At 38.6% G+C, this 54875-nt stretch overlaps 2 protein-coding genes across 3 annotated transcripts; both read right to left on the reverse strand.

The window, feature by feature from the left end:
* Positions 1–23045: 23045 nt before the first annotated feature.
* LLPH (LLP homolog, long-term synaptic facilitation factor) lies at positions 23046–32187 on the reverse strand. 2 transcript variants are annotated; one of them, XM_081058454.1, is made up of 3 exons: positions 32088–32187; positions 29336–29547; positions 23046–25246 (listed from the first exon to the last, which is right to left on the reverse strand). In XM_081058454.1, the coding sequence occupies exons 2-3, from the start codon at positions 29538–29540 to the stop codon at positions 25068–25070; spliced, it is 384 nt and encodes a 127-aa protein (XP_080914580.1). In that variant the 5' UTR covers positions 29541–29547; positions 32088–32187; the 3' UTR covers positions 23046–25067. The 2 variants fall into 2 exon arrangements, with proteins under 2 accessions (XP_080914580.1, XP_080914581.1); XM_081058455.1 differs by lacking the exon at positions 32088–32187 and adding an exon at positions 31651–32027.
* A 3225-nt stretch (positions 32188–35412) lies between these two features.
* TMBIM4 (transmembrane BAX inhibitor motif containing 4) lies at positions 35413–48688 on the reverse strand. The gene is made up of 7 exons (XM_081059520.1): positions 48255–48688; positions 46179–46287; positions 45095–45200; positions 42023–42056; positions 39987–40104; positions 36301–36346; positions 35413–35741 (listed from the first exon to the last, which is right to left on the reverse strand). The coding sequence occupies exons 1-7, from the start codon at positions 48484–48486 to the stop codon at positions 35535–35537; spliced, it is 852 nt and encodes a 283-aa protein (XP_080915646.1). The 5' UTR covers positions 48487–48688; the 3' UTR covers positions 35413–35534.
* Positions 48689–54875: the final 6187 nt, after the last annotated feature.

Raw genomic sequence — 54875 nt, forward strand, 5'->3', positions numbered from 1 at the left:
GAAAAATTTGGTAGAAATCAGGAATAATCAAAGAAAATTCCTTCACCCCTTCGCATCAAACACAGGTCTATCTGCACGTCCTTAAAAATATCAGTGTGCCTTATGTTACAAGATTGAATGCATATTGATGATTTTAGCATTCAACCTCTCCTCTTGAGAAACAAGGATGGAAACCTTGAAAGTATCTAAGTGTTTATAAGAGCACGCAGTATAAAGTCCTAGAACATAACAGGAATTTTAAACAACACGTTCTATAAGGATGAGTGATTTTAAAAATAATGTTTGTACCCCAACATTGTTTTTATCTTAAAAGACCAATCTCACTTCAGTTAGCACAGGGGAAAAAGAAGGTTGCTTCCTGAAAGACCATGCAACCCCAGACACTGCTAAAATCTAACTAATGACTGTGTAAAGGGAGGATTCAGAACCCAAAATAAAAAAGTAGTTTTTCTACCCAGGATAGTTGAGCTATAAAAGAAGTCTTCCAGAAAAAGATAAGTCTTCAAAAACTTAATTAAAAATGAAGGGATACAAAATAGATTTGTGAGGTGCAGAAAAAGAATGCAAGACAAAATATTAATATCAACAGTGTCCACTCAAGACCCAAATCCAGCTGATAAAATTTGAGAATTTTCAACTCGATATACTAACAGAGGAGTAGGGTGTTTTTTTTGTTGTTATTTCAATTTTTTAATTAAAATATAGCTAACATACAATATTATATTATTTTCAGGTGTACATCATAATAATGCAACGTACTCACCTAACACTATACAGGGTTATTACCACATGATGGATTATATTTCCTATGCTAAAGAAGTGATCACCATGCTAAGTCCAGCAACCATCTGACACTGTACCACGCTATCACAATATTAGTGATCTTGGCCCCCTTTTTAAATTTTTCAATTAGAGTTGGCATTCAATATTATTTTATGTTAGTTTCAAGTGGATAGCACAGTGGTTAGACACTTATGTAATTTAGGAAGTGATTCCCCTGACTAGTGTAGGTTTTAGTGTGAGTCTTCTATCATTCTTTTGTTTCAAGTTTTCTAAATAACACTACCAATTTCTAAGTGCTATTTTTACTATAGCTAAGGAGCTCCGATTATTCTAGAAGAGTACCCAGAACATGGCACACCCAAGAAACACAGCTTCTACTGAATTCGAACCCAAACCATATTTGTGGTGATTAGATTACCTGTGCAGCACAGAGAAACTAAGATAGTGTATTTTCAGTGCCCAAACTTCTAACTATCCCAAATGTTCATTTCTCTTTTTTGAAAGAAATGTGTCACCTATTCTGAGTCTCCTTTGATCAATCCTTCTGTTCCTTTCCAAGGATCTACTTGTATCTAAACAGTGCAGCAAAGGAAAAATAAGGATTCAATGAAAGAAAAAAAAGGAAAAGGTGAGGATGAGGGGGAAAGAAGAGACCATTCAAAGAGAGATGAAGAAAAGAGGGAAGAGGAGAAAAAGAGAGACAAGAGCGAAGGAGGGTGGTGAGGGCAAGAGAGTGAAAGGGGTGAGAAAGGAAATCAAAGGAAGGAGGAAGGAAAGAGGAGAGGCAGGGAATTTAGGAGGGCATACAACATGGGAACAGTGAGAAAGGATAAAAAAGAGAGAGAAAGGGAGCAAAACATTACAAGGTGGGGATGAAAGAGTAAAAGAAGGTGGGGGCCGGGGGGTGACAGATTCCTGGAGAAGTTGAGGAGCAGAGATAATAAAATAGTTCCCAGCCACACACAAACTCAGTCCGTGGAGCTGGAAGAAATAATTATACACCATTTCGTCCAAAACATTCAGAATACAGATTCAGAAAGAGAGGACCAGGGAGATTAAATAAACGAAAGTCACCCAGCTAGCTATCACTGTTAAAAAAAAAAAAAAAAAAAAAAAAAAAAAAAAAAACTAAAAACAAAACAAATAGGCACTTAGCAGCAGCTTCTCCATAATAAAATGCTTGAGCAGCACCCCGCCCCCCGACTGACGTTGAGCTAGTCTGAGAAATGGGACCGCAATAGAGTAGCTGGAGCTGGCCCGTACCCAGGGCCCAGGCGGACACGACCGTGATTCAGCATCGTCTGATGTCAGTACTCCACGCAAGCGAATTCCCAGTGCGGCCCACAGCTCCATAATCAAATAGAAGTATCAGAAACAAAAGAGCAATAATAGTAAAACTCTAATCCCTCTGGTATTTAAAGGGGGCTAGAGAATGAACCCTAGGGTCAGGCTGCACCACGCGAATCCACCCGCTGACCTTACTAAAGCCTTTTTTTTTACCTCAGTTTCTTATTCCGTAACCTGAGATAATAGCAGTATTTACCATCCCATATTGTTGTGAGAATTAAATAAAATAATCCGTGTAGTGTGTCCATGCCAAAAGGCTTTTTGGGTTCCTTGCTGGACTGAGTATCCGTGCAACCCAGCTGTGTTTAAAGCTTTGGACTGACTATATTTCATTTTTGTACAATGCCTGATTATGAAATGCCTTTGGCATTTATTATGAATGAATGAGACGGGATAGTACAAGGCTGGCATCGAGCCACTTAAACCTCTCTCGCTCTCTGAGGCAACCACTCTGTGAGGCTTTCCAACAACTAGTTTACCTATGGTTTGAGACCCTAAATGTCTTATGTCACCAGTCTTTGTAATGAAAGATAAACTTAATTTGGCATTTGACTTGTTTGGCTGCAGACCTACTGAATGCTATTTGTTTTGAAATGAAAACGGAAAATTTAAACTACAAGCAAGACTTAGTAACTTAGAAACGCTAGTGCTGATCTGTTGCTTTTCCTATTAAAATAGCTTTATATCTATTTCAGCTGAGGTGCTAATCTCTCATGACTGTCTCCACGTCTTTCATGTCACTTCTCAGTGCACTTTTATTACAGGAAGTGAAGTAAATCAGTGGGGAGCCTGATTAGAATCCCTGTTAAAGGCAAGTGAATAAAAATGAGATTAGGGAATGTGAGTGCATCTCTAAATCACTGCACTTGACCAAACCAATTACATATAAGTATGCCTTCCCTTCAACCCAGACAAGTGAGCAGTGACCCAGCAGAAAGGAGACACACATTGCGACAGTGGTAAACAGTGGTCATTGGCTCTCTCTCTCTCTGTCTGTCTGTCTGTCTGTCTGTCTGTCTGTCTGTCTCTCTCTCTCTCTCTCTCTCTCTCTCTCTGTCTCTCTCTCTCACTCTGTCTCTCTCTCTCTCTCTCTCTCTCTCTCTCTCTCTCTCTCTCTCTCTCTCACACACACACACACACACACACACTCCACACACAAGCATGCATGATTTTCCACAGGTAAGTGGTATTCTCCCTGTGTAAAACTTCCCTTGGTGCTCTTAAATCTGCTTTGCAATAACAAAACTTCCTATTTATGGTGTACATTCCAAGTGCCGGGCACTGGGCTGGGATTATTGTCTATCTCCTTTAAATTTCACAACAATTCTGTGCATAGATAGTGTTGCCCTTATAAAGATGAGGAAATGGAAGCTCAGAGAATAATAGTTACATTTTTGAGTATATGTGCCACATGGTTTTACAGATGCTACTTCATCTAATCTTTTTAATGATTCTGTGAGGTGTATTTTTGGTCCCATTTTAAAGGAAGACTAGTGTGTCTCATAGTTATTCATCATAGCTACCACTTATTGCACACTAATTGTGTATCACGCACTTGTCACCTTTCTTAAATATAGCACATTATCTCTTGTGATACTTTCAACCTGCAAGATAAATCTTACCTTCCACTTTACAAATAAGTAAGTGAGGGCAAGGCACACAATTTGCCCAATATCATTCATGTAAGACAAGACAAAGCCAGGATGTTAACCAAGATTTTGGTGATTTCAAAGCCTGAGTACAAAGCCTATGCTATGTATGCACTATCCCTACTTCATTGCTTTTCTAATTTTGCATTTATTTCTCCTTTACCTCTATTTAATTTAATGTAAATAGAGTTATAATGAAAGAAACTCCAGATCTAGAAAACAAGGATTCAAAACCAATTTGAAGGAGCTCCCACTGTCTAAATATGAAACAATTTGAGCATCAAAATAAATAATGACAGTAACGGATTATAACCCATTTGATAAGTAGGAATTCATGAGTCCACACTATGAATGAATGAATGAATGAATGAAGAAAATGAACGTAGAGAAGATAAAGCTCATCCTTAAAGTAGAAAGCCAGACAGTAAATTAAGAACCAATGATGGAATTAGAAAACATACTGTAGTGGCCACCACCATAGTAATAATAAACTCTTGCAAGAAACATCAATGGATGCTAAAATTAGTGAAAGTGGAGTGAGGAGTGAAAGTGGAGTAAGGAATGAGATTTTAGATAGTCTCAAAGTAACTCCCCACAAAATATTTATTAATAATGAGGGGGGAAATTACAGTAGAGAAACAAGGTAGTTATCACAATCTTAACTAAGAGATGAAAGTTAACACCACCAGTAACAAGATAAGTAGACACCACATGTCTCTCAATAAAATGCAAATAAAAGAACACAGCATCCATGACATCTTAGCCAAAAATGTACCAGGGTCTAACCATGAGAAAACATGAGAAAAACACAAATTGAAGGACATCCTACAGAATGACAGGTGGATAATCTTCAAAAATGCCAAGGTCATGAAATGACTGAGGACTTGTTCCAGAAAAAAGAGACTAGAGATGAACAATAGAGTGCAACATATGTCCTTGGATTAGATTCCTTACCATACAGAACATTACTGGGACAACTGGCAAAATTTGAATAGGGTCTTTGGGTAAAATATATAGATTTCTTCATACCATTCTCGCAACTTTTAAGTTTGAAACTTGTCAAATAAAAAATATTTTTAAAAAATCCAACCATTTCCCATGTGATTTGGGGCAAGTCATTGAACTTCCCTGCGTTTGTTTTTTGTTCTCTACAAGTGGGAAAATAATTTAGCGGTTCCATGGCAACAATAAACGATTTGGTGCGTACAGAAACACCTGGTATTTTTTAGGTGATCAATAAATACTAGTTTCCTTTTTCTTTTCAACCTGCTTATCTAAGGCTTTGAACTTGATCTATCGGGGAATGGGGGAGAGGGTGAATAGCACGACTTATGCTTTGTTCTATAAGGTGAACAAGTAACGAACTATCCCAGAAACTTCAAGCTCAGTGCTTTACTTTGGGTGGCCTTAGAACCTGCTTGGGAACTATCATTCCACAGGGCAGTGTTTCCAAAATCAGCATCCACAGATGTATTCTGGGAGGTCCAGAGAGTTTCTGCAGCTATTTTTTGTGTGTTTTCATTTAAATTAAAATAAAAATTAATATAATCTTATCAGCATGATTATAGTTAATTGAGCGACTTCAGTGTCCATGTTTGCAATTGTTTTTGTAATTTCAGAGGCCACATTTATAATTGTGTTTACAAATGCTTGGCAACCAAATAATCCTCCTTTTATTATCATGGGTAATGAGAAGTGTATCCTATAAGTAATTTATGAATTTGCCCCAAGTGTAGGCTACTGCTAGCAAATACAAAACCCTTGTGTGAATACAAAAAAAAAAAGAAAGTCCCTTCCGTAAGACATCTTACCTCCAAACTGTCCTACTATAAACAATAATCAGAATAAATTAGTAAATGATATTCTGTTACAAGGTCATAAGTGTATGGAAAAAGAAAAAGTAGAGCAGGTTAAGGGGAATCAGGAGCACTGGATCAAAATTGGGGAGAGGCATGAGGCTCAGTATTAAATATATAGGCCAGAATTGGTCCCACTGAGAAGGTAACATTTGAGCAAAGACTAGATAGAGGCGAGAGAGATGTCTGAAGCACATGTATGAGAGAAGCAGCTATCTTGAAGAAGAGGACTTGAGAAAGAGAAAGCCAGTTCCCTAAGGCAGGAGTATGCCTGGTGTGTTCAAGGATCAACAAAGAGACCAGAATGGTTAGAGCAGAGAAAGAGAGGAAGAGAATGGTAGGAGATGACTACCAGGGAAGTAAGAGTGGAGAATAGATATATATGGTGTTGTAGAGCACTGCAAGGATTTGGGCTTTTAGTTTGGATGAAATGGGGTTTTGAGCAAAAGAGTAACTTGATGTGAATTACATTTCAAAAGAATTACTCTGAATAGAATGTAGATGGCAAAAATAGAAGCAGGGAGACCTTTCAGGAGGCTATCTTACTGGTCCAGGAAAGAGATGAGGATGGCTCAGACAAAGGAGGTACTGAGGGTGGGAAGAAGTGATGAGATTCTGGGTCTATTTTGAAGGTAGAACTGATTGGATTTGCCTGGAGATCAGATAAGGATGTGAAAGAGAAGACTCATTGATGACTCCAGGTTTGTTGGCCTGAATGATTGGAAGATAGATTTTCCACTGAAAGAAAGACATACTGAGTTGGAGATGCTTAGTAGGCATCCAGGAGGGGATATGTATCTGGTGCTCCAAACTGGCTGGAGAAGGACATGTGGGTGTCTCCATATTTACAGCCATGAGTCTGCAATGTCATGAACAAGGGAATACAAGCAAACGGAGAAGAATGCAAAGGAATGAGCCCTGGATTCCAATGTTGAATGTTTGGGGAGAGAAGCATCCACCAAAGAAACTTAGAAGGAATGTCCAGTGAGGCAAGCAGAAAACCATGAACAAGATGTCTTGGAAGCTAGATGAAGATAGGAATTTGGTGTCCAATTCTTCACTCATCAGTAACAGGACATCCACACCACGTGCCACATAACTTTGCAGTGCCCTCCTACTGTGCGTGGGTTTGGGCACGTGACTTACTTTGGTGGGTGTGAAGGAAACAGAGGCTTGAAGTGGACTCGCATGGTTTGTTTTCTCTCTTGCATTCCTTGGCATTTTCCATAAGAACATGTTCTGGACAATAACTGGTTGAAGGAAAATAAGAGACCTGCACCGAACCTATAGCCTGAGCAGATCTGCCCTATCTATCTTGCAGACCTGGGAGCATGAGATAAATTTATTTTTGTACATCACTGAGCTTGTGATACAACATGACTGTGGCAACAGCTGGCTATTATAATCCCACAAAGTCCCCAGGCACACTTACACAACCCTGAGACAAGGGGAGTCCTCCTACCTTGACAGGAATGCCTTCATCTGATTTACATAAAGGATGTGACAGTTCTTATACCTGCATGATGTGATGGAAATTCATTCCTGCCAGTGTGTGTGTGTGTGTGTGTCTGTGTGTGTGTGTGAGTGTGTGTGTCTGTGTGTATGAGTGTGTGTGTCTGTGTGTGTGTCTCTGTGTGTCTCTGTGTGTGTGTGTGTGTGTGTGTGTCTGTGTGTGTGTGTGTGTGTGTGATATTTCCCAGTTGAGGCTCACAGCCAGGCTCAGGAACCACTAGACTAGATGACCTCTAAGGTTTCTTCCAAATCTAAAATTTCATGACTCTACCGAATCCAATTCATGCCATTTGTCCTCTGTGTCACATGTAGCTCCTCTCTTCTAGCAGCTTCTGCTTTAAGTGGAGGTCACTGTCTGCCCCTGTGTTTTAGCATCATTCGTTCTGAGGCCCTTTGCAACCAGCAAATGCAAGAGGGCCCCAGCTTCCCAGAGGCTCATATCACAGCCTTGAGATGAGGGAGATGACACAGCTAAGGAGCGGGACGGGACGTGGTGAGTTACTGCGTGGTGTTGGGGGGAGGAAGACGGTGGTGCTACAGGACGCCAGCCGCCATATCCCTGGACTTCCAGATCAAATGGCTGCTTGCAAGGGATTGGGAGGGGGTCTAGAATGAGGGCAGAATTCCATTAATAGCACAAATGTGGAAATGAAAGTACCATACTGGAAACACTGGGTAGATATTAATACTTAACAGATACTTAGTAGATTTGCCATTTGAATAGAACACCTGAGACAGAGGAAAAATGAAAATACGTATAGAATCTTTGAAAGTCTCATCATCATAGATGTTCCATTGATACCCTGGAAATTCCTAGACAGGGCCTGACCTTAAATGTATATAGGTGAATACTGGGAAAATTACTCTCTCTCTCTCTCCCCCCGCCCCATTGGGAGCATTCAAAGTTAATGAGATATAAATTCCACCTTTTGAAGAACTCTGAGCACTTTTAAAATTCTAATTCACCTTAATAAGGTGTCAACATAGAAAGCAGACCAGTATTCACGTCAGCCCTGAAGGAATTCTTTCTATCAAAGAGATTGAAGTTTACTGGATTAGAAAAGAATTTCCCTCTTTATCTTTAGAGATTATAGAATTCCTTCTTTTGTCATTATTTCCTTCTCTTTCTTTCTTGGAAGACTGATTTATTCCTACATTTTTCTTACCGATCCATCTCATTCTATTCCAAAGAAAGACAGTTGAGATTTAGACAGACCAGACTATGTTTCATTGTCTAACTATTGTAAAAGAGACATAAGGATCCTGTAAATACTGGTATTTTTCCTGAACAGTTTTAGATGCTGATATCTTTCTTCAGTAACTAATTCTAATTCAAATGGTATGTGTGCGTGTGTGTATAGGCATATGTTAGAGGTGATAATATTTCTTAAATAATTTTTATTTTTCAATTATAATTGACATACAATATATTAGTTCCAGGTGTACAACATAGTGATTATACATTTATATAACTTACGAAGTGATCACCCCAATCAATCTAGTACCCATCTGACAGCATACATAGTCATTACCATATTATTGACTATATTCCCTATACTGTACTTTCCTTCCCCTGACTGTTTTGTAACTACCAATTTGCACTTCTTAATCCCTTCCCCTTTTCACCCAACTCCCCCAACCCCCTCCCGTCTGGCAACTATCAACACGCTCTATGCATCTATGAGTTTGCTTCTCTTTTGTTGGTTTATTTATTTTGTTCTTTAGATAATATATTCTTAAAACATAAAACAACTTTCTCCAAAAATGTACCACCTATTCAGTCATTCTGGGAAGCTATATGCTTATTCCAATTTTGAGACATCGAGGTTTTAAGGCTGGCTATATTGACAGGAATATAGTCATCTGACAATATAATCTGTGTTAGGTTCATCAACCTCAGTTAAATAAATATACGAGCTAAATAAATCAATGCCAGCTAAATACAATTATGGTACGTATGTACAATGGAAAGTATTCGAAACTCTGCAGCTGTTAAAAAGAATTATTTAGCTCACCTCCACGATACACTATCAAGTGAAAAAAGACGCAACAGCATGTGTAGTGTCCTAGCATTTATTTGAGGGGAACAAAGAATGTGTATGTATACATTTATAAAAGCACAAAATATTTCTGAAAGAATACATAGGAAACTTTAACTACGGTTGCCAGCGGAAGTGTGGTGGGATGAAGAGGAAGCATGGAAAGACAGAAACCTATTTGAATTTATCATTCATATGTTTTACCTAGTCAACAAAAAAAGCAAAATAATCAGAAGTCTCCCTCAATCCCATTTGTAAAAGTCACATGGCAGAACACTACTGGGCTTTGGGGTCAAGCAGGTTAAGATTTGAATCCACATGTTAACTGAGGACTTTATTTGTGTCCCTTAACTTTCCTGAATGTTCATCCTCTTCTAAGTAAAGTGGGAGAAATGATAACTACCTTAAGTGCTTGCCTCGGGGATTAAGGAAAGCAACGAATGGAAAAACAGTAGGCACTCAGAAAACCGCAGCCCTGATTTCCTCCTTGCATGGAGGAAGGGGGCTACTTTGGTTATATGATGTCCTTAATCATTTTTAAAGAGTTAATTGATTACAGCCTGTTCTTTTCCATCTCTGTCACATCCAAAGGCTGTAAACAAACCTTTGATAAGAAGTACCTCCCTATGCTGTGCCACAGGGAGCTCTTGGTGCCTCAAAACCAAGATCCTGCTTGAGGCATTGCTTTGTGGGGGAAGGTGGGTTTGAAGAAAAAGAGGGAAAGAAAGTTTTACTACTTGTCTTGGTACATAAAATTTCACCATTAAATTTCTCTCTTTTATATTTTGGTGGCTAGTAAATCCCTAGCAGCCTTAGTATAAATGATATTTAAACCTCATCTGCTAACACTTTGCAGGGGATTAGTTTAAGCAATTAAAATCTTTCCCTTCCCTAAACACCACCACCCATAAAACAGAGGACAGTGAAAGGGGAGGCCAACCAGTCTCTAGTTCCAACTGCAACTTGATGCCGTTGTTTTAGAACACTCTCCTCAAGACCCTTTACTGCCATCTGCTGGAGGATTGGAGGTATCAGCTGTACAGATTGCCCCAGGACTACAAGACAATGGCACCCCCTAGAATTGTGCAACACGAAGCTCGCACAACTGTGAGCAACACCCCAAAACAAGCTTCACAGCTTTGCCAAGAACTGGCACTACTCTTGTTGCACAGGCACCGCTGATAAATAGCTGTCACTGTCAGGTGGGTGTCCTCCATGAACTCCCTTCTGCCAGAACGTCTCTTACCCTGTCATGGTACTGGACTGGATGCTGCTCCCTTTCCTCAGAACCTCTGGAATAGAATATCTTCAGGGCCATTTCAAAGACCCCCTTCAGGGGTCCATGACCTCCCCAGGTGAAAAAGTTTTTAACGAGTGTGGATTCATCTTTCCATCATTGCTTGAGGCGGCGTCATAAATTTGACCGTCAGGCGAGGTTGAATGGAATGCAGCATCGCAGGCAAGCTCTGCGAATGGGAAACAGATCTGACTAGATGCCATCAAAACAAGGCAACCGGCCATTGGAAACTCTGCTGAGGTCTCGGGTGCTGGGGAGCTGGGAGAGGAGACGAGAAATACGACGTCCTGAGGGGCTCACACCGCCGGCCAGCTCCTCATCTCAAAGACAGAAATGAGGTTTGGCTTCGTTCCTTTCAGCCCACTGATTGCTTTATTTCAAATTACCCTGACTACTTAGCATGGTAAATTAAGCTGAAACCCCCAAAAGTTTGCAGAGGATGTCATCTAATCTGATTAAAAGGAATATTCCCATCACAAGCGAGGGAGGAAATGGAAATTACTCTGAGTGCACTGCTATTAAATAATTTGCATAGACTTGCATATGCTGTACATCAGAAAAGCATATGCTGTTCAGATTTAATGAAATAATTTTCCCTCTCGAAAGACTGTTACAGTCTGTCCTTCTCTCTCTCTCTGCTTTTTTCCCCCATCTGTGTCTTTTTGAATGTTAAAATTATTTCATGGGAAGGATACACAGTTATGCACAAGTTACGTGAAATACGCTAATCATCTTCCTGCTGGCAGGGCTGGGAGGTCCTCAAACTGCATTGCCAAACTCGCCATGTGCCCTCCCCTTGGTCCCCCTCACATAATTAAAGGTTCCCTTTACAGCCCTTAAAAGGTTCAACTTGATTCATTTGGGCCTGCCATGGAGGAGGGAAGGGCAGTTATAACCTTTGGCTCTCTTTTCCAAGTGGTGTTTTCCTAACCCTAAGGAACGGCAGCATCTCAATCAAACTGAACACGAAAGGAAAAGTCTCCATCAAGCTCCTGTCATCCATATCTGTTCAACCTGACACTGCCATTGTGGACACACGTGGACTCTAATCGCCCTTGAAAGATGTTTGTGCCTGCTCTACTTTTCAAGGTTCCAAACCCTTGACAAATGTTGGCTGCTGTGAAAGTGTCACCCCCATTTTTATCAATGGAGACAAGGAAGCTCAGATAGACGGACACGATGTGTTAGTGGCAGGGGGGTGGGATGGGGAATGAAATCTATCTATTTTTGTATTCTCTATGGATATTCACTATTTTTTGGTAATATTTTAGCAGATTTCATGTTCAGCTGTAATGTAGCCAACAGAGGAATTCTAGTGAATTCCCCAACAAAATTACATTAGGATCAAATGTGATCGTTATAAACACTATCCAGATGTTGGGGATGGACTGGATATAACTCTTTAAGCCCCAAATTACAGTATAATAAATGCAAGCATGGGGATCTGCCAATACATCTGAGCTTCGTGTCGGAAACCAGGTCTGACCTTAATTTAACTCTATAAGGAACTAAGAGTTTCCCCACTTGTATAGTTAGGGCGCATCCACAGATCTCCAAGTGCTATATTGTCACGAGTTTTATCACTTACTTGAAGAATGACCATATCAGATTCTGGAGTCAAGCCAATCTTAATGCAAGCATTTTATTAACACTTTTAAAAGGAAACAGAATTGCAAATATTGAGGTTATGAAACAAACCTGTGAAATAAAATACAATATAATATTAAGATCATATTTTTCCTTGGTAAATCTTGGAGATAAGATACTATAATAATGACTAAAATATTTTACTACGTAACCAGGGATTCAGACTAGCACAGGCCCACAGCAAAAGATAAAATCTAGCGAGGAAAAACTTCACTCTCTGCCCCTGAATTTTTTTTTTTCTATCTGCATGACTGATATAAACTGATAGTTAGTATCATAGCTCAAGATCAGTATGGAATGTCTCCTAATTCGAATGTCAGTGGTTATAAGGGAAGATGACTGTATTTCAAATGGTCTAGAGTCCAAAAAAGAAAAGAAAAGAAAAAGGAAAGCAGGCACTTTGGAAAGCTGGAATCAATAGACTACCCAATTTGTTAAATAGTAAACTATAGCAAGCCTACTATCTGCATGATATTGTGTTGGATGTTGCTGGAAGAAACAGAAAGTAAAAGGAAACGTTTAAAGGAGTGCCAAATATGCATCAAATCCTTTAAGAAATGTATGTTTTTTATCTGGATATACCAAAGCACAAGAGTGGTCTCCCTGGAGAAACTTGAAATCCAGTGCCAAAGACACGAGCTATACAACCCCCCAAATTCAGAAGTTAAATCACCCAAGAAAATAATGGAAGTCATAAGTCAGCATAAGTACATGGAGGGGCTCTGTTTATCTACCACTACCAACTTTCCAAATGAAAAAAAAAAAGCTATCTGTAGCAGTCAAAAAGTATTGAAAAACACAAGAACTCAGCTACCAAAATGTGTGAAACCTACATGATTTTGTTAATCAAGATTATTTTTAAAATCAGGTATTTTTTGCAAAAATAAAAGTCTATCACTCTCACATTCATATAGCAGGTGAACTCTCCCTCTGCTCCTTCCCAATCCCCTTCCCTGATATTTTCGTCACTCAGTATATGACTTTGAAGCAGGTGAGGAGTACATAGGAAGGAGTTTCAAGATGGAAAAGTTTCCTGAGAATGGAGAACTTGGATGAGCTGGCACCATAGGCCTCCAGATATTCTCAGCAGAACAACACAAAGTGTCTATCGGTAGATAAATGGATAAACAAAACGTGATATAACTATACAGTAGAATATTATTCAGCCATGAAAATAAATGAAATTCTGACACGTTACCATATGGACAAACCTGCAAAACTTTATGCTAAGTGACAGAAGCCAGACACAGAAATATTGTGTGATTCCACTATTGTGAGGTATAGTCAGAATAGGCCAATTCTGAGACAGAAAGTAGAATAACAATTATTAGAGGCTGGGCAGAGCGGGGAATGGGCAGTTATTGTTTAATGGGTTCTCTTATTTAATCCTCACAACCACCTATGAGGTAGGAACTACAATTATCCCCATGGTGTAGATGCAGAAATGGAAGCACAGAGAGGTGAAGTCTCTCATAGGTGGAAAAGTAGAAGAGCTGTCTGTTTCCTGCCTAGAGTCCCTGCCCTCAAAGCATTAAAAAAAGATGTAGACACCAAAGATCGCCACCGGAAACCTTTTTCAAACACATAGGGTTAAAGAAACATAATATTTAAAGCTGTGAGAGTACACAAAGTTGGCAAAGGTAAACACATACGAAAAGGACACGAAGTCCAAGGAAAAGAGGGTTTCAAGAATTTCAATGATAAAATGCTAAGGAGAAAGGACTGAGACTAGGCACAGACTACTAGGTTAGAATCCCAAACTCCGGGCTTTAGAAAAGCAAAGTCTAACTCCTGCTCGAGATACATGTCCATCACTGGTTAGCCAGGGATTCCTCCCACACTGATGTTCTTTCCCACGACCCAGGCTCAAGGAGCAACCATCTGCAGCACTGCCCTTCACTGCGGGAGAGAGGATGGGAGAATGGCTAAAGCCTAGCTCTTAAAAGATTTTACATGGAAATACACATCACTTCCACTCATATCGCATTGGCCAAAGTCAGTCACCTGGCCACATCCAAATGAAAGGGGTTGGGAAGTGAAATTCTATCTCGAGCTTAAAGGGAATCAGAAATATTTGGTAGACAGTGCTAATAACTATCACACTACCTCCCATGAGCACTCTCAATAACAATGCATCCCTTAATGTTTACAGAGAGCTCTGCAGATAAAAAACATTATGTACATAGATTACCTCACAGGAGTTCCACGAATCAAGATCTGCTTTATTATTTCCATTTTAAAATTTTGGAAACAGGCTCAGAGAAATTAAGTCACTTGCCCAAGGTAATATACGACTAAGTGGCAGGGCTGGGATTTGAACCCTAGTTTCCTGACACAGTCCAGCCAGTGCTGTTTCATTGATGCCTCCAGGCAGACGCGGGGAGATGACAGATTGCAGTGGTTGAGAAATCAGTTAGAAGGAGAGAAATGGAAGAGTGTACACTTAGAAGCGTAGATCTGATCTTACAGCCATGGGAAGTTTTCTAGCTGGAGAGTGACATATTGAAAGGAGTGTTTTAAAGGGCTTAATTTACAGCTCTCCAAGTGTGCCCCAGACGAGCAGTCACACTCCTGGAAGGATTAATTGTTTCAGTCTTTTGGGAAAGAGGTTTGGCAATATGGATCACGCGTCTAATTAAGAAAAGTTCATACTCTTCTAGAATTCTTCTACAAGAATATAATCAGATAAGGATTTACATGTAAGGTCATTAATATTACAGGAAAATATTTGTATAGCAAAAAAATATTTTGGAAAAAAATTTAAATGTCCCAAAATAGGCAAAGAAAATTTATAATTGACCCACAAGACAGAATAAGAGGGCACATATCAAACAACACTTTAGAAGACTTTTCAGTGGCATGAGGGAAATCCTCATGATATAAACTTAAGAAAGCAGGATATAGAATCATACAGTGTTAAGACAAACACAAAAATACACATACATATACATATCCTCTGGGCGATTGGATTATGAATGATTGTATTTCATTTAGATTTTCCTGGGTTTTCTAATTTTCTGCAAAATATATGTGTTACTTTTATGAGAAAAATAATGTTACAATAAGAAAAAGAAATTAATAACTACACAGGGTAAATTAGGAGAGAGAGCGAGAGAGAGAGAGAGAGAGAGAGAGAGAGAGAGAGAGAGAGAGAGAGAGAGAGAGAGAGAGAGAGAGAGAGAGAGAGAAAATAAGACAGTAGAGACAAAAAATCAATCTGGTCTTTCATGGGGGTTACAGGGGAAGTGGGTCTGTTGTTTTACTTTAACTAAAAGATGTTATACTGCCTCTGAGGCAAAGAACAGCCACCAATGGAAACATTTTGGTGATTAACCACAGCAGAAATAGACCTGCGGAAGGCCACTGGTCACACACCATAGTTTCATGTGGAAGCTCCTCTTTTTATGGAAAGGAAACGAATAGAATAATAATCTTCACATTTGTCAGAATGTTACCGTTTATGTGACTAGATGTCACAGTGTTATGATTTAGAAAAACAGTGGCCTGAGAGTAGAGACCTGGGCTCCTAAACTCTGTCATGAACTCCTAATACCTTAGGAGGAAATACCTAATACCTAATACCTTAGGAGGAAAATTGGGACCTCCGTTTCCTCATCTGCTAAAAAAAACAGGGTTAATATAGGTGATCTCCAAAACACTTTTCAGTCTTAAATCCTATGACTATTTTAGTCCACATTAATTTCATGTTAATGAAACCAACCTGTAAGTGTATTTAGGCAAAACAGCTAGACCACCCACCCAAATCAAACAAAATTGGAATGCTTTCATATGTGCCAGTATTCTAGGTGCCATATTAAATTAAAACAGAGTCCTTTCTTCAGCATCTAACATTTCCAAAACTGATTCATAGACTTAAAGGAAAAGTTAGCTATGAGATTTTTGAAAAGCCTTAATAATGGAATGATTTTTTTTTTTTTTTTGGTCCAAAGACTAAAAGAAGCCCAGTCAGAAGTTGAAGGTGGGGAACATGTCAACACACACACACACACACACACACACACACACACACACACACACACACACCACATAGGACAACCCTCTGATGTCACCTTGCTTTGATACTTAGGGGGGGTGAGTTTGTCTTTTTTCTTTTGGATACAACTGCCTTCAAATAAGAAATTAGGGAGGAAACTTACAAATATAAAATGCAACCTAATTTCATTAACTAGGGATGGGAGACATAAAACAGATCCAACTCACCTGAATTTCCAAGTAAAGAACACAGGCATTCATTTAACAAACACAGAAAACATTTAAAGCAAGAGGCAGCAAACTTTTTCTTAAAAGGCCAGATAGTAGGTATTTTCGGGTTTGCAGGGCAGAGAAGGGTCTTTGTCACAACTACTCAACTCTGTCTTTGTAGCACAAACGCAGCCATATATAATACATGAACAAATGGGCGTGGCTACGTTCCAATAAACTTTATTTACAAAACCAGATGGCCAGCCCTTTTGCCAGCCCCTGTTGTAAAGCATATTTTCGATTCATGCATCCAGTTAAGGTTAGGAGACAGGGGATGAAAAGGAAAAGGAGGAAAAACAATGAGTGGAAAGCCTGAGATGAAAGGGAAAGAGCCAAGTGAGGAGGTAGAGAATTCAAGAAAGGTAGTGATTTGAGCACACAGAGGAAATTAAAGTAATACCCACACAGAAGAGGCCAGTGTGAAAGGAGGGCAGGAGGTGGGGGCGGGGGGTGTAATACAGAGGAAGAAAAAGTGATGAAGAGAAACAGCCTAGAAGCAGGAAACCTATTTCTACTATTGTCACTGGGCCATAAAGATAAACATTGGGGGTCATTTATAAACAAAATGCACTTAAAACTAAATGTGGGGGATTTTTTCCCCTAAGAAATAAATTTAAAATGTTTGACACACAGCTTTAAGTTTTTATTTAAAAAAACAAAACATTTTTAAAAAGTAATAGGCAAGAAAAACAGACTGAAGGAAGACTAAAAGTGAAGGGAAAGGGAGACGCAAAAGAGTGTACCAAATGGGGCCAAAGCAGGGTAGTGACAGCCAGGAGGGAAGAAAAAAGAAAGCGTCAATTTTCCCTGTCCTTTCAGTCTCTGCTCTCTGGAATTCAAAGTGCCAAGTCTGACCTGCAACCCTTTGGTCTTGCTGGAGATTTCCTGGTCAAAATATTCAGCTGGCACATGCCCACCAGTCCCATGGCCATACCCATTTTCCAGCCCTTCAACCCAATTCCAAGTAGCCTCAGCCTACTGCTTGCCTTTCAGAAACTGCTCAATGTCAAACTCCTCCCTGGCACTGGGAGCTCAGTGTCTACACAGTCTTTAATGACAAGGGTGGAAAATTAACCATGGGCCAATTTCCTCATCCACTGGTGTGGGGACAGAGGCAGGAGAGCAGTTTCCAGACTCGCGGCCTCATGTGGAAAGGTGCTGGCTCAGTTATTATATGGCCATAAGCTGTAATCAGATGGCCGTCCTCTGTGGCTGGGTGGCCATCAGCTGTTTCTGGTTAGCCATTAGCCTAATATAACTGCCCTGGGTACGCTAGGGAGGTGTGGGTTGGTTGGCAGAGAAGCGGATGGCAGGTTGCACTTCGTGTGGAGCCTGCTTCCTGTATTTCCAACCCAGCCACCAGCGAGAATATAGTGGTATGACTTCCCTATCTATGGCTCTGTTGTAATTCCTTTTTGGCCTCACTATATCCTGCATTCTTATGCCAGGAGCGGGACCAGAGACCCTGCATGACAATTGGTCACTCCTTAGCATTTCCTCTCAATTAAGAAGTACACCAAAAAGACACCAGACCTAGGGGTCCTCTAGCACTTTAGTTCTAATGACCAAAGTATACTCTTTTAAACCTTGTAACCTGAGATGTGAGCGTGAGAAAAGAGAATAAAGAACTCATGACCATTGGGCAGAATTACATGTAAACCATCTAAGTGGGGGTCTCCCTCGCTCCACCCACTTCTATTTCTTTCTCTTGCACTTCCTCTCTCCTCCAGATATTATTCAACAGCCTCTTTTCAATCCATACCTGGCTTTAAATAACACTCACATTCAGGAAGTTCTTCTTTACATTTAACCCAAATCCCTTCTGCTACAGTTAAAACCCATTTCCTCAGTGGAGATTTGGAACAGCTGGTTTCCATTCTCTTTATGGCAACTCTTCTTAAAGATTCATAGGCTTATAAAGGACATCCATACCAACTTCACCGAAGGCATATAGCTTCCTTTTCTTAAGCATTTTCCAAGAATATTTCCTATACAGTTATCAATAACCAATTGGCTAGTCTGTGGAGACCTGACTCATTGAGTAAATTTCTACAGCTGAAGAAAAACAATAACCTCTATGCAATTACTCGAGGGATTACCTGAATTATTAAATGCCTGTGCTTTTTTGAAGACACTGAAGTTTGGGACAGAACACTAAAACGAGCAAAATGCTTATGTCTGAGTAGGGAAGCATGTGGGAACGGCCAATCTTTGGCCAACTGCCTGCAGCTCTGCTCAAGAATATCACCTCTTTATGCAAGCAAGGTGAGGCATTTTAGAATTTTGACAAATAGCACCAATGTTGGTCTCTCACTGAAATTTGTAACTCTGTCTTCTCCCCATCACATACCTCAAAACTGTTTCTTCTCTAAAGCACTAAAAAAAAAAAAAAAAAAAAAAAAAAAAGACCTGGAGCCATACAAAAGATCTTCAGCTGACTTTTAGGAGCAAACAACATATGCTCTCGAACATCTGTGTTTTTCTCAAGCTATTTTTTTTTTACATTATTGTCAAGAGAAAAGAAGTTGAATGGAATGTTTCTCCACAGAGGCACAAGTCTATAATACTCCCTGTTGATTACATATGAGACACAAAATATTAGTTTATTAAAAGCAGCTTCAAGCATTGCTGTACAAAGCAGTTCTCCGATGGAAGAGATTTATGAAGTAACAGCTGAAAGGTACGCAGATCACAAGATACATGACAAATGTACTTTATTACACGGATCAGAAATACCATATGTACTAGCAGTTACTGTATAATGACACACAACACCCAACTAAGACTATTTAAAGGTTTTGCTGATATTGAAAACTATAAAGACACAATGTGAGTGAGAAAGTGTTTCATAAGATAGCATAATGCCAAGATAAGTCATCGCTTTAGGAAATTAAATATATTCTGCATATTATAAACTTAATGTATTATAAAACTATGTCATTTTTTAAATTAAAATGCAGAGGACTCTACCCCATTCATTGTTTAAAGCAGATGTTTATAACATTTTTCCATACTTTAAAGTGGAACTTAGTGGAATGAAATCCAGACTGAACATTAACAGATTTAAGGAAATTTCAGATTTTATTTCCATGAAAAAGATACTCAAGTTTGCAATCATGTAGTGCCAAAACACTATATAGAGCAAAACACGCACATGCATGTCAGACATGACAACTTCCTGCAAGTTGTTTCTTGGCTGGAAAGAACTTTAGCAACTTTCAACCCAAATTTCAACATAGGAGACCCCCTTATCCGAGGTTTCACTATCTTGGGTTTCAGTTACCCACGGTCAACTGTACTTCAAAAATATTAAGTGGAAAATTCTAGAAAGAAACAATTCGTGCTATTCTGAGTAGCGTGATGAAATCTCGAGCTGTCTCGCTCCATCCCGCCTGGGACATGAATCTCCCTCTGTCCAGCGCATCTCCACTGTACATATAACACAAGATATTTTGAGAGACCACATACATACATATAACTTTTATTGGAGTATACACTAGACCCCTGAACAATGTGGAGGTTAGGGCCCACCCCTCCCCATGCAAAAATCCACATATAACTTGACTCCCCAAAAACTTAACTACGTTTGTCCCTTGGTATCCGAGGTGCTTGGTTCCAGGACACTGCACGGTACCAAAATCTGCAGATGCTCAAGTCCCTTATACAAAATAGTGTAGAACAATGGGTAGAGTTGGCCCTCTTCATCTTTGTATTCACAACGGCAAATCAAAAAATACTGTTTTTGATCAGTGGTTGGTTGAATCCACAGATGGGAAGCTCAGGGATAAGGAGTACTATTTATTGAAAAAAATCTGCATATAAGCAGACCCTTGGAGTTCAAATCCATGTTGTTCAAGGGTCTTGAACAACCATATTATTATAATGGTTATAATACTTATAATGGTTATAATAATTATAATGATTATAATAACTTACCATATTATAATGGTTCTATTATTATTGTTAATCTCTATTGTCCCTAATTTATAAATTAAACTTATCATAGGTATGTACCATGTTTCCCCGAAAATAAGACCTAACCGGATCATCAGCTCTAATGCATTTCTTGGAGCAAAAATTAATATAAAACCCGGTCTTATTTTAATGTAAGACCCGGTCTTACATTAACTTTTCATCCAAAAGGTGCATCAGAGCTGATGGTCCAGCTAGGTCTTATTTTCGGGGAATCACAGTATGCATAGGAAAAAACATACCGTGTTTCCCTGAAAATAAGACCTAATGGAAAATAAGCCCTAGCATGATTTTTCAGGATAACATCCCCTGAACATAAGCCCTAATGCATCTTTTGAAGCAAAAATTAATATAAGACCCGGTCTTATTTTCGGGGAAACACCATAGTATACATAGGTGTTTCAGTACCATCCTGTTTCAAGCATCCACTAGGGGTGTTGGACTATACCCACGGTGGATGAGGGGGTACAACTGTACAATGTTTGAATACCTTCTGCTGCATTCCAACCAGTGGCTGTCTAGCCTTAGCTTAACAGGGTCATACTCCCTAGGCTGCCTGTTCCAGTTCCCAACATCTTGATCAGAAGGTTCTTCCTTAGATTCAATCAAAGTCTGTGTGAAGCCTCCCATCAGAGACATTCATTCTATATTCTGAAACAGCCCTGCTCACTATTTAACAGTTGCATGAATTTGGGCAAGATGACTTACCTCTTCAAAACTGTTTCCTCATCTGGAGGTGGCCAAATGGCTCAGTTGATTAGAATATGAGCTACAAGGTTGCTGGTGTGATTCCCACATGGGCTGGTGGGCTGGGCCCTCTGCAACTAAGATTGAAAACGGCGACTGGACTTGGGAGCTGAGCTGCGCCCTCCACCACTAGATTGAAGGACAACGACTTGGAGCTGATGGGCCCTGGAGAAACACACTGTTCCCCAATATTACCAAATAAAAAAACAAACAAACAAAAAACTGTTTCATCTGAAAACAGGAATTAAGAGTACTGACCCCACAGCATTAAGGATTAAATGAAATAATATAGGTGAAGCATTTAACATGGTAGGCATTCTCTAAATGTTGGTAGCATTACTATTACTGTACTAGATGAGTCTGATTTGACATCACATTATATTTTTCTCCTGCTCTAAACTGGGTGCAGAAGACCACTGGCATTCAACTATGTAAAATGGAGGGTATTTTTGGTAAGCAGGCACAAACCTGCCCTGCCTTCTCTGCTGCCTGACACAGCCCTGGGAATAGCAGAGTGCCCTCTGACCTGGCATGAGTACTTAACAGCTCCCCACACCCCAAACCAGTATCTCCTTGTAAAACTGGTGTATGTCTGCTGCAATGGTTATTTTTATATGCTGGTAAATACAAGGAAAAATCATTTTACTTTGTGCCTTACATGAATTTGAATCACTCTACCAGGTGGCATCAGCAGTTAGTCCTTTAGCTAGGAAGCTTATTCAACAGCCCAGCATCTGCATCTCAATTGTAGTGTTTATAAATCTGGGAATTCCTGAAGTCTCTGATTTCTCCCATTTATCTGATTTTTGTGGCTAGCACTCCACTAGTCTACACCACACACCACTACCCCTCACCATCATTACCCAATCCATTTCAGATATTGAAATCAAGTCATTTATAACCGTTATTTTTCCTTTCCCAACTCCTAAAAATCATAGCACAGATATATAGATTCAAATTTTGAAAATACCCAAATTTCCTAATCAGCAAATAAATTCTGCCAGATATTTATGCTAGACAGTATGTGAACTAGTGAGGAGGTGGAAATATACCTACATCAATGTGACATTAGAAAAAGATGTGGTCAAAACCACTCCTTAATGCTACCCAGAGCTTCAACTGCAGTTCATTCTTCTCTGATTAGTAGCTTCGGCACCACCGACCCTCTGGGATTGGGTCAGCCCACTCTAAGGGAGCACTGCCTAGGGAACTCCAGTCTGGGTTAGGCCCTGAGATTTGAGAAGGGCTCTATAAATCATCTCCCTACTGAAAGGTACTCTTGATCTGATCCTGAATCTCTCAGCAAGTTTGCACATCCTTTAGAGGCAGAATGGCATTGTAAGAATATACAAGTAGGCTCTGGAGCCTGTCTGAAGTTGAATCCCAGCTCTTCTGGTTTGTTATACAGCCTGTGTGGCTCAGTTCCCCCATGTGTAATAGAGATAATATTTAGTACCAAACTCATAGGACTGCTAGGAAGATAAAGTGAATTAATACACTGATTTGAAGAGTTTAGGATTAAATAAGTTAGATCAGGGCCTGACATACTAAGCAACCAATAAATGAAGACAATTTTGATGATCCTTAAATATTTTAATTTTAAATTTCTTAGGGAAAAAAAATGTTACGTTCTATTCCTAATGCAATATAGCCCACTCAGTCTAATTCCAAAAGTGATTTGGTGCTTAACTTGAGCTCCATCTGGTGGTTTTACAGCAATTCCCTGAAAAACATCAGAACCTAATAATAAGATGACAAACTAAAAAAAAAAAAAAAAAACAGAAAAACTCCTTTAAAAGTTTAAAAGACTCTGCGATACTTAATTTATAATCTTTAGGCAGAGAGCAACAAAGTGATCATGCCCCTGCACTCATGTTGGAATGCCAGTCTAAAATTCCCATGAAAATGTGGAGGTGGGCAGAATTTTGCTGGCAGTGCAGTCATGAACTGAGTGCCTTAGAGACCCCAACCACAGCCTAGGACAAGACAATTTCTCTTTACAGAGGCCATAGGACACTTGAGAACATGTTTCCCAAATACGTTTTTGATAGCAGTGTTTTTTGATTTTTGATTCTGTTAACTTTTAACATAAATCCTGACTGGACAAACTTCATGACTGGACAAACTTAAGTGAACACACTCATGTCATTGAGAGGCCCCAGATGAAAGCTCAAAGCTACTACCACAGGAGTCAAATGAGAGGTTATCAGTAACAGAAAACATGAAAATATCCCCGGCAATGGCCTCTGACCTCAGCTTAAAAAAAATCCAGCTAAAAAATACTTTTTTTTGCTATCAAAATTTATATCCTCACCAAGTGTATAACATCACTGATGTATACCACTCCTACGGAAAACAACAACAATTCAGCTAGTATATTTAAGCTGATATTGTCAGTGCCTTAATTGGACAATGTTAGCAACTTTTCATTTCATAAAAACATTTATGTATTTACTTTTTCTCAAAACTATTGTTCATAATGATACCAAAATACAAAAAAGGTCATGAATAACATTTACTTTCCAACTCACATCTTCTATTCGTTTCTTTGAGAAAACTTATTTTAAGTATTTAAAAGTTATCCACTGACCTTTCAGTGAACTAACCAGAGCAAACTGAGAAAAGTCTATTACATAATTTTAAGATCCTACTGGCATTAAGTTTTATAGATTCAAAACTCCTGAAAGATTTGGATCATGTCCTATTTATCTCCAGAGTGTGTTTCAGCCTAGTAAGTGGGCCTGGCACAAAATTTGTGTCCTGATGACCCAGTGACCTTATTCTAATTGATCTCATTTTTAACTTGGTTTTCCTCTGAAGTTAACAGCCTCTTCTGAGTAAAAACCCCAAAAGAGCCGACACCTTGTCTTGTTCCGTGTCCCTAACACCTGGCAAAGTCCCTGGCACATAGTAGGCCCTCAATAAATATTTGTTGCTCCAGTGAACATATAATGATCACTAATATGATTACATTATAATTAATATGAAATTTCAGAGAATGCTAAGTTTAAATTGCTTAATGAAAAGTAAACTTAAATAAGAGTGAAATTAATAAACTGTAGCAAGACAGATTTAACAAAAATGATTTCATTATACCAGCATTTCCAATAGTGTATTCTATTCCTCAGAACACTAGTTTCAAAGAGTCAAAGTTAAACAGGTTCCTTTATTGCTAAATCTCTGTACGACTATACTAATACTCGGCTAATACTTTTTGTGAATCTTCAAGTATGTAGCGTTATCCAAATTGACATGACCACAAAATGTATTTTTTCACCATGCATCTGGAAAAACTGATTCTGAGACACATGCTCTGGGAAATGTTGCATTATATTAGGCTACATAATATAAAAACTGATAAACGTTTAACTAGTTCCCAGGACGTCCTAATCTCCTTAATAGATGGAGCATACTATTTTGTACATGTTAAGATTCTACCTAAAACTTAAAAGAATGTGGTCTTTTCTACTACTAGAAAACCTTAAGGATATATAAAAGAAAAGATGCTTCAGATCTAGACAAGATAACTTTTATTCTGAATTATACAAAATCAAAACTCCAAACAAATACTGATTATAAAATCCACTGACATATTTTTAAATAGCATAATAGTTTTCTTTAAATCTGAGTTAGCTCAAATTTGTCAGTATAGTATAATCTCTTTTTACTAAGATCAAACAGTCACAACCATATCAATACTTGACAGAATTCTGAATTTGGATGCTGCATATTGGACAGCATCCAATAAATACAGCAACATAGCTTTCATTCAACAAATAAAATGTTTTATTAAAGTTCCCAAAATGAATTTGAGGTGTTATGTTGGGTTTGAATTGAAAAAAAAGGCCAAGTTAGAATATGAAAACAAAGTTTTCATTTGGTGGAAGCTGAAGTCTGTGTGTACCTTCTAATCACAGATCTGTCCCATGTGGCATTTTTCAGGTTTTTTAAGAGTCTACCAGGCCAGGCCCTTTGCTGCCTTCACTGCTTTTGCTTTGCTTTTCCCCTTCCCTTTCTCTCGCTTTGCCTTCAGCCTTTTTCTTTGCCTCTGGTTCATCCATACAGGGTACTGTCCGTGTTGGTCTAGAAGAGTCTTTTTGTTTCTCTTAATGTCAGTCTCCATTTTCATGTCATCTGAATAAAACATGGAAAAACTATTAATACTCACAAATAAAAACACAACCCTGTGAAAAAGTACATTGATGTCATGAGAACATCAGAACTGAAAGTGGTATGAAACTACAAAAGAAAAACATCCCTTCTCTGTGGATTGCTCTGACTAACACTCTTGAAACCCCTTACAACACATTCAATGGAGTCACGCACGTGCTGCCATGTCTTCCCACAACCATGAAAGACATTTGTGACAGCGAAAGACATCATTTTTAGTCACTAGAAACTTTCTAAATAATGTTGTCATGGTTGTCCTTTGGAATAGTAAAGGTTAAATAGGAGACATTTAGGATGTTTGGCTTTGAGTTACTGCATTGGGAATAGGTATATGGTTCTGAGCAAATATGAGCTCTAATATTTATCAAATTAAGTGCCTTCTTGAGCTAAACAAGATAGCTGAACCAGTAAGAAACGCACTGAGCCTTGCAATAGAGAGAAGTAAATGAGAAGTAAATGAGCTATGAGGAATGATTGGCCCCTTCTCTTGGAAGAGGCGTAGTAGGTAAGCAGCAAGCTTCTGACGACAGAGATGGGCAGACGACAGAGAGGAGTATCCTGGAGCTACCACACTTCTCTATCCAGATGATACAGAGACCCACGTCTAGTAACAGAAGACTTGGCAGTAGGCTCAGCGCAGCCATGCTGTGGTACAACCATCACCAACCTTATCTATTGTGAAGGACATGCCCAGAATGCCCCTCCCTGGGAACTTAACCAGGATAACAAGGTCTTCCATGATGTCTGCTACCTATCATTGTACTAATTCATTTATCTGGTTTACTTTCTGTCTCCTCCAATACAATGTAAATCCCTTTCAGATGGAGGCCATTTCTCTGATACTTATTACTGTTTCCACAGTACACAGACATTCAATAACTTGTTGAATGATAATTTTATGTGCTATTTTAGGTTCTGGGGATATAGTGGTCCAAATAAGCTCCTTGCTCTCATGGAGTTTACAACGTGTGCTGAGGTACAAATAACGAAGTAAACTCGGATCTGTGGTAAGCAGCTTTCTAAAGAGAGGGGCCAGGACCAGATTCAATCAAACCTGGTGACTGTGGTAAGTTCATGGAAAGACAATGAGGTGTTTTAAGCATAAGAATTATATACTTTGACTTATATACTAAAAATGTCATATGGGTTGAGAGGTTGGAAATGAATCAGATGGGAATATGAGCTGAAACGAGAAGTGAAAAGGCTACTATCGAGGTTCAGACAAGAGATGATGGTTATTTAAAGTGAAAACATAAAAGCAGGAGGAAAATGGATAGGTTCCTGATGTACTTTGGAGATACTCAAGATGTGCTAATGATACAGATATGAGAGAGAAGGATACCCACTAGGTTTGTGTCTTAAGAAACTGGGTGGGTACCAGTAGTAGAAATAAGAGGAAACATGAACTTGAGGGCAGACATGAGGAACCATACTCAGAACAGGTAGATTGCTGAAAGGGGAGACTCCAGCACCCTCAATTAGCTCCTGAAATACTCCAAAAATGAGGGCAGCCAGACATTCTGGAAGGCCGGAGATGAGAGGATTCCTCTCTGAAGACGAAAGAGAAGAGATCTGCAAGTTCTGCAATAAGAGATCTCCCACAACGAAATCTCCAAGCGCCAATTCAATCATTCTGCAAGTCTAGCTGTTGGTAAGCCCTCCTCCACACTGTGTCCCCACCCCACAGGCTGCCAACCATCATCTGCATGCCTCACTTGTAATTATAAACAACTACTGATCACTGGACATTAGACACTGGAGAAGTCTCTAATATGAAAGAGAGACAAAAAAAAAAAAAAAAAGGAATGGAATGGAGGATAACCCAAGAGGAAAGATAATAAGCAATGCATAGAAAAAATCAAAATTTCTAAAAGAAAATCGTAATGAATACCCACGAGATCACAGAAGGTATATACCCATTAAGAACCTCAGCCTATAAAAAAGGAACAGTAAAAAAAAAAAAAATCTTGGAAATTAAAAACATATAGGAAAACAACAATTCAACACAAGAAGCAGACGATACAGTTGAGAAAATTAGGCAGCATAACAAATGAAAGTAAGAGAGAAAATTAGAGGATAAATCCAAGAGACTCAAGAGTGAATCCAGAATATGTAACCTTGAGATTGTACATTATTAAAAATGTTTTGATTAACTTACTGCAATAAAATTAGTTCTGAAACTTATTGTTTAAAAAAAACCTGACAAGCCAATAACAAAAAGACAAACAATCCAATTTAAAAAGGGGCAAAGGATTTGAATAGCATTTTCCAAAGATAATATACAAATGACCAATAAGCATGTAAAAAGATGCTCAACAATAATGAGATACCACTTCACACCCACTAGGATGGGGCAAAAATTTTTTTTAAAAAGGGGGGAAATAACAACTACTGGCAAGAATGTGAAAGAATTGGAACCCTCAGACATTGCCGGTTGGGACGTAAAATGGGACTGACACAGAAAACAGTAAACAGAATTATCATATGACCTAGCAATTCCACTCATTTAAGTCTATACCCAAAAGAACTGAAAAAAAAACTTTGTACACAAATGTTCACAGCAACACTATTCAAAATAGCCAGAAGGCGGAAGCAACCCAAAAGTCCATCAAGCAATAAATGAATGAACAAAATATAGTACTTGCATAAAATGGGCTATTACTCAGCTTAAAAAAGTATTGATACTAGGTAATACGTGGATGAACCTCAAAAACATTATGCTAAGTGAAAAAACTTCAGACACAAAAGATCACATATGGTTTCATTTATATGCAAATATCCAAAATTGACAAATCCAGAGGCAGAAAGCACATTTAGTGGTTGCCAGAGGCTACCGGGAGGATGAAGAGGGAGAAACTGCTTGATGAGTATGAGGTTACCTTTTAGGGTGATGAAAATGTTTTGGAAATAGAGGTGACAGTTGGACATCATCATCAATGTACTAAATGCTACTGCATTGTACACTTTAAAATGGTAAATTTTATGTTATGTGGTTTTTACCTGTATGACAAAAAGACTGGGCAGGGGTCGTGCGCGTGTGAGGAAATAGGCAGTAGGTGTTTATTAAAAAGTTGCAAGGAGAACTGAAATAAAGCAGATCGAGAGAAATGTGAGATCAAGGGAGGGATTTTTCTTTCTTTTTGGGATGGCACATCCCAGGACACATTTATACTGTGATCCAGCAGAGAAGAGATCGATAAGCAGGAAGCAGGAGCACAGCTCCTGAGAATGGAGAGGATTCAGAACACAAGTGGAAAAACTGGCCTTTGAGAGTGCATTAATAAAAGAGGAAAAATGGACTATACATTCAAATGCTTATTTGGATAGTAGGAAGATGAGGGGTTTTCTGTTGATTGCTACTATTTTTCAAAGACGGTGAAATAACAAGTTTCTTGTAATTTTCATTCAAAGGGGCTGGAAGAGGGGTGGAATAGGAAGGGAGAATAAGAAATGATCATTTTCAAGAATGGGAAACTTCCAGCATTGCTGCTCTCTTCCTTGACCACTGGACACCACATAAACATACTTCTGTTTTAAGAGTCTGGGTGTTGTGAGTGCTTCATTTAGTTTGCTGCCCAAGTGGTGTATCGGGAACATGAAAACCAATGAGTCTTGTCCTGTGCGGAAACTAGCATTACATATAGCCTCTGACTTGAGGGCATAGGACTCTAAGAATGGGAGCTAGACCTTGCAAAGAGTAAAATGAAGAAAGACCTCCTTTTATCCTGCCTAGTCCCCTACTGAATTCTAACGAGGGTGTGTCCAGGTTGGTCTACTTCTGTCGTACTATTTGTGAGACACTTAGGCTATTGTATAAGCATCAGAGGCCATTCTGAATGTCCCAAAACATGCCTATTGACATGAACGGGCTTTAAAATAGTTTACCATAGACTCTCTAGTAGCATTATAAGCCTTCAAAGAATGTGGGCTGGCAGGACGTTTGTGGGAAAAGTGAGGGAATGAATGAAAGACAGTCGGGAAGGGAAAAAGTCATAAAAAGAAACTGACAGAATTGCTTTTTTTTTTTTTTAAACAAAGCACATAAACTCTCACCTTTTTCATCTTTCACCACACATTGGGTTTTCTCTTCACAATGTTTGGGGACCACCACAGTTGCTATCTCTTGAACATCTTTCATTAAAACGTCACTATCTAGTTTAAGAATACTTTTAAGTCTACTAAGCTCCTTTGGGGCATTCTTTTTTCTCTTTTCAGCACGCATCTTCCTTTTCCACTTACTCCGTAAGCTTTTAGCCATATTTTATCTGAAAAGTTAACAAAGATACATATTCAAAAAGCCAATATTTACTATCAAAAAAGAGCAAATACTTGGAAAACTGGATCAAAAGGTTATCTCTACAAAACAAGAACAAATGGAAGGTAAAACTCTTTACTCTGTTCATGATTTATGATGGTTTAATGTGCAACTTATGATCAACATGGCATATACAGTCATTAAATAATTAAGAACACCAAATCAAGCTGCCAGTGGTCACTGGCAAACTGTAAGTCAAGCTAATTCTAAAATTTCCTGGAGTTTCCATACAAGATGCAGAAATTTAATCCCTCAAAATGCAAAGAGCATTTATACGACAACTTACAAATTACAAAATGCTTTCATAAATACCTTTTATCTTGAGTTCCCTCAATCAAACAGAATGCCCACCCCCGTCTTCATTATCCACCACCTCAAGGCAATCTAGCTATTTTAAACTTGTCTATTTCCACTCTTGCTTTCTCTCCACCCCTTAGTCCCAGCCCTAAACCCTCCACAAAGTGCTTAGTATGAGCTTTTAAAAACTTAAGAGCACATGCTTGCCTTTCTTGTAATTCTTTAAGGACTTCTCACCTCCCATATTCAAGATCTACAGGTTATTTGTGACCTGACCCCTGCCACCATCAGGTCTATCTCAGCCTCAAGTACCAACCACATTTGAAAAAAGTCTAATCAGTGACATAGGGACAGTGTGGGGAGTGATGAGGGAAGGGAAGGAGTGCTTACAGGGATTATAAAGAATTTAGAAGGAAACCTTTGGGAGTGGTTTACAACATCATCTTGATTTTGCTGATATTTATGCTTGTATACACGTCAAAGCTTCCATTACACACTTCAAACACGTGGAACTTCCTGTTAATTACACATCAATAAAGCAGTTATATAAATCACGAAGACATGATTTTGGGGAAATAAAAAAAGTCCCGGGGTGGCCGGATGGCTCAGTTGGTTAGAGCAGTGACCTCTTAAAAACAAGGTTGCCAGTTCAGGTCCCACATGGGATGGTGGGCTGTGTTAAGATTGCAACTAAAGATTGAAAACGGCAACTGGACTTGGAGCTGAGCTGCGCCCTCCACAACTAGATTGAAGGACGACCACGTGGAGCTGATGGGCCCTGGAGAGACACTGTTCCCCAATATAATTTTAAAAAAAGTCCAAACTATGTCCACTGTAGTACCTTTACTTTGCTTTCCTACACCTGAGAACTGATCTTCTCGAGGCTTGCTCCTTCACTTCAATACCTCAGAAAGGGCTTCTCTGGCCCTGTAAGCTCCCCTCTTTTTATTCCGTTACATCACCTTTTTCCTTCCTTTTTCATACATGTTACAGTCTGAAATCATTTAGTTTACTTTCTGTCATGCCCAGCGGTCTGTGAGCTCCACGTCAGGGGTTAAATAGGTCTCGTTCACCATTTAGATTCCCAATACACAGCTCTCTGCACATAGTAACGGTTAAATAAAAAAAAACTGTTGAATTAAGGACTGGTGGCGTAACATTTTTTGACGCCAGGAATCCCACTCCCTCTGTTCCCGTAACCGTACATGAAATTCATTTCTTTAGCATGCATACTGAATGAATCCACGCTCACTTTGTTTATCCCGACAGAACTGGAACTCACTTGCATCCTTTCCCCAGATCCTCCTCCCTGGACATACACTGTACGCCCTCTCCTTTTAATCCTTAAGCCCTACTGGGTTCTGGTCAACACCACGTTGATTTAAGAATAAAGCTTCAGGTGTTATCAACTATGACCAAGATACAATAAACCAAACTTCACACTGGAATAAGGGTTCAGTCCAACAAAGGCACCATCTTGGCGTCCGTTGTGTTTCAGCTCCAGACTCAGGAAAGCAGGACGGCCCCCAGGGAACGCATCCCGCGGAAACCAGACCCCACGCAGAACGGCCTCCCCCACGGCGTCCCCTGGGAACCGGACTGAACAAAGCCACGCCTGACACCGGGACCTGAAGCCACGACCTTAGCCGCGACCAGGACCCCAACTCCCACAATAACCGTGATGAATGCCTTTTCCCTTATCGATCTAAACACTGGAGGCCATCCGGGAGCCAGGTTGTTAAGAGCATTAGCTCACCTGTGTCTCCGGGCGTGGCGCCCACTCCTTAAGCAAAGCTTTACTGTCTTCCCCGCAAAATCCCGCTCGCGTGTTCTTTCGGCGTGGACGCGCGCAGGCAAGCGCTCCCCTCGGAGCCTGCGGTAACATGCCCTTACGTACAACCACCCGAACCCTGCAATAGGGGGGACAGAAGGACTGCGGTAAACCAGGTAAACCACCTTGAGGGCCGAGGTTAACCTGCGCGAGATGAACGACCAAGGACTCCCATTCACACAGAGCACGGGGAAGCCCGACGGCCGCCACCAACACCACGAGAGACCCAGGCCCTTGACGGAGGCTTGTGTCTCCCGGCCGGGCTCACCCGCGCCCAGCGACAGGCCAGGCTTCTCTCTACGAGAAGGAGAACTGAGCACTCACGCCCACACTCCACTGAACACCAGAGGGACCGCACATACCTGGAAACGCTCACGCAGCCCGCACGCTCACGACGACGGAGTCCTCGCACTTCCGCTTTCCCGGCAGCCCTCTCCACTACCACCGCCCCCGGCGGGCGCGTTGCACGCCGGGAACCAAAGTGTCCCGGAACACCTGTAAAGGCGGGTCTTCTGGAGTGGGGGAGTCGGGCGCTGACGTACTTCCGGTCTTTGCTGCGAGTGCAGGTCTTGGCGCCTAGCTCCTGCCAAATAGGTTCCGACGTGAGGTTTGGACAAGGCTGGAGAGAATCCCGGTCGTGGTTGGGACGCCCACTAGGCCCGATCCCGAGCGTGGCCGCGGTAGCCCTGAGATCTTTTTAAGCCAAGGAGTCAGACTGGCCCGCTGACCCTGCCTGTCAGGGAGCACGCTCAGAGCCGACCGTTAGCTCTCACGTTCACACAGTGTTAATGGATTTCCTTTGACTGAGTCACCCTGCTAGAGGCCGAATTGAGATCGTCTGTATTTGTAGCCCTTAAATTTCCCCATCCCAGGGGGAGGTCTGACGGATGTCTATATACGTCTGTTAACAGTCACCAAATTGTACACTTTGAAGTGTGTGCAACTTGTTGTATATGTCAGTTACGCCTCAAAGCTCTTACCAAAGACAAAAGAGCCTTTCTTATCCCAAAGACAAGTTCGAAGGGTAAAAGGATCAAACTGATTCCGTTCAGCCAATGTTCACCTGGCTACTGAATGCGTGCGGGACTCAAGGCTGAGCTCAGGGCATCCGCCGTCGGTGACGGCCACGGCTTAACACGCACCTGACGGCAGGGGCTTTGGAGCCACCCAGGTCTGTGCTGCACGTTCGGTCCCAACACTTCCCTGTGGTCACATCGGTGAGTGAATGTCTCAACTCCGGGATTTCCTTGTCCACAGAACTAAAGCTAATACAACCGGCCTGGCCCTGGGGAGGTAATACGAGCTCAATAGCGGGTCGCTCTTACCATTTGTTTCAAAGGAACCACAGTGCTGTTTGCCGGCAGTGCTTGTTAGACTTACCAGCATCTACCACAAACCCCGGAATGAACCGTCCGATGACGGCCTAGTAAATTCCTGTCTGCTTCCCAGCAAAGGCGAGTTCTTTCCGAGACAATTGGCGGTTACCCTTTTCCTTTAGTGTGTGTCCTTTAAGAAACCCTGCCTCACATGGAAATTACTAAACTCAGCCTGTACCAAGTTTTAAACAGAACCTGAAAAAGGCTAACGTAGTATGTAAAAAAGCATGCCTTCTTTAAATAGATTAAATTCTTAGCAAGTGAATTCTTATTTTACAAGTTAACCATATATTAGAACGTTGCCCCCTCTCCCAAAACTACATACTCACACCGTATTTTAGAGAAAGCTCACTTTCAGCTGGTCCAAATTGACTGCATCTCGCTTAACGTACCAGGCCAAGGCCTTTGAATAGGCACCTGGCACCAGAAAAGAAGACAAAAAAAAAACTTATGAAAATGCCTTGTTATGCCATAACCTAGCATTACTAATGCTTTAGAAAGGTGAATCATAAACTGCATTGAAAAAACCTTTTTAACCTAAGTTACCAATTTGTATAAAAGCAGTTCTGACAGAATAGTTAAATGACTTTTATATATTTAAAAATCCTTAATTCATTCCCACATTCATACATTCGAGTGTGCACTCTCTGATAGGCGCTATGCTCAGTATACAAACATCAACGAAACCAAACTACCGTCTTCAGGAGATTTTAACCCTTGATGAAGGGACAAGGCTTACAAGTCAAACTGGACATTGCTTCTGCGCCCACACAGAGCTGGAAGGGGCCTGTGGAACTGGAGGCACGATGGATAGCGCTGAATACCTGACAGAAAGCAGGCTGCTTCTCCATCTCACAGGCATACTACACTATGGACACCATCCAGGGGGGCCCTGCGTTCAGGCCTCTCCCACGGAACCCCTGATCTCCATAATCAGTAAAGACTACGAAGACTTCTGGGATTCAGGTGGTTGACCCCATGTTGCCCAGCCCCTAGATGATGGGAACTTTGAAGACAAAGCTCTACACAAAGATGAAAGGAACAAGTACAAGAACCTAAGTTCCCAGCTGCTCAAAAAAAGGCCCACAACTGGCTGCTGCTATGAATAATCCCCAGAAGTGCATCAAGTGGATTGAAGCCAAGTGTGCAAAAAAGAAATGAAGGCAGGTAGACAGGGCCTACTGTTCCTCTTTCCCCAAATTACACTCAATAAAAACAGTTCTCAGATACTGCTCTTTCCTAGTTTTCCTATTTCTTTGACAGCATTTTGTACCCTGCACGTGGAATTGCCTGTCACTCTGTCCAAGTCCAGTTAATTCTTTTTAAGTATTTCTGGACTCTGCATATTTCACCTTTGCTTGATGTGAAACCTGAAGTTGCACATGCCCTTTTACCCAGAAATTCTGCTTCTAGGTATATTCCCTGCTTGGGTAAACTCTTATTTTTGCATGCTGGGAAACATAGAAGGACGTACATAACAGGACTAACTGGGATAGCAAAAAGAAACCACCATATAAAATTCAATGACAGAAGAATGTATGAACTATGGTTCATTTATAAAATATAATACTGTACACCAGTGTTTTTCAAACTTCTTGATCCCCTTACACTCTTAGAAATTACAATATTTGTCATATCAGAAATTAAAATTTTTTAAAAAAATTTGTCACTATAAAAATATTAATTACATGTCTACATATTTTTATTTTAAAAAAACTATTTCCCAAACCAAAATATAATTTACTGAAAACAATGGTATTTTTTACATGCTTTTTAAAACGTCAAATCTGCTTTTGCTTATTTAGTATCTGTAGTCACAATTCAGTACATTCTGCCTTTGGACTGAAAAAAATTAATGGCAGATGACATTAACTAAGCACATAGTTTATATGCTATATCCTCTCATTTAATCCTTATAACATCCCAATAAGGTAGGTATTATTAGTATACCATTATAAAGATGATGTGAAAGAGCAAAGGAAGGAAGGATAAGTAATTTGCCAAAGACCACCACATAACTGGTTGATTACATAGTGATGATTCTAACCGAGCTGCTCTTACCACGCTGTATTAAACTTGAGTATTGCATCATGCAATTGGGTATTCAACAATTAATTGACAATGATGAACTCAAATTTACATCTAAAACTCACCAGACTAAATCTATGCTAATAATTTATTTCAACTTAGTAGTTGGAAAAAAGTGATGCTTAATGAATGTTATGGACTGAGTTGTGTCCCCCACAAAATTCGTATGATAAAGTGTACCTTAGTCTATTCAGGCTGCCATAACAAAATACTAGAGACTGGGTAATTTATAAACAACAGAAATTTATTTTTCACACTGAAGGCTGGAAAGCCCACATGAAGATGTCAGCAGATTTGACGTCTGGTAAAGGCCCTCTTCCTAGAAGGACTCTATACTCCTTTTAATCACTTTTTGCTAGCTGCTTCCAAAAACCGCAACAGGTGGAGGAACAGATTGATGATATCCAAGTAGAGGTTAATGGTGGCTAACACGTACTCTTCAGGTGAAAGCCTGTGCATCAGTGAGTGTGTGTCATAGATGATGAATCCACAGAAAAGAAGGGCTCCTACAGCAGCCACGACCAACTCCATTGTCTCACTGTAAAAAAATAACTGTATGCAAGACATTAAAGTACAAGTTTATATTTAAGAACAGTATTAAGAATAATTCAGTTACTTGCTCTTAAGTTACATATGCTAAGCTACATATTTAATAATGCTGTACAACTCTGAACACAAATGTTAAAAGCAGAAAAAGGCAAAGCAGGTCCACCCTCATTTCTGTTGGATGAAAGGATGAGTCAATGGCTATCTCGCTTTCTATTAAATTATCCACTTGACTTTGAACAGTAGCATTCCAAATATAAACTACTTAAAAATTTTTTTTTTTAATTATATGTGCCACTTTGATATTAGCAATTATAAATGAGGACCTCTTTCTGTGTAATTTATCTAACTCATTTATTCATTCATCTTTTTTGAATCTGTAATATTGATTAACATAAAACCTTGCTTTTTCAAAAGATAATTTTATAATTATTCTATATACAAATCTTCAGTTAATTATAACTAAGTGTTCTATCAGAAGAGTACACCTCTTACAGCTTTTTGAGATTATTTATATGGACATGGTCAGAATTATATTTCAAGTTATCATTTTAAAATAACTCACCTTCAAGATTCCTGACAAGCACAAAATCCACAAAACAGCAAATAGTCTATAAAAACAAAGTGTTAATAATTTAGAATATTGTTCCTTACAAAAACCTTTGTGAACCCATCCAACATTTTCTGAAGAAATAAAAATCCATCCTAATATTTGTCAAAGAATAATTGAAATGTAAGAATTTATAAACATACTGTATACTGTACAATACCCAGAAATTGAAAGACTAGGTGTACAAAACTGGTTGAGTGTCATTTTTGAAGTTTTCAATCAGAATACATTGAAAATATTGATACAAGTACTCTATTTTATTCTGATGTTATAGAAATTGTATACATGTATTTGCCATTGCTATAATTCTATCAGTTACCATTCATTCATAACGTGAACACACACACACACACACACATACGTATAATTATATGACAAAAGGCACCTAAGTTATCAGTCTTTTGTTATCAAATATGAAACTTGGGAGCCTGAATACCTGCTACTTTAGGACACAATTACGGGAGCCAAATTTACCCTCTCAACTTAAATAAAAACCAGACAATATATGAATGAAACAATAGTTTTCAGATATGGACAGCAAGCAGCACAGAACAGTGATTCCTGAGATAAGAGAAACAAAGGAGGTGAACTCAACAACTAATCTGGCTAGAGAGAGTTTCTAGGCTACAGAGTAGGGACAGGAACCCGTGTGGAGCCTTGTGGTCTCCCTGAGTCTGAGGAGGTAAGAATTCAGAGTTGGGAGAGGCCGAAGTTCCTTTGCAGGGCAAAGTTCCAGAGAGAAGAGAGCTATACAGAGAGTTGGTAGGTCTGATGACATGCAGAGGGTTCCCCTCAAGTCTTTAGCTGAATATTGATCAATGAATAAATGTGAGGACGTGACAAAGAACCACCATAGAGAAGCAGACCATACAATCTTCAGGTCACACAGGGCCAAGAATAGTTCACATTCACACCAGCAGAGTGGAAAGACCTCCTCAGACATGAAAGCTTTTAAGTAGTCCTGAGAAGGGTACTATCACAGTAGTGGGGCCAAATTAACCTTAAACTAAAAATTGTTCTGGACCCGCCTAACAGAGCTTAAAAATAAGCCTGCAAGGAACTTAGCTACTTCCTAGAAGAAAGCCAAAATATTTAAAGGAAAAGAAAAAATGCAATAGAAACTAATTCAGAAATGACACAGAAATAGAATTAGTAAACAATGACATTTAGAAATATATACCAATATTTTCAAGGAGGTAGAAGAAAGCATCATCAGAGGAGAGAAATGAAAGATATATATATATATATATGTCAGTTGTAATATATATATATATATATATATATGTATATAGTATTTATTTTTCAGAGTTGACATTCAATATTATTTTATATTAGTTTCAGGTGTACAGCATAGTGGTTAGACATTTATGTAACTTACAGTGATCCTTCTGATAAATCTGGTACCCACCTAGCACCATACATAGGTACTACAATTACTGACTATGCTGTACTTTATATCCCTGTGACTATTTTGTAACTACCAATTGTACTTCTTCCTCCCCTCACCTTTTCACCCAGCTCTCACCTCCTCCTAGAAATACATATATTTTTAAAAAACAGAAATTGAACTGAATTTCCATAGATAAAAAAATATGTTAAATAACAGATTAGACATTAAAAAAGAAAAAAATTAAAGAACTTGAAAATAGCAGCAGAAACTAAACAAAATGAATCACACAGAGAAACAGACTAAAGAAAAAAATGAACAAAGCATCCGTGAACTGGAAAAACATCAAGAAATCTAACATATATGTAATTGGAGTCTCAACGGAGAGGAGAAAGAAGGGGAAAACACAAAAAAATTTTAAGAAATAATGGCCAAAAATGTTCCAAATTTGATGAAAACTTTAAACTGACATATCCATGATTCAGAAGAAACATAAAAAAAAGAAAAACAAGAAAAAACAAAACATGGAATATCACAATCAAATTACTGAAACTGATAATCAAATAATTGAGAAAATGTTACAGGTAGCTAGGGGATAAAAGATACATTACGTACAGAGGAACAATGATAAGATAGCAGACTTTTTGTCAGAAACCACACAAGCCTGATGCAGTGGAGTCACACCTTTTAAAGTACTAAAAGCAAGGGAAAAAAACTCCAAACCTAGAATCCTATACCCAGCTAAAATAACTTTCAAAAACAAAGGTAAAGATTTTTTTCAAACATAGAAAAGCTGAGACCAACAGACCAGCACTTCAAGAAATTTTAAAAGAAAATCCCTCAGGCAGAAGGAAAATATTAGATGGAAATTTGGGTCAACACAAAGAAATGTAGAACAACAGAAATGGTAAATATGTGGATGAACATAAGATGATCTATTTTTTAAATCTCTTTAAAAGGTAATTTAATGTTTAAAGCAAAATTAATAACACTGTATTATGAGGTTTATAACATGTGGAACTAAAAGTTATGGTACAAAGGTAGGGGAGAGCACATACAAGTGTACTATACATGAAATTTATATTTGAAGATAGACTGAAAATTAAAACACGTATGCCATAAAACCTAGAGCAACCTCTATTTAAAAAATCTATAGCTATTATCCAATAAAAGATGAATGGGAAAGGGAGCAGTTGCAGACTGGGATGGGAAGAAGCAGCAAAGAGTAAATCTTCATATATACCTCACAAATATGTATGGAACACTCCCCCCACCCCCAAATAAGGAAATGAAAAAAAAAAAGTTGCCTCTTCTTAAATCAAACCGCATTCTAATAAAACTATTTATGCACCTTGCACAATTATCAGTGTTGACTAACCAACTATATTTTATCCCAATAGAGACATCTGGTAATCAAGATTACCAGAAAAAAAAAAAAGAGGAAAAGAAAATTTTGCAAGAGTAGACTTTTGTAAATTTTTAGTGTTGTAACAAGAAAAAGAACAGAAAATGGTTGGGTGATTATGCACCAATAAGAAGCCACTGTGAGCTTAGAAAAGAGTCTACGCATTCTTATCAGGTGAGGGTCACACAGTAACATTATCCTAATATAAAAAAGGATCATTCCATGTACCTATTAGTTTGAAGAACACTAGATAGATCAAAAAGCCTTTAAGGTTCATGCAGACATCACCAACACCTTGCTTTCACCACCAAGATGTGGATGGTCTTAGTAACATTTATGTTAAGACAAAGACCTAAATAATTTAGGCAAATTCCATACCATTCATAAAGTATACAAGCCTAGCCTCTCTAAAAAACTCTTATATTTTTGAATTTCTACGAATTCAATGTGATTGCATATGCATGATCTCATTTTAGCTTCAGAGCAGCCTTGTGAAATATATGGAAAGATAAGCCCTCCTTAAACTCTAACTAGATTTTTCATATCTGTAACAGGAATATTATAGAAATGATACAGAAAATTCTATTTTTCTCACTGTATAATGTAAATAAAAATGAAATTGCAAATCATTTTTGTGATATTCACTTCCCTTTCAATATAGAGGGGAAGCAAATGACTCAAAGGCACTTTCTATCTCCTTGTTCTAGGAGAGTAAGGCCTGATCCTAGAACTCAAACAGATGATTTTACATTACCCACTTTAAAAGGAAGTATCCAAAGCTAATAGGACAGCTCTTAAAACTACCTATAATATTAAGATATCTATCATAGCCAGGAATATATAACTTACCCTGCTCCAAATTTGCTGAAATCTCTCTTAGATTGTAGAGTATATACAGTCAAACCAAGGAATACTGCAGTAGTCAGTACAAAAGCTTGCAGAATAATATATACATCATAGAAAGTAACTGTAAAATTAAAAAGATGATTAAAAATGCATATAAATATACTCAATATAAAACAGCTTTGTTCTATGATTTAACAGCAATGCTTTATTTTCTCCTATACTACTTGCCAATAAAAACAATTATGAAAAGATTCCTTATTCAGCCTTGAATATTGCCATAGTAAAACCACATCCACAATGCAATAAATAGACTCCAAAATATTCATTCATACAAAATAAGGAGGTCACATTATTATGAAGTTAAAGAAATGACTGGAGAGATAAAACACAGCTAGCCAGTTAGGAGTTTTGGGGATATGGTGAAATGATTCTCACCTAATCCCTGTAACCAGCTGCTGTGTATCACCATTTGTGGTGACTGTCCATTATGGCTAAAATATCAATAGGGATGAATCAGGGTCCTGTGGCTAGCTGAGAAGTCCTGGATAGTATGCAGTGATTATAGTAATCACCTAATTAACTGCACGCAGTTCATCAGCCCAAATCAAAGAAATTGGGCAAGAAAAATACTGGGGTTGTCTGGTGGTGTCTGCCATTCACCAACCCTTGGGAGTACATTATTGGGGTATTACGAAATATATACCAAATTCCCTTCCATTATTTTAAAATTACCTTCCAGACTGACTATGGCTATTATAATACAACTGCTTAACATTTTAAGAGAATGATAAATTATAACGTGTTTAAAAGAAGTTAAGTGCTTTGAACCCAAAACCATTTAAGTGATTTTAAAGGAATTTTTAAGGAATCCAAGATCTTTCTATTCCTAAATGCTACATTATTGGAATTTCTCTATTTATGCCATTACAGGATTGGGAAGGTGAATGCAGAAAAGATATAACATGAAATCACTTTTGCTTATCATCAGTAATTTCGGTGTATGATTAGGTGGAAAAGATAATTAACGAGGAAAATGATGTTCTCAGATTATCCCATCTGTGTATTTTTACTTCCAATTCTAGTAACTCTGAAATAAATCTCTCCTGCATCCCTTACAAATGGTGGGAGCAGCGGAGGGCAGAGATGGACTTGATAATAACGTTAATAGAAAGTAATACTAATAAATAATACTAACAATAAGTAAATATCAGTGATACTTCATTACTATGTTAAGAAATGTCAATCCTATTTATTTTAGTAGTTATTGTTTACTTATATACTGATTCTTTTATAAAAGGAAGAGGTGGATTACCAAACAATGCATAGATTCAACAAAACTGGCACAGAAAGATTTAAAAAGTACTGACAAAATAGAAAGAGATAAATATATTAACCATAAGGGTTAACAATTTCCTATTAAATGTAATAGCTAATGCTGACCTTTTCGATACCCCAGATTAATCATTTTGAGAAAATCAGAATTTTGATTAATAAATCATGAAATGTTTTACCTGAGGCATTACATAAGGTACATCAAGTAATTATAACAGACATTTCCTTTCAAACACATATTTAACACCAAATACAAAACAGGAATTCCTACTGTTTCTTGTGGGGTCATTTGATAAAATATGAGGATATAATAATAAAGCATAGTTCAACGCAGGTGTTCAAGAGACTGAGTTCGTCATTAAAGTACATGGCTCAAAACATATGTTATCAGCTCCTTTAAGATCCATTAAAATTAAGGAAAAGATTAGCTATGGTTGTCTTATTTTTACAAATAAACACAAATGAGTGTTGTTCTCCATTCTTACTGTTTTTCTAATTCTTTTCTACTTCCTCTAAACTCAGTTAAACTATGTAAAGGATAAACATTTAAGGTTTGCTTATATTTTTAGAAATTCTTTATTCTATGCCATATTTTTGCAATAAAGACATTCCATGATGTTAAGCTTTAGTCCCAAACACCTTTTTACCCAGAAAATTTATCCACATCAAAAGTAACTGTAACATATAGAAGCACAATTATGGCTTACCAACAAAGGCCACACTGAGAGCTTCCGACAGTGTCTAGGAAAAAGAAATTGAAATTACATAGATGCACATTCAATTTATAATATGTATACATGTTCTAATTTCTACGAATTCAATGTGATTCCATATGCATGATCTCATTTTAGCTTCAGAGCAGCCTTGTGAAATATATGGAGAGATAAGCCCTCCTTAAACTCTAACTAGACTTTTCATATCTGTAACAGGAATATTATAGAAATGATACAGAAAATTCTATTTTTCTCACTGTATAATGTAAATAAAAATGAAATTGCAAATCATGTGCACATTTATAAAAACCTAAATATCTCACACATAGGAATGTTACATATTTATTTTGAATTACTAATTATTAGTTTAATATTAAACATTTAGATAGTACTTTGGTGTGGCAGAGTCCTGAAACTGTCTCCCAATATTTAATCTCTCTTCCCTAGTACAGAATTTTTACCTGGACAAATAATTGCTCAGATAAACATTACATTTTCCAGTATCCCTTGCAGTTAGATCTGGCCATAGGACTATATTCTAGCCAATAGAATGTGAGCAGATATGTGTATCACTTCTTAAAGCAAAGAGGTGTGCTCTCCCGTTTCTCTTTGCATTGTTTAAAAATAATTGGACATAGTGGTGAGCATCTTACACTATGCAACACTTTAGGAATGTCTGAACATAGCAGATGCCTGGGCCCCTAACAACTTCATTATACGTCATTTTTTACATGAAAGAGAAATAAACCATCTTGTTTAAGCCATTGTTATTTTGTCATTGTTTAAACCATGTAACAAGTATCTAAACTCATACCCTAAATAAAAGGTTTAGGGATAGTGAAAAGGCTTTATCCTTTAGCTTCTCTTTCCCCTTAATAACATATCTTTGTTTTGTTTTATATGTTTACTCTAGATTTTATCAACGATCTGATAGACCATATCATAAAAGCAAAGCCAGAAGTAACAGCAGTGGCTGTATAATCATACTCCTGGTAGAAGTACTTTCTATAAACCTCCCCTACCTGAAACCAACAAATCATCAGAACCAGAGCAAAAATGGTATTAGAAATTATACATACAGAGGCACTGAAGCCACTGCCACATTTTGTCATAATATTGTTGGTAGTGTCAGGGAGGTGGTAGCGTAAGATGATGGAAATATTTTTTCTGAACAATAGAATTATACTACATTCCTGATATTTGTGACATGATTTTAGGTAAGAAACCCTACCCCATACTCAAATATCTGAAGGAAAAAGAACAGTATAAAAAGGAGAAATGGTAAGACTAAGAAAACATAATACCACCCCCAAACAATGCCCCCTTTAAATGCGTGTATACACACACACATGCACGTACAGGCCTCCTAGGGAAGGTAAGATCCACCTCCTTTCTAATTTTGGTGGAGTAGGACAAAATAACCTAGCATCAGCGATCTCTGAATAATCTGAAATGCATTTTACACACTTCCTTATTTGTTAACCCATTTTTAGGTATGGGCATGATCAACCGTTGTAGCAATAAGTGACCATCTTGCCCATAAGGATATGGCTGCTGCTTTTGTGCATCCTCTCCCTGCTGGTCCATACTGTCTTCCCACATAGAAACCAACTAGTCTTTCTTAAAGGACACTTGCTATATAGAGTTGATGCTGTTTCCTTTTGTACTTCCTCCTTCTCTTCTAGGACACAGCTGACTGGGACAGAAGTTGACATCTAACCAAGGGCTGCCAACCCATATATTGGCTAACCAATCTACAATCTACAATGACCTGTGCCATTGATTAGCGGTGTCAAACAGATTCTTCCTCACTTAGAAATCTAAACTCAGAGAATGAAGCAAGGGTAGCAGGAACTAAAGCTAAGAGCTTCATGAACCATCTGAGGTCCACAATGGGCCATATAAAAACCAAAGACAGCAAAGGGGAAAACTCTGTGTAAGGATAGCTGTTAGGTGGAGAAGAGATATAATGAAAGGGAGAGGAGACCACAAACTCGTGCTGTTAAATTTCCTTATATAGCATCATTTCTAGAATCTTCCTCTAGTTCACTTTCTTCTTGAGGCCTGGTAGGTTTGAGTTGGTGGGTTCTAAAGCTCCTATCCTTAAAATAAACTCTGCTACTTGAGATACTTCGGGTAGGGTATTAATACCTGGTAAACAGAAGAACCTAAGATATAAATGAATAATTTTTCCTATAATTGAAACTTCCAAAGTCATGAGCTTTTCTTTCATCATATTAACATAAACTTATCAGAATTCATAAACTTTAAAGCATTTTAATCTGATAAGTAGCATTTTCAATCTTATTTGACTATAAATATTGTTAATATTATTTTGGAATATTTTGAAGTAAATTTTCAGGTCAGAACCCAAACCATACTGGATGTGAGAATGGGAAAAATAATTTTAAAAATATATAACTTGAGCCTTACCAACTCATTCTGGTCATATTCTAAGACTGAGTTTTTATAGGTAGTAGTTTGCGTTTTAATTTTCACAAATATCTCAACAAACATGACTTAAGAGTTCTCCCAACTATGATTTTGAAACAAATTAGTAAAGCATAAAGCACATCAATTGGACAAAATGGTCCTTTAAAAGAACAGAGTCGTAAGATAAAAATAACATTCAGAAGTTAATCATAAAGATTTCAATTTAAGGCCTATGAAATTAAGGCCACAATATAATTTTTTCCCAAGAAAAGCACAGAATATCAGGAGTAGAAAGTATCACAGGGATAATCTACTTTAATATTTTCATTTTACACGAGAAAACGTAGGTACAGAAAGGCTAAATGCCCTGCCAAATGACACATTATCAGACAGTGGCAAAGCCAGGTCATGTGATTCCAATTCATTATTTTTTCCACTGTATCATATAATATTGACAGAAAAAACTTTGAAACTGACAAAGTTTAAAAATTCTTAGACTAGATTACAAGTAATTTCCTAAAATATTCAAATTTTTTAAAAAACTCATTTTTTTCCAGTTATATTATATACATTCAATTAAATAAATACAACTCGGGAATAAATGTTAAAGAAACACATTGTCAAAGTACTCACAAATCCAAAAAGCAGGTACAGGTTAAGGGGATGCTTATGTCTGTTTAAAGTCAACGCTAAAAGGAAACCCAAGGATCCCATGGCAAACACCAAAATTAAGGCAGGACTGAAAGACATAAAATTAAAAGCAGTTTCAAGTTTAAAAATAGCATAAACAGTATTATTCAATTTAATAAAATTTGTCTATTTTATGTGTTTATGAAAGTACAGAAAAATAAAATCTAGACGGATCCAGACCATACTGTCAAAAGAAATTATTTTTCCACCTGGGAAATTTGGGGAGGAGCAGCAGGACAAAGAAAAGAGGCACAATGAATGTGGAAGACTTTTCCTTTTTTACTTCATGAACAGCTATCATATTTGAATAAGTTTAGCAATTAGCATACTGCTTTTTAACTAAAACACAATAAAGAAAAGCTATTAAATAATAATAAAAAAATTATACCTAACTACTTTTTTAGGGTATTTACTATATAGCTGTAATTTAAATTAAAAACCCAAATAACAAACTAATAGTTCAAGACTCCACTTCTGCAGGCAGAGGGAAGATAGAAATTGTCTACTCCTCAGAAAATATTCATTATTTTTCACTTTCTTAATATAAAGAATCTATATTACTTTTAGCCATGGAAATAATTATTTTGGAGGTCAGATCTTAAACAAATGTGGGACAAATTATATGGAGTTCCTCTGAAAACTTCAGTAAAATTATCCTGGTCATGAACCAATACTAAGATAAATTTAACGCACATTTATTAAGTACCTTTATTTTTCAAGCACTCTCTTAGGCTTTGGGGACAGGGCATAAGTCTAATAAAAGCAAAAAAATTTAAGGTTTACTAAAACTGCATACAGTAAAAATTCTTCATACTCTTCTAGGAGATAAACTGTAAGCTAAAAAGTTCAGAGGTAAATAGCATGTTGTAGAACATTTTCATTATCAAAACAAAACTAACCTTATTTATGAGAGTTAATAATGAACCTTTTTACATTCTCAATCAAAAGTTAATAGAAAAAAACTTTGCTTATAATATGTCCTGTTTGATCATATGCAGTGACTGAAAATGATTCAGAATCATCTTACCTTTCATGTACAAATGTCCGTATAGACTCAAAGTATAAAACAAATGCAGTTGTCATTGTAGTTAAGAGAACTTGCAGAGAAAGGATGCTGTAGACTTTTCTTAGGAAGGCTAAATAAAAGAGAAAAGATTTACACATGACTATTTTCTTAAGCATTTATTATAGACCAACAAGATCAAATTTCATCTTAGAAATACTAAATCTTTAAATATATATTCTTTCTTAAATCTTACTCCAAATTATGTAATCTGTAACTAAAATTTAAAAAAACAGAATGCTTCCAAAGAAATAAAAATTTGTAAGTGGTAACTATCTTATAAGAAGTATGAACTTAAAAAAAAATTAAGTTAGAGTCAGAATGTAAATGTTTTCATCAAAATAAAAGTAAAGTACTAAATGCATCTTTGAAAACAGCAGCATACAACAAAAGATTAAAAACAGAACATTTTTAAAGAATGATTCTATCTTGAAACTGAAATGCAGGAATAGAAAGCATATCGTTACATATAAATTTAAAAAGAAATCTTAATTTCCAAGCAGTGCAAATATTTCCCTAAAATGAAACTCCCCCTTAAAAGTCTAACAATATATAAACTTACTTTCACTCACCTATTTTTATTTCTCACTTATACCGTGTTTCCCCAAAAATAAGACCTATTCGGGCCATCAGCTCTAATGGGTCTTTTGGAGCAAAAATTAATATAAGACCCATTCTTATTTTAATATAAGACCGGGTCTTATATTAAATTTTGCTCCAAAAGACGCATTAGAGCTGATTGTCCGGCTACGTCTTATTTTTGGGGAAATAGGGCACAATGGAATATTATTCAGCCTTAAAAAGGAAGGAAATTCTGACACATTCTACAACATGAATGGACCCTGGAAATATGCTAACTTAAACAGCCAGTCACAAAAAGAGAAATACTGTATGATTCCAGTTATATGAGGAATCTGGAATGGCCAAATTCATAGAAAGAGAAGGTAGAAAGATAGTTGCCAGGGGTTGGGGGGAAGGGGAAACGGGAAGTTGTTTGATGGGTATAGAGTTTCAGCTGGGCAACGCGAAAAAGTTGTGGAAGTTGGCTGCACAATAATGTGAAAATACTTGACACGACTGTAGTATTCTTAAATACGGTTAAGATGGTACATTTTTTGTTAATGTGTATCTTACCATAATTTAAATTTTTTAAAATTCAAAAACTGAGCTCACTGGATAAAATAATTCTAAAATTCAATTCCAGAAATACAGATGCTAGAGATCAAGACTCTTAGTGCATCAGATCTTCCTAATTACTTTTCCAGATCAAGTTCCTGCTGCCCAGCCACGGTGAAAACGTGGGGCAGGTTCTGTGATCAACTGGCTGAACTAGAGCGTTCCACTTGTGGGAAACTGAGTATTTTAAATTCTGAATAATTTCTGCCCACTGGATATTGCACAATAAGGTAAAATACGGCATTCTGATTGGCTTAGCAACTCCTTCAATAATACGCAAACCTAAGTTGAGTTCCAGGCCCTGCAGAGAGAGAGTAGTGAACAAGACTGACAGAATCCTTGACACGTCTCACAATCCAGGAAAGGAGACAAGTAAACAGACAATTAAACTGCGTCCACACGCCCTAAAGCAAAAACATCCAAGCATTTAACTGTACGTCACCACAGTCGCACAAACTTATTTTCACGAAAAAATAACCCTTAGTTCGTTTTTCTTTAAAGATGCCAAATGCAGGCAGCTAAGGTTTTCGTCGGTCCCTTCCTACACCGCAGACGACCGTCAGAGCAGTGGGCGCCCCAGTTTCGATGCCCGAGCGCAGGGCCGGGAGACCCCGGGCCTCTCGGGAGCCCCTGGGAGGGAGGGCGCGCTTTCTCCTAACTCCCGAAGGAAGGCGCCCTTCCCCGGAGCGCGGGGAGCGGGGAGGAGACGGCGGGAGGAGGCGGGTCAGCCCCCGAGACCCGCGCTTCCACTCCCCGCCCCGCCCGGAGGGGCCCAGCCTCTGAGGCCGGAAATCCGCCGCCCGAGGCCGACCGCGCAGGGTCCCGGCGGACAGGCCGGGGCGGGCCGAGGACGGGGCGACGTACCCATTCGGATGTGCACGCTGGCAGAGGCCACGCAGCTGCCATAGTTGAAGTCATCCTCGATGGAAGAGCGGGGATAGCGCGGGTCAGAGTCGGCCATGTCGGCCACGGAAACGCAGCTCCCCTGCCCAACCGGAAACGCGACACAGATGTCAACGGCGTTCAGCCCACTTCCGGGTGGAGCCACGCAGCCCGAGCTAAGCGAACTGCGTCCGCGCGGCGCAGCCAAGCTCATCCATGATCTCGGCTCAGAAGTGACGTTAGGCTGCGAAAAAAGATTACTTCGGGTTCGGGTCGGAGCGCGGACGGATTACGCTCTCAGCATCACCTGAAGTGACACTTTTCTCAGATTTCCTTCAACGAGCTTTTAAAAACTTACGGCTTGGAGAGGCACTAAAAGCGAAAGAAGCAAAGTCCCGTCTGTCCATCCATTCTACAAAACGTCATATACTTCAATAGTCACACCGGGGTTACATTTTAATGCAATTTTTAAACACAATATCGATAATCTTTAAATTTGGTGAGCACTTTTTATAAACTGCGCCTTCTGAATGAGAAGGCTTAATCCCGAAAGCTAAGTAGAAGCCAACCAGAGAAGAGTGGAATGATGTGGGTAGATTCCCAAGGGACCAACATTTGCAAAGGGGGAGGGGGAAGCAAAGCTCGGTGGGAGGAAGACACAGATGGCAAAGAAGATGCTAGCTACATAAACAAAGGCTAGCTCACTTTGTGCCAAATTTAGCATACATTGGAGAGTGTCCTGACCAAAGGCAGGGAAGGGGATATTGTATTAATCTAAAGGAAATGATGGCAAATCCCATGGATCAGTAAATATTCATAGTATCGGTCTTCTAGATGAGGTGTAAATATGACCAGAGTAATGTCATCCCGGGGGTCCATTGTCATTTTTTGGATGAGTTTACTTTGATCAACCCATATTTGCCCAGTCCCCACTTTAATCATAACACTTAGTAAATGGAACTCAGAGTAGCTGTGGAACTGTCTATTCTGAAACTATTTTTTTAAATTAATTTCAGGTGTACTAAACAATGTACTAGTTAGACATTTATCATTTATATCCCTAAAAAGTGATAACCCCCCTCCCAAATCTACTACCCCTCTGACATCGCATACAGCCATTACATTTCCACTGTCTATTCCTCATGCTTTACTCCACTTCTTGTAAATATATATGTATATACATATACATATATAAAATTATAGTTGATATTATTGTTCAGCTTCAGCTTCAGGTGTACACTGCAGTGATCAGGCATCTACATCATGCCTGAGGTGGTCTCCCTAATGAGACAAGTGTCCATCGGATACCCTACAAAATCTTTACAACATTATTGATTACATTCCCCAAATTGACTTTCATATCCCCGTGGCCATCTTGTGGTTACCGATTATGTTTTCTAATCCCCTCATCTTCCCCCTTATTCCCACCCCCCTCCCATCTAGCAACCCTCAGTTTTTCCTCTATGTCTTGAAACTAAATCTCTAAGCTTGATGTTATTGGAAACTTTTGTCCAAAGAACTAACTTCACTTCCATAAATATGAGCCAAAAAATATTACTTTTATGACTTTACAGACATTTTACAATTATATTACTCACTTTAATATAAAGTCATAACAATAGAATTTATTATATAAGACAAACTAGAGTTGAACTGGGAACCCATCTTTTTATTGACTAAGAACAGCATTAGCAAAGTTTGCGTCTTACCAATTCCAAAACAATAAATTCCAGATGGATTGTGAAATGTGAAAGACAAAACAAAAAACGTTGAGGTGATATAGTACCTTGCATCATGACTGATACAAAGATGATTATGACCCCCACCATACCCCAATCCTCAATAAGCTCCTGGGGAAATTTTTTTTAAAGGGGCGGGGAGGGAATTATGACAGAAATAAGTACTGAGTGTTATGGAACCAAGAAAGAAATAATTAACTTTTGGAAATTATAGTTTCACAGAGTTTTAGTTTGCTAGGGCTGCCAGAACAAATTACTGCAAAGTGGGTGGCTTAAAACAACAGAAATTTCACAGTTCTGGAGGCCAAACGTCTGAAATCAAGGTCTCAGCAGGGCTCGTTCCTTCTGGAGGCTCTTAGGGATAATCTGTTCCATGCCTCTGTGGTAGCTTCTGGTGGTTGCCAAAAAATCCTTGAATTTCCTTGGCTTGTGGCTACATCACTCCAATCTCTGCCTTCATCATCACTAGGCCTTCTTCCCTCTGTGTTTCTGTGTTCAAATGTACTTTTTCCTATCAGGATACTAGTTATTAGATTAGGGTCCACCCTAATCCTGTATGACCCCGTCTCAACTTGACTGCATCTGCAAAGACTTTATTTCCAATTAAGGTTACATTCAAATATACCAGGGGTTAGGACTTAAACATATATTTGGGGGGGTACACAAGTCAACCCAGAACACAGGTGGTAACTTTTAATTTTGTCTTAAAGAATAACTTTACTAGGCAGGAGATACTAAAACAATCCAAACATGAAATAATACAGACAAATTGGAAAAGATCCAGACACATATGCAAGATATTACAGAAGAATAAGATTTGGTGACTTATTGGATATGGGAACCTAGCACAATGTCTGCCACAGTAGGTGCTCAGTAAATTTTTCTGAATATATTAATCAATCATTCCCAATTACTAAGAGTTCCCTTAGCCCATGTGACCAGAAAGAAGGAAAGTTGATTTTATAGAAAATGATCAGTTTGGGACATACTGATTTGAGATGAAAGCAAGAAATTGAAATAAAATTGTTCAATAAATACTAGAGACAGAGACAAAGTTGAGAAAGTGATGTATAGGGCAAGTTACGGCTGAGGACACAAATATGACAGTGTTCCATGTAGAGATAATAGATGAAGAATGACATTATATGAAATCTCCAAGATCTGGCGTAAAAAAAAAAAAATCAAAGAATTCAGCCTGTGGGTGCATAGTATAAACCAGAAAAAGAGTCAGTTAAGAAAACAGAAGAAATAATCGGTAATGTATAATGAAAATACTGCGTATCATCAGAGAGGACAAAAAAGGTGCAAAAATTCAAGAAACATGGTGTGATAAGGGACTAACACTAAGACTAAGACTATTTGATCGGAAAATATTACTATTATTTTTACACCCAAATATGCTGAACATTTTCATATGTAAATTTATTGCTCTATGCCATTAACAAGACATCAGATTAAAATCCAAGCTTTTTTCTTTCAAGAGTTCAAAACAATGGAATAAATTTAGTACAAGAAAATCAAGAAGAACTATGACCACTATGAAAAGCCAGAAGAAGTGGATAAATAATTACCAAGTGTTTTTAGGATGTCAACTATGAAACCTGATGTTATGATATCATTTCTGGAATTTATGTGCATAGGTTGTGTCACGGACTAGAGTTTGTGTCCCTCCCATATTTCACATGTTGAATCCTTATCCTCAGTTTGGCTGTTTTTGGAGATGGGACTTCTAAGGAAATAATTAAGGTTAAATGAGGTCCTAGGGGTGGGGCCCTGCTCAGATAGGATTAGTGTCCTTATAAGAAAAAACTCAATAGTACATTCTCACCCTCTCCCCTCCACCTCTGTGCCCCTCAGTGTGTGTGCACCGACTCAGGAAAGGCCATCTACAAGCCAGGAAAAGACCTATCACCAGAAACTGAACCCTGCTGACATCTTGATCTTGAACTTGTAGCCTCCAAAACAGTGAGAAAATACATTTCTATTATTTAAATCACACAGTCTGATAGTTAATGTCATCCTGAATTCACTAATACAGGATTTATTGGGTATATTTAATTAATAGCAAGGAAAAGAGAGCCAAGTCCTTGAGAGGGAAAATACACAAGATTTGTGCTTATAATATGACATGACAATGAGGTTTTTTTTTGCTTTTTTGTTTTTGTTTTTGTTTACTGGGGAACAGTGTGTTTTCCAGGGCCCATCAGCTCCAAGTCAACTCGCTGCCCTTCAATCTAGTTGTGGAGGGCACAGCTCAGCTCCAACTCCAGTGACCGTTTTCAATCTTACTTGCAGGGGGTGTAGCCCACCATTCTATGTGGGAATTGAACCAGCAACCTTGTTATTAAGAGCTCATGCTCTAACCAACTGAGCCATCCGGCTGCCCCAACAATGAATTTTTTTGTAAGCATTTTTTGTAAATATTTTTTCAACAAATATTGCATCCAGAGTTCTTATGGTCAGTGTAGGGAAGTGCCTGGAGAGAAATAGAGCCAGGCTCTCGGCCTCACATAGGAATGGGTTCCTGTGGGAAACTACTGGCTCACCTTGTTCCAATGCCCGCTCAGACCACCTAGATGCCTCCCTCTTATGTAAACAGCTGGCTGTAAGCCACCTTTGTTCTGCCTGCTATTTAACTGTCGGGGTTGCTCCAGTGAGCACTGATGCTGTTCCTGTATCTCGACTGGCCGCCTCGAGAACATACCTGTGGTACAAATCCCTTACCTGTGGTTCCGTTGTCTTTTTTCGGCCTCACCAAATCCGAGAACCTGCCAGGAGTCGAGCTCCTGCGTTATAGTAACAGTTTTGTCATCTGTAAAAATGCAGGAATTAGACTAAGATTTCTAAGCCCCTTTTCAGTCTCAAATTGCAAACAATCTGAATAAATATTTTACTGCAAGAGAAGAAATTTTGCCACGTTCTCAGTTTTTCACATGTTTGGGTTCTTCTAGGAGTAAATAAATGTTTGTTTCAAGAAATAGAACTAATATTGAAATTAGCATGAAAGCTCTTGGCTGAAAATGATTCAATTACAAAAATCAGACTTTTAAAGTCAATGAGAGCTATGCAAAAGTTATTATAGCAACACACCTGAGGTGAAAAGGGCCATGAAAATGATTTAAAAAGGAAACAGTCAAATGGGATCAACCATGAAAGTGTTGGAACAAATTATTTTCTATAGTTGAGGCTTTTCTAATCAAAGACAATACATGTCAACTTTAGAAAGTGTGGAAAATACAAAGTAAGAAAATAAAATCACCAATAATTCTTTTCATCAACCCTAAAAGAATAATTGTTAAAATTTTAGTATATATCATGTTGTAAAATAATAGATTTTTAGAAAAATGTGTTTATATCTTAAATGGGTAGCAGTTGAGTTACAAGACAATGGAAGCCTAATATTCTTTAAAATACATACATAGAGAGAGAGAGAGAGAGAGAGAGAGAGAGAGAGAGAGAGAGAGAGAGAGAGAGAGAGAGAGAGAGGAGAGAGAACTGGAGGAATAATTATTGTATGTTATTTTCATGAGGTCATTTTGATGAATGCCTAGGAAACCATCCAATTTTCACTTTTTAAAATTACCAAGTAACGTGCACTACAAATGTTCTCACCCCATTACTGATCTTTACCCTATCCCTGAACCCTAGGGCACCTATGACCCTCTATGGTATGGCTTGGGAGAAGGATGAGGCTTAATGATAGAATAGGTTAGTGATCTTTGTTTTGAAAATTATTTTCAAAACCAAAAAAATCTACATCACACAAATCTGGGTGTCCTTTGAACATTCATCCTTACAGATGCTGGCTAAATAGCTGCCACCAAGATAGTTGTCCCATATGTATTCGGAGCTGTTATCTGCCTCACCTGTTTTCTCTCTTACTTGTTCAGATTTCCGAGACTTTGATGCCTGTGCTTAGCCTGTGCTTGGCCACTAATAATACTGTAGACCTGTGCCATTGTCACCAGATAGCCTTCAGGGTTTCCCCAGCATCTCCATTTGTTATTCTTTGCAGTTCATAATTCTCTTCCCTCCAGATGGGATGGAAACACTTTTTTCTTCTCGTATCCAAAATTTAGGTGGGTGGGGGGAATTGCAGTTGGAGAGGATTCCATGGCAAAAGACTAGGTCACATAGTGAAACAGTTTTGAGGTTTAACCACAGCCCTCTCTTTGCCAGAAAGCATGTATGCTGGGAGTGGGTGGGTCGGGTGCAGGGTAGGTTGTGGATTCTAGTACAGGCACAGGATCATCTGGAACTTCACACTGTTTCTGACCATGCTACTAGAATCATTCTCTACTAACACTTCTCTCAGGGGCTCAGTTGCCTCTCTCTGCAATCCAGTTTCCATGCCCATCTCACTGTCCACAGATATAGTTGTATACATTTGAACTCCAGTTTTCAACAGAGTTTAGTTTCCTTCCCTCAACAAATCAGGCCCTCAACAAATCAGGGAGTATTACGAAACGTATGTTCACTGTATCATTTAGGATGTGGTTGGCTGAAAATAACGAGATTCCTGGCTTACAAACTGGTTTAATAAGGTAATTTATGGCGTTTAAGTCCACAAGCAAGACATTCTCCACGCAAAGAATCAATGAGCTACTTAATGATGTTATCACAAATCTGTTTTTTTCTCTCACCAACTCGGGGATCACTTCATTCTAATATTGATCTGCATGTGGCTGCAAAATGGTTCCAGAGACGGCCAGAACTGCTAACTGCTCCTATTCAGATCCAGAGAAAGCGACATCTGAATGAAACTTGGTCCCTGTCAAGCCATATTTTATTGCCAGTTTCAGTCACATGCCAGCCTGAATCTCAAGGCATAGTCCCCTGCAATTTTAAATTTGGAGTCAGGGTA

This window comes from Rhinolophus hipposideros, assembly GCF_964194185.1.
Source record: "Rhinolophus hipposideros genome assembly, chromosome: 9".
NCBI lineage: Eukaryota > Metazoa > Chordata > Mammalia > Chiroptera > Rhinolophidae > Rhinolophus > Rhinolophus hipposideros.

What these genes read in the sequence shown, in the direction of transcription:
- LLPH (XM_081058454.1), bottom strand. Translation starts at nt 29,540, where the DNA reads ATGGCTAAAAGCTTACGGAGTAAGTGGAAAAGGAAGATGCGTGCTGAA. An exon ending in TGTGGTGAAAGATGAAAAAG is followed by an intron (nt 25,247 to 29,335) that starts GTGAGAGTTTAT and finishes TGTTTTATTCAG; the next exon opens with ATGACATGAAAATGGAGACT.
- TMBIM4 (XM_081059520.1), bottom strand. Translation starts at nt 48,486, where the DNA reads ATGAGCTTGGCTGCGCCGCGCGGACGCAGTTCGCTTAGCTCGGGCTGC. An exon ending in TTCAGCAAATTTGGAGCAGG is followed by an intron (nt 36,347 to 39,986) that starts GTAAGTTATATA and finishes TTGTTTTTATAG; the next exon opens with ACTATTTGCTGTTTTGTGGA. An exon ending in GCTTGTCAGGAATCTTGAAG is followed by an intron (nt 35,742 to 36,300) that starts GTGAGTTATTTT and finishes TCTTGCATACAG; the next exon opens with TTATTTTTTTACAGTGAGAC.